Source organism: Mus caroli, unplaced genomic scaffold (assembly GCF_978045245.1).
Source record: "Mus caroli unplaced genomic scaffold, Mus_caroli_1 scaffold_13, whole genome shotgun sequence".
NCBI classification, from domain to species: domain Eukaryota; kingdom Metazoa; phylum Chordata; class Mammalia; order Rodentia; family Muridae; genus Mus; species Mus caroli.
Genome location: NW_028227268.1, coordinates 56,244,929 through 56,305,876, shown reverse-complemented (window position 1 = coordinate 56,305,876; position 60,948 = coordinate 56,244,929). Strand labels below are relative to the sequence as shown.

At 41.3% G+C, this 60,948-nt stretch overlaps 1 long non-coding RNA gene across 1 annotated transcript; it reads right to left on the bottom strand.

Moving 5' to 3' along the window:
- Nucleotides 1-2,668: 2,668 nt before the first annotated feature.
- LOC110304295 (uncharacterized) lies at nt 2,669-31,921 on the bottom strand. The gene is made up of 3 exons (XR_002379053.2): nt 31,881-31,921; nt 31,262-31,328; nt 2,669-2,751 (listed from the first exon to the last, which is right to left on the bottom strand). It is a non-coding gene; the product is annotated as an uncharacterized LOC110304295 (long non-coding RNA).
- Nucleotides 31,922-60,948: the final 29,027 nt, after the last annotated feature.

Here is a 60,948-nt window from a genome sequence, read left to right as displayed (position 1 = left end):
TTTAAAGGCTTTGGTCTTAAATTGTTCTGGTTCCTTTTCTTATCAGTGAAGTTGCCATTTTAAATTTTAGTTTGCTCATCCATTATATGTTTGGTCTATGATGGTGGTTTTAATAAGAATAGCCCCCATAGGTTCATATATTGGAATGCTTAGTCCCCAGTTGATGAACTGTTTAAGAAGGATTAGGAAATTTGGCCTTGTTGGAATAGGTGTGGTCTTGTTGGATGGAACATGTAGGTAGGGGTGGGCTTTGAGGTTTCATAAGCCCACATCAGTCTCTCTCTCTCTCTCTCTCTCTCTCTCTCTCTCTCTCTCTCTCTCTCTCTCTCTCTCAACTGCTGCCTATAGATCAAGATGTAAATCTCTCAGCTACAGATCCTGTACCTTGCATGTCTGCTTCTCATCATGATAATAAAGAATTAACCCTCTAAAATTGTAAGCAAGCTCCCAATTCTAATAGTTGCCTTAGTCATGGTGTCTATTCACAGCAGTACTACAGAAACTAAGACAGTATGGGTAGAATTTAGGATTATCTCCCCCTGGCTCTTAAACTTTGCTCTTTGACATGAAAGAAAATGTGCATATTTCAGAGGAGAGGACAGAGTGTGATAGAGCATCTAGTCAACTATATTCCCTTAGGTGTTAGACCAGGGACAAAAGGACTGCCAGGTACTTCACTTTGCTCATCCAGTCAGCTTCAGCCTCTTGTACAAAGCAAGAGACTTGTCCCTTTACTTGTATTGCATTAATTATTAATTTGTGAAAACATCAGCATGGCTCTCCTTTCTACTTAACAGAAGTTGGAAAAGCTGAAAAAGTGGCAGAGAGAACACAAGCAGAGTCGAAACTGATTCAACATAGTCAATGTTTTAATCCATTGCTTGATAAAAGCTTAGTGTCAGACCCAGTGAGACCATCTAAGCAAGGCTGGAATTGTTTCCAAGGTGTGGGTTTTGCCTGATGATGGTATCTGCAAACTGAGGTCAGTCGTGGCTGCTTTGTACAGAAAGCTGCCTAGTAAATCCCCCCAGACACAAAGTATGAACCATCTTGCAAAGTTGACCAGCTGCTCCTGTATGTATGGGCCTTTGAATAGCAGAAAAGTTATTAGGAGTAAAAGGTTCACATTCTCTTTAATATGCATTATTATTTTGAAAAGTCACAGCACCTACCCTTCGAAGCTCCCTTATGATGTTGGGAAGCCAACTGTTTTGCGGTCAGTCTTCCCCACAAGGGTTATCTCGGCATGGGTCCCATAACCTGAAGGAAGCAGTTCTTTTGCTCTAGGAGCCGGCCCGTGCTTCACCGCCTTCCCTCTTGTCTACACTGAGTCTTCTTGATTTAACAAAGGCCTGCATTTGACCTTCTGAAACGTTCTTTTTCTTGGCTCTGTGGACCGAAAGGTATTTTGTATCATAGCTCCCCTAACTCATGTTAAAGCCTTAACCTGCAATATGATGATTGCATTTGGAATGGGGCCTTTGGGAGGTAATTAGCCTTATCGGAGGTCTTGTAGGTAGAATTCTTAAGATGGGATTCTGTAAGTAGATAAAAGGAGAGAAAACTTCTATATTCTCCTGAGGGGAAAATGTAAGCACACAGTGAGGACGTAGCCCTGAAAGCACCCCCCCTTTGAGCTCACCACTCTGACCCCCTATGTCTCCAGACATGTAAAAACTATATTTCTGTTATTTTAGTCACTCACCCTGAGGTATTTTGTAATACCAGCCAAAGAAGACTAAGACTCATGTAGCATTTATTACCAAAACTTCCAAACATATTTGCATAACCAACCACATCACTTTTGTTCTGGAGGCAATTTTTTTTAAGTCTGTGTTTTATTTGTTATTTTCACCCCTCTGCTCTTTATTGATAGAAAGATTTTTTTATCGATTTATGAATTACTCTTTTACCTAGCTATAGCTTAATAAAATAAATCTTCTAGATATTTCTATCAAGTCTTTGTCTCCAGAAAATCAAGCACTGAAATTTTGGTAGACTCAGTTCAAGACGCTCCATAGGCTATGTGTTATTTGTAGAAAACAAGTAGATTGACTTGCAAAAATGTTCAAAGCTTTGTAAATCTTTTCAGTGGTTTAATCTTTGACAGTTTCATCCATGGATACAATGTATCTATTCAATGTATGGAATGAATGAGTTAACCCCATTATCCTATTTGATCCTCCTCCCTTCTCTTGCTAAAACATTTCTCACCCCCAAGATCCCTTCCTACTTTCATGTCTTTCTTGTGTGTATTGCCCACTGGTTTAAACAGAGCTTGCGGTGTGGCCTTGAGTTGGGGTTGGTCGCTGCAGCATGGGCAACTGATGAGTGGTCACACCACTGCTGTGGAGCATGGCAGGCCTTCATCCAGCCGCCAGTCACTGTCAACAGTCCTTCAGAGAGGGGTTATGTGAGTTGACTTTTTTAAAAGGCAGAAAATAAGGGTCTCTGTTCATCCTCCTTATACTTCATTTGTTTATTATTTTCCTGTTTATGTAAATCTCAAGTTCCATTGTTGTAACACTTCTTTCATTTTTCCCAGACTTGGTCAGAACTGCCCCCTTAAGGAGGGGGCCAGGTCCCTAAACAACCAGTGACCCCCATAGTCTGAGAGAAGTACAGCCCTAAACTGAGTGCAAGCGCTAATGCTCACCTGCTGGAGAAGGTAGTAGTCGATGATAGATTCATGCTAAGCCATGGAATCAAGCATCCTGTTCCAGGTACCACGTTCCAAGTCTACTTCGTGCCCTGAAATTCCACCACAATGTGTTCAAGTTACTTACAGCCTGAAAACATGGCTTGCAGACTGATGTTCTCTGCCACCGTAGAGGGAACTAGATGCTTCAATCCGGGCTGCCCAGAAAATGTAGAAAACAGGAATACCTAATCTGCCCAGATTTTCGGACTAGTCCAGTTGTGACCTTGTATAAGTGAAGAGACATTTTAGAGCATTAATCATTTTGATTTTAACAATTAAGACTTCTGTTAAGTCCCCTCCCGTAGTCACATTCTAGGTACAAGAAGAACAAGCATCCAAAAGATAAGTTGAGTTCAAGGATGCTAGCTTGGTCCCTGCCTGGTGTGCTGCTCCCTGCAAGGGGTAAACAGAGCAGGGAACAGGTAATCAGAGGTGCAGGTAAACAGAGAAAGTTCTTCTGTATGTGCAGTCCTTCCCAGCATGAGCAAACTTGAAGAGAAAATAACTAGTGATTGGCAGAGAGCAGCCCCGCCTTCCCCCTCCCTGTGCCACCTGAGTCAGTTCCTGTTGCTGCCAACACATCCCAGTGGGTACCCTCATATTTCTAGGGGATGTAAAAGAGACATGCATACATTCCAGCCCCTTTCTGCTGACTCTGGGATTGCACAGCAAGCTGCAGCCATTATTTTTATTGCTGATGCCACTTCCTATCGAAACAATTTGGTGCTAATAAGCCCCTATAATAGTAAGCAATGGTTTGGCTGAATAATTGTCACTAAATACCATTCAAGGCTTTGTTGCTTCTTGGGCATATTGCTAATTATTCTGCATCTGAAATAACACCCAGCGGCCTACTGAATGCTGGTAAATAGGGTTTCTTCATGCTCCTGGAGCCTGAGCCTGGGTGTGACTAGGAATGCCTAAGCTCTAATCCAGGAAACAATGGATGCTGCACAGTCTCAACTCCCACAAAATCACAGCCTTTTGCAAACTGTACCCTAGCTCAGACAAACCAAAGCATCCGCCTGGAGCTGGAATTGGCGGAGGAGAGTGATGGGGGTGGAGGTCTCCTTGGGGCTGCCCAGGCGAGCTTCTGGGGTGAACAGAGGACTGGTGCTACAAAGAGTAAGCTCCATGGTCTAGATAGTTCACTGCAAAACTCAGTCTATGTAATTAATACTAAGTAATAACTGAGAAGTCAAAGGCTGGTAATACAAAAGGAGGGAGGTGGGTTGGGAGATGTACACTACCTTCATCAAACTCAGCCCTACATAAGTGTGCATAGACTTCATGTTCCCCTAAGAAATACAGTAGATGATTCTGTCTTCTATCTTCTGGAATTGAGCCTCAAGGAGAATACTCCCTATATCTTGCATGTCACCCTCAGGATGCTTCTGTTACCCAAAGGTGACACTGCATTCACAGGATTCTGCAGAGGGACAAAGGACTTTAGACGAACCACGTGCTGGTATATGCATATAGCAATTTGGAAAGAATGTGGAAGAAAGAGTGATACTCTGTCATAGGAGGGAGATCAGGAAACTGAGGCATAGGGGTGGAGGAGAGAAACACCTTGTACACCATTTTGTGACCTCTGAAACTACAAAGCACGGTTGGAAAGGAGGCTCCATGGGTGAAACACTTGCCACACAAACATGAGGACCTGATTTCAAAAGCCACAGAACCCACTTAAACCCACACACTATGGTATGCATTGGTAACTCTGGTGCCAGTGCTGTTACCTCAGGATGAGAGGCAGATGCAAGAGGACCCCCCCAGAAGCTCATGGACCAGCCAGCCTGGCATACACAGCAGTGGACAAAAGACCCAGTCACAAATTAGGCGGAAAGTGAGGACCTTCACACAGGCTGCACATGCATACTCATACAATAAAAAACTATAAAGTGATAATATATAATATATATAATATATGTATGTGACCAAAGGTTTCAAGCATTATGGCACAGACATCACTCTGAGTTACTAAGGTAAGTGTGGATGTGGGCAGGTGAAAGAGGACACAGTGGGTAGGTTTTCACTTCTCCACCTAATTCCTCCTCTGTCTATCTATCTATCTATCTATCTATCTATCTATCTATCTATCTATCTATCTATCTATCATCTATCCATTCTTTTTTTCTACAGGCAAGTTCAAGGCTCCACATTAGAAGTTATTCTTATGCTAAAGCTTCTAATTCTCAGAAATTAAATACTGAGTGGAGGGTCTGGAGAGATGGCCAGGTGGTTAAAAGCACTTGCTACACTTCCAGGGGACCCTGGTTCATTTCCTAACACACCAATGACATTCTTCTTCTGGCCCATGTTACCTAGTCATGCATGTGGTGTATAACATAAAGGCAAGTATTCATATGCAGAAAATTAATATAAATAAATCTTAAGTGCCACTCATTGAAAGAAAGATGAAAAAATTTTATGAACAAATGTAAGACAATCTGATTTTACACTCACTTGTAAGATACAAAGGGCTCTGGAAACCTAAGGCAAGGTAAGGGCTAAGAAAAGCTTCTGGAAGGCAGGAAGGGGTTTTAGGGTGTGGAGATTTGTAAAGACTATAGCATAACTATGTAACCTATAATGTATCTTTGGGCATGAAAACACCTTTTGTGATTAGAAGAGATACTATTCCATTCAAATCTAAGGGCATTTGGAAACTGCTGGAGATTTAAAGACTGGCATGCAGTATTACACCTTCATGCTTGTTATTCAGATGAAGGAGCACATTCTTGCATCCTAATCAGGCCTGTGGTCTGACTAGTGATGTGGAAGTCAAAGAGAGCACTGGGTGGAGTGAGAAACACTAGCCACTCAGAGGCAGATGTCAAGAGCAATTGTAGCTACCTGGAGGTAGCTGTCATTGGTTTCCTTGCCTGGAAGACAACAAGCACATATGAAGGAGAAGGGCACAGGAAGGAGCACCTGGGGTGGAGAGGCAGAAAGAGGAATTGTTCTGCGTGGGTCCAGAGAATGATCTACAATAGCCATGCTTTAGGTTCGAAACGGATTCGTTTATTAAGCATGTAGCAGACAAAAGTAAATGAGCAAATAGCAACTATCAGAGAGATTGAGACGACACAGAGAGAGCAAACCAACTGGAGCCTCCTGTAGTCAGTCTTTTGCTATTTTGTGGGTTCTTCTTTTCTCTTCCCTTTATCAGCCCCCACTCCCAGTTCCATCCTCCCCCAATCACTAGATAGGAGAGAGAGAAGGAGAGAGAGGAGAGAGAAATAGAGATCTCTGAACTATTTTCTTCTTTGAGCATGACTACTAACAAACCACAACCAACCCCCTGACTGACCAACAATCATCAACCTCACTTATTAGGACGCTAGGATTTATAAACCCCCTGAAACCTTTTGAGATTTCCAAATATCGCATAATCGCAGAAATTATCTGCAGCTGGAAAAACCATGCCTCTGTTAGAGCACGAGGAAAATCAGAGTCAGCTGATATGAAGCAGCTCCATATTCCCACACCTGGGATTTAAATGAAATCATATTCTTATAATATTTCCCTATTTTTTAAAGAACCCAAAATTTCAGAATTCTCACCATAGTATTGTAACTGAGAGAGCAAATCAAAGATAACATCATCAAATTTACATATATCCAGCAGAAATAGGTTGGGGAATCTGTGTTTAGGGACTCAACTGGGGTTTCTGATAAAGAGAGTCAGGCACAGTAGTGTGTCCTTTTAGATGAGCTTTCAAGTGAAGAACAATTAACAACAGCTATAAATGATATCATCAAACTGTGCCTTTATACCATCGAGCTATGGCTGGGGAGTCCCTAGTTAATCAATTGCACTGGACTTCCTAAACAAGAGCTCTAGACAGGGCAAAAAATTTTCTCCCTGGGTGAGTTTTCCACTTCCTGTTCCCAGGCATTTTTATATTGAGGGATAAGCTATAGTAACTTCTGGGCATGATTCACCTTCTAGCTATTCTCAAGAATATACTGCTCTCATATTTGGGCAGTATTGCCATTATCATCCATTCTTGTCACAGAATTAGGAGTGTCAGTCCTCCCTGGACAACAGGCCTGGGATGACTCCTGAAACGATTGTTAGCCATCAACTGCTAATAGCTCCAGTCTTTGGTAAGATGATTTTTGATTGTTTTAATTTTGATTTGTCAATCCTACATAAGCTAGAGTCATCTGGGAAGAAGGAACCTCACCAGAGAAAATGCATGTATTAGACTGCCTGTAAGTAAGGTTGTAGGATATTATTTTTGATTGACAATTGACGTGAGAAGGTCCTGCCCACTGAGGGTAGTTTTACTCTTGAGCAGCTGGAGCTGGCTTGTGGAAGAAAGCAGGTTAAGTAAGCCATGAGGAGCAAGCCAATAAGCAGCATTCCTCCATGGCCTTTGCTTCAGTTCATGCTTCCAAGCACCTGCTTTGATTTCCCTTCCTGATGGGCTGTAAATGTCAGCTGTTGAATGAAACAAATACTTTCCATTCCAGTTGCTTTTGGTCATGGTCCACATCACAGGATTAGAAGGCAAACTCAGATGGCTCTTCAGCTTAGAGTGGAGACTTGGAAGACACAACCTCCTCCATGATGTAACTTTTAGCTGGATTAAACTTGTATAGGTACTGTGCAGGTGAAAATAACTGCTGTAAGTTTGTATGTACAATCAGCACATCATGTCCACTGGACAGCACTTCGCAGCGTTCTTCCCCATTCTCAGGCTCATTCATTCTCTCTATCCCTATGATGCTCCTTGAGCCTGGAATAGTGTGACGGGATTGATGCCCTATCTATGACTGAACACTCAAAGTCTATTATTCTCAGCACTCTGAACAGCAATGAATCTCTTCATTAATCACTACCCACTGCAATAAGAAGCTTTTTTTGATGAAGGTTGAAGGCAGCACAAATCTATGGCTATAAACATAATATTTAGAAGGCAGTTTAATAATATGACCATTTAATGAAACATTAATTGGTTCTCCCCTGTGCTTCTGACTTTCCTAACCATGGGTTTTGACCATGTTTACAATACAAGGGGAAGATCCCTGATTGTGAAGTAGATTTCAAATTCAACATTCCATGATGCTATTTCACCAGTGAGTACATCTCGCCTGGTAGATTGGTATTGCAGCATGCTGGATCCAGTGCTAGGCAATACTAGCTTCCAGACAGTTTTCCAGCAAGAAAAGACACTGAAATCTTTTCTTCTTCCATAGCATACACATAGCATCTTCTTGAACTATGAAAGCTAAGGACCAAAGCTTTAACATTTTTATGTTTATTTTAACATGAATATTTATTTTTATTATAACATTCCCCCTTCAGTGATTCAAGATTCAGTTCTTTGGAGAATGGTGTAATAACTACTCTTGGCTACTTCTGAGCTAAGTAGAGCTGAGTGTATCCCTCCCTTCATACTAAGGAGAGGCAGGATATAAGGCATTACTTGTGATAGCCCAGAAGACCTTAGTAGAAGGAGGTTGTAGTGGTTTGAATGAGAGATTTCCCTCAAATGCTCATATAAATAGGTATTTGAACACCTGACCTCTAGTTGGTAGGTTTTTTGGAGGACATGATGGAACCTTCAGGATGTGATGGCTTGCTTGTACAACACTGGTGTTGGACTTTGAAGGATAATAGCTGCTTCCTACTTCCTGCTTCCTGCTTTCATTCTCTGTATGCTGACAAAATGTAACCAGTCTCCCATCATTATAGATGCTATCCCTCTGGAATTGTAAGCCAAAATAAACTCATCTTTCCTTAAGCTGTCTTTTGGTCATGATATTTTATCACAGCACCAGAAAAATAACTAATACAGAGGTAGTCATGTTAGTCAAGGGTTAGCGTCCCTTAGTATCATTTGAATTTTGAGGCCTGGAATTTGGAATCTATTAATCATAAATGAACAAGGGCCAAAGACATGGTAGAATTAGAACAATATGGTTTCATATGAGAGGATGGTGTCTTGTGATCCAGTCTAGGGGAGATGGGCCAATATTGATGTTGTATTATAATCTGTTTTATTCTGAAAGAAACAAACCAAATCGGACATTTAAGAGGACAAGGAGTGTTTAAGAAAGACTTGGCTTGGAGGGCATGGAAATTTATCTGAATTTAACCCTTGGGGTTCCTTTTGAAGAGAAAGTGTAAGTCTTAAGTTCGCTTCTTGTTTTTGTGGGTCTCCTTTGCTTATCAGTTTGAATGCTTTGTGGAAAAATGGTGTTTAATTTTGTCCAAGTGAAGCCGGTTAGTCATTTTATGAAACGTTACAGACTGTCCATTTTAAAGTCAGTCAAAGCTGGAAGAATTACTTTATGGTTTTGTTAAACTTTCCTCTTGGCTATGTAAAACCTTGTAGGTTGCCCTAGATTAATTTCTTGTTTTCATTTTTAGTCAGCCAAGAGATATTTCATAGCTAGACCTTAAAAACTACCAATTTAACTGTATGCATAGTAAGCGCTCCTACCACTTGGGAATCTATTCTGTAAAACATTTCACTTACACACGGCATCTAAAGCAGTAGAACCAATAGAAAAGGGAAACAGAGAAAGTACCCAAGGAGATAAAGGGATCTGCAACCCTATAGGTGGAACAACATTATGAACTAACCAGTACCCTGGAGCTCTTAACTCTAGCTGCATATGTATCAAAAGATGGCCTAGTCGGCCATCACTGGAAAGAGAGGCCTATTGGACTTGCAAACTTTATATGCCCCAGTACAGGGGAATGCCAGGGCCAAAAAGTGGGAGTGGGTGGGTAGGGGAGTGGGGGGAAGGGTATGGGGGACTTTTGGGATAGCATTGGAAATGTAAATGAGGAAAATACCTAATAAAAAATATTTAAAATAAGAAAAGAAAAGAAAAGAAAAGAAAAGGGAAACAGAGCTGTAGATTCCTACAGAGTTGCAAGGGAAGAATGAACAGGGAGATCTCATTCAATATATAAGGTTTCAGTTATACACAATGAGTACATTCTAGAGATCTGCTTTACCACCATAGTCCCATCACTGGAGAAGTGATACTGCACACCTCAAAGCATGTCAAGGAAGTCACCTTTATATTAAGCATTCTTATCACAAAAGCAAAACAAAAATGAAGAGATTCTAGGCAACTTGGGGAATCATGGACATGCTTAATGACATAGTTGTCATTATAGATTCAAAGGTGTGTGGATATAATCAAACATCAAATTGTATTGCCCAGATTTTCTAGCAATAAAACATTAATAATATTTCTTCATAAATTGTGTAGGGAGAAAATAACAGTCTCAGGTTGACCAGCTTTCAACTCAGAGCATGGTGGAAATGCCAGAGAATATATGGAATATATGTATGGAATATACGTATATGGAACACTGGAGAGACTCTCCTTTTCTATTGGGAGACAATACTAAAAATCATGTCCATGGCTTCATTGTAAGAGTGGCAGAATTACAGAGGATGCTAAGTATGAAGCTAGTCAGGTGTCCCATGCTGGTTATTGATTACTACAAAGCAACAGATTCCTCTGAGTTCTGAAAGCCAACAGAGGCAGCCATATCCTGCTTGCTAGATCTCAGTCTTATTGCCTGTACATCTTTAAAACCTAGCTCCTGTGGAGCAAGCCTTGAAAAACCAAGCTCATCTTTCTCTCAAGCTCTCTTCATGGTTTCAATAACAATAAAGGGCAAGATTCGGTGGGACTCCAGCAAAGGGATACTCTCCACTCTTTGAAAATAAAGTGATTATTCTGCAAAAGATCTTCAGGGCATGGTTAGCAAGCACTGCAAAGGTTTCAGAAAATGTAACTGGGCTCTAGAGAGTGATGGACTAAAGAAGTTGAAATCTAAGACTGAGAAGTGGAAAGTTGATTGATTCAGGCAAAGTCTCCGGTGGCTGTGTGTTTAATAACCTGGCAAGGATAGCAAGAGCCGAGGAAATATTCTGCTGAAAATGCATCTTCTTGACACATAGAAACAATGATGTTGTGCAGAACTAATAAAGGAGAGGTGTGGGGTTGCCATGGTAGACATCTGAGGAAACTCTCAGAAGTCTCTGAGGTGTATGCATGTTAGTATGGATTTTCATATAAGACAAGACAGTTCACCAGCTATGTTCCTTAGGAAAGCCCCAAGTGGTGCTAGAAAGAAAGAAAGAAAGAAAGAAAGAAAGAAAGAAAGAAAGAAAGAAAGAAAGAAAGAAAGAAAGAAGGAAGGAAGGAAGGAAGGAAGGAAGGAAGGAAGGAAGGAAGGAAGGAAGAAAGAAAGAAAGAAAGAAAGAAAGAAAGAAAGAAAGAAAGAAAGAAAGAAAGAAAGAAAGAAAGAAAGAAAGAAAGGAAGGAAGAAAGGAAGAAAGGAAGGAAGGAAGAAGGAAGGAAGGAAGGAAGGAAGAAAGGTGTGCTAGCAAAGAGGACTGTGATCTTATCAAATAGCTCAGTGACTTAGACCTCTATAGTCTAAGGTTGATAGCTCCATTGTCATGATAGTAGTGTCCTAATATGTTAGAATTCTAGGAAGTTACAGAAGTCTAGAACATCAGAGGCATGATATTGGTTCTTAATCATCAGTGATCAAATGGATTCACTGACTGTAATCAACAGTAAAGTTGGGTTGGAAGCTTGGAACTGCCGGGCTCTGTAGTCAAGACAACTAGACAACAGCACAACCATTTGAGGGCCATCAAGGGTACTGCCTGGCTTGTATAATTATAATAGAGCAAGGTCGGCTGATCGCACTGTTGGTGTAGCCCAATCTAGAGGGTGAAATGCTTCCTCTTTGATGTCCAGATCTGAGCTAGTTCCCACATCTAGAATGCAGTCCTACCAGTGGGGGATGTGGTAGGAACTCTAGAAGAAAATCCAACAAAGCCTCAGCAATAATATATGGTACTAATCCCCTAATCCTCCTCAAAGGGACATGCATGAAACAGAAAGGAAAACACCCCACAGTGCACACTTCATGGCTTGTTACAGGATGCCCCGCCCCAGATATGTGAATATGGTTAGAACAAAGTCTTAGCTGACACCATCATGATACCCTTGTTAGAACAGGGCTGTGAAAACCAGGTGACAAATGAACTCTTGGCCCACGTCCATTTCATAAGCGTGCAATGAGTCTGCCAACCCACACTGAGATAATTTTCATGGTTTCCGAGCACTTAATTGGGTTGGATACACTTAGCAGCTGGAAGACCCTTCACATTGGTTCCTGACCTGCAGAGAAAGAGCCATTATAGTATAAAAGGCCAAGTGGAAACTCCTGAAATTGTTCACTATCTCAGCCAAGAGAGTAAATTAAAAATAATAACTCATCCCAGCTGAAATGGCAGCCTCTAGCATTGATCTCAAAACCTTGATTACAAAGGGAGCTGTCCTCACAATCTCATTTAATTCTCTGATATGACACTTGCAAAACACCAAGTGGATCATAGAAAACCACTGTAAATCTAAACAAACACTAGATCCAACTGTACCTCTTTTGTTCAGCATCAGGGAATCTTACTGTTAATGATCACCCACAGCTTGAAGCTCTTGATATATATGCCTATTGATCTGGCAATACCCATCACAGAGAAGAACAAAATTAGTTTCCATTCACCTAGGACGGTAACCATGTACATTATAGTTTCTGCTTAGAACTAAATGTTACCTTTCATTTCCTCTGCCCCATATAATCCACAATGACTTTGGAACTGCAGGGAATTCAGTAGAACACTATGGTGGTCCACTTTATTGATGTTGAGTAAATATCCATGAGTGCCCAGCAAACAATGGTTCATTCTTGTCATGATCCTGACAGAAGTAATGTTACCTGTACATGATACATACTACTAACCTATCTAACCTGTCATCTATCTGTCTATTTATCTATTTATCAATCTAGTACCTCTCTTATTCTATACACACACACAAGCACACAAATATACATAACACACACACACACACACACACACACACACATATACACCCGTGCACATGCATAGAAGATGAGCACAGTAAAGGCTCATAGTCTAGACAGTGGTAAACATTACAGAAATCCATTGTTTTCAGCTGCTCCATGTGTGGCCCGCAGAGTAGATGCATCACCATTACTTTGGAGCTGATTAAGAATGTACACGCACATATTTCACTCCAGACCTAATGAATCAAATGTGGGTGACAGGCCTGGAATTCTGAGTTTTAAAGTCTTGGGATGGCTACCTTTATTCGTCAACTTGACATGACTGACAATCACCTGCAAATAGAGTCTCAATGAGAGATTGTTTTATGGTTTAACATTGGTTTAACCTCTGCTATGTCTTTATGGGATTGTTGTAATTTAGGTAATCAATACGGGAAGAACCAGTTCATTGTGGGCAGCACCGCTCCATAGAAATGGCTCATGAACTGTATGAGTTGAGAGATCAAGCCAAGCTCAAGGAAGCATGTGTGTGTGTGTGTGTGTGTGTGTGTGTGTGTGTGTGTGTTTTCATTTCTTGCTGTCTTGGCAGTAGATATGTAGGACCAGCTCTCTCAAACTCCTGCTGTGAGGGAACTGTGAATTAAAATTAACCTGTTCTCCTCTAAGTTGTTTTTTCAGAATATTTTATCATAGTAAACAGAAAAGGAGCCTCAGAATAATACCCCTGATACCTTTCTCCTTTGAGGAATACTTCTTAGGCATGTTCCATGCCACTTCTCAGACATCAGATGAGTCTGGTCCTGGTTATCCTGACTGTGTGCTCCTTCTGTCGAGTCTTACCACTGATTCCCAGGCCACCTGGCAAATATGCCTGTGCTCAAACCCGTGTCCAAGTATCTTATTCTGGGCAAATCAAGCCAAAGACTCATCTTTTTTATAATGCTAATTTTATTTCATATTTGCGATTACAATTACAATGCTTTTCTTTCCCTTTTCTCTTTCAAAACCCTCCCATATATTCCTTCATACTTTCATTTAAATTAATGGCCTTATTTTCACTAATTATTATTGCTCACACACATTCTTAAATATGTTGAGTCCATAAAATGTTTCTTGTATGTATGTTTTTAGGGTTGATCTTTCAGTACTGGACAACCAATTGTGTGCTCTTGCCTGAGGAAACCCACTTCTCCCATTCTCAACTTTCCTTGGATGCCTCTAGTTCTTTGTGTAGGATTGAGATCTCATGGGCTTTTCCCATAAACTTTGATGTGTCCACTGGTGTCATCTTTATTCAGCTCACATTTAGGCAATCATGTTAGCGACACTTTATGGGTGTGGCTTTTGATACTAATTTATATTCTCTCTATTGCTCCACAGCCTCCTATCCTGGCAGTGAGTCCATTTTACTTTCCTGATTTCTGTATTTACTACAGAATACATACTCAAGTCTGAAGATTTGGAGACACACACATGGGGTATTTGTCTTTTTGAGTCTTGGTAATCTAACTCAGTATGATGTTTCCTAGTTCCATCCATTTACCAGCAAAGCTTATGATTTCATTTTTCTTTACAGGTGAATAATATTCCACTGAGTCTATGTACCACATGTTTGCTACCCATTTATAGCTTGCAGGACACTTATTTTATTTCCATTTCTTAGTTATTGTGAACACAGCAGCAATAAACATGGCAGAGCAAGCCTGTGAAGAGGGGTGTTGAGTGCTTTAGTAATATGCCGGGAAGTGGTATCTGACATATGGTAGGTTTATTGTTAGCCTTTGGAGAATCCTCTGCACTGATTTCCATAGTAACTGTACTAGTTTGCAATGCCGTCAACAGTGGATGAGGCTTCCATTTCCCCACAGACCCTGGCACTCGTCAATTGTTCTGTTGATCTGACCAGGTTACGTTGTTCTGATTTGCAGTTCTTCTAACTACTAGGGTGTAAGGAACAGCTTTTGAGGTATTTGTTAGCCACTTTTTTTTCTTCTTTTGAGAACTCTCTACTCAGGTCCCAGGATCATTTTTCAAATGGATCATTTGGGATTTTTTTTTTATTTTGGCTCTGTGGTATTTTTTGTTGTTGTTCTTTGTACATTGTGGATATTCATCTTCTGTCAGATGTACAGCTGGCAAAGATTTCCATTCTGTGGGCTTTCCGTCCACCTGTTGGTTATTTATTTAGCTGTGCAAAATCTTTTTCATTTTATAAGTCCCACTTACAAGACTCATATCTTTTAAAGTGCGCTGAGGGAGCCCTGATGGGTAAGTGCGAGGTTCAAGTCATAATTACTTCCCATTGAAAACAGTATGCATCCTCTCAGTGTTCTAAGTCACGTGGAATTGTCTTCCTTGTAGTGTTTGAGGGAGCATAGTAGACTGAGCAGTTTATCTGTAAGTGCCTGGGCGTGCTGCGAGGAGATACTGAGTTCCTTATAGAATTACTCGCTGGTATGTTTGCTCCTTTTTATCTGTCACTATTTCCCATGAAATAGCTTTGACCCAAGTGTCTGAACAAAGCCATGTGGGAAAGCCAGCTGCGAAGATGCTAGGAAAGGCAGACAGTATAGCAGTATAGCCTCGAAGCAAGCATCAAGGCGCCTGCAGCCACCTTAATAGAGATTGGAAGGAATTGTAGGCATCAGAGTGGTTTAGGATTTAGCAAGAGATTAGAGGCTGCTGGACATGGCCTGACATTCTGAGAGTATTATGAACATAATCGTGGACTCTGCAGTCAGAGTCATGCCTTGGCTTTGGGGAATGAAAACAGCTTTGCGGTGAACTGAGTATTCTAGACGTTTGTAGATGTTTGGATAAGAGCCTGTGCTGTAGTGATCTTGAGAAATGAGGACTCAGTGAGGGCTTGCATTTTTAGAAATATGCCTACTGCATCAAGTGGGGGGGGGGAGCGGGAGGACAACATTCTGCATATGCTAATGTGAAATGTCTAATATACATGTGTGTCCATTAAAAGCAAATTTGCTTTTAAAATAGTAACTCCATGCACAAGAGATTAGTAAACTATGTTACTATGTGCAGAGATGGGTTGTAAAGTGTTTACCTTTCTTCTCTCTCTCTCTCTCTCTCTCTCTCTCTCTCTCTCTCTCTGTGTGTGTGTGTGTGTGTGTGTGTCTGTCTGTCTGTCTGTCTCTTTGTCTCTGTCTCTCTAAATTTTTTATAATAAATAAAAAAATTTCTTATCAGGAATAAAAAACAATCTCTGCCTATTTTACTTTCTTGAAAGTTAATGAAAAGGCAAGGAGAAGAACCCACGGAGAGTCTCTCGAATTTGATGAGATTGTGAAACACACTTAAAGTTTAAAACAGAGCTGATGAGGAAGGGCTAAGGTGCTCAAAATTGGAATGGGGCGAGCCAAGATACAGTTGAGAGAGAACTCTTGCCTCTGAAGTTTTGAACGGAGGCAACAGGACACAAAATCTTCAGGAAGATTGTTTCTGAGCTTCTTTGGTTGGAAAGGTTCAAGGTTCATGGCAATTGATGTTTTTTTCGGAACGCTCATAACTCAGAATGGTGTGCTAGGGATGTGGGGCTGACATGGGGTTATATAAATTCTCACCTTAATAAAAGGAAGTCTTTGCAGAGGAGAAATGAGAGATAGATGTGTACTTAAAGTTGCCAAATCAGAGGTTAAATCACCCCACCAAGAATAACCCTGACACGTGAAGCTTCCCCATGGCCAAGAAGAATTTAGCAAAACAGAAGTGAGTGAAAGTCCTATTGAGAGACAGTGGACCACAGTTGCTCATCACCATGCTCAACTTAGTCTTTCAGTCACTCACGATGTGTCCTAACGAACTAAGGCAAGAAATATGAATTCTATGAGGACAAGAGCACTGACCCCAGGAAAAGCAAGACAATGGGGACTGGAGGGGGAGGAAAGAAGGGTCACCTGGCAAAGGGCAGAGGGTGGGACTGTTGGAGAAGAAGCCAGGTAAAGATCATGGCCAGAATTCTGAAGGAAATGAAAGCATAAAGTGTTAACATGAAATAAAAGAGCAATAAAGAACAGTGTTGGAAAAGCTCACAGAAAAAAAAAAAAAAAGTGAGGCCAGTTCAGAAGTGAAGGCAGCAGCGGAAGGTATAAAATGAAAACTAAATAATGCAGAAATACTACTTGCAGTAAGGCAACGGGACTTGAGACATTGAGAATTTGAGAATAACAAAGAATTTAAAAGAAAACAGAAAACTTGGGGAGAGAGAGATGAGGAAAACTATTGAAAGATGCTAAAGCTATGAGACCTGTAGTGTTCTTTGACAAAAACAAAGAGAATGATTAATAAGTACTAGGAACTAAAATTGCTTTTTTGAAAAAAGATTCATTTCATATATCATTGTTTGAATTATATAAATGTATAGCAAGCTGTACAATAAACTTATGGATATAGATAGTTAAAACAATTATCTCCTTAAACATTTTTAAAAGTTTTAGCTAACAAGTAACACTTGTATATTCTGTGTAGTGCATGGCACACTTTATACTATGTACACAGCACATGAAGGTCTGTCAAAGCCTATCCCATGACCATCCTGTGGACTGAGGAGGCCAGCAAAGACGTGTAGTTTAGCAGTCTCTCAGGTCACCTACATTAGTTATCAATAAGGTGGATTTTATGACTGCAAAGCAATGGAAGTATAAAACAATGAGATAAAAATCTGAAGTAAAAATGGCATGCCATTAGAAAACTTATCTTTTTTTCTTAATTTCTTTTGGGTTGGGGGAAACAAAATTGCTATGTGTCTAGAAAGTAAAGAAAAATTTACCACACTATATTGATCTTAAGCAATAAAAAGGAAAGTCATGGGCCAGTGAGATTGATCAGGGGTTAAAGGTGATGGCCTAAGGTTAACCTTTGGAGTCTACATAAAGGTTCAAGGAGAGAACCAAATCTACAAAGTTACCTGTTCACCTCCACATGAATCCCAGGCACCTTCACATACCCCCCCCACTCACACACACACACACAGGGGGGGGGGACAGAAACAGAGAGACAGAGAGAGACAGTGAGAGATACACAGAGAGACACACAGAGAGAGACAGTGAGAGAGAGACAGAGAGAGACAGAGATACACAGAGAGACAGACAGAGAAGAGAAGAGGGGTGCAGAAGGGAGGCAGGCAGGAAGGAAAAGAAATAAAATACTATTAAAATTAATGTATTTAAAAAGAGATATATAGATAGATAATGTGTAGGCATGAGAAGTTGTGTCTGTAAGTGGTATATACATGTTCATATGTGTGTGTGAATGTAGAACACAGAGGTTAACTCTCTGGCTGTTATTCTCTACCTTATTTTTTGAGCAGATGTCTCGCTGAACCTGGAGTTTATCAATTGGGCTAGTCTGGCTAGCCAATGAGCTCTGAGGTCCTCTTGCCTTTGCTTTTCTCCTCAGCACTGAGTTTACAGATGTGTGACTTGCGCCTCCATGCCTAGCTTCAAATGCTTTCCAGCTCTGCTATGTACCTTCCCTGAGTTCCTTGATTGCTAAGTCCACAAACTGAATGAACTCGGGGAATTTGACTGTGGAGGGTGCGCTTTTAAGGACTAGATGGCAGGAAAAGATGATAGATGAATGGGTATACGTTTTCTTTAGAGGGTGAAGCAAAACTTCTAAAATAGCTTAGTGTCCATGATTGTACCACCTTGCAAATGCACCAAGAGCAGTGCAGTTGGACATTTAAAGTGAGAAAAATAGTGAGCTGTGCTTTGCAAATTCACATCAATTAAATGAAACACAACAGAAATCAATGCTTTATAGAATTCCGTGGAAACGGAATGAGTTAATATCTGAGCAGACTGTGGTGAATAGTAAGTGCCAGATTATGTTAATAACAGCCTACTGCCAGAATCCAGAACTTTGCAAGGAGATGAATGCGCCTAGGAGGTGTGAGGGGAGACAAGACTTCAAGCAGGGACAACTCTTGCCACCAGCTTCCTCTGGGTTGCTCTCAACCAAGAAACCAAGTTTCTTTCCTCATCAGTTTGCTTAGATGATAAACCCAGGTCTCTCCAAATGCCACTTGGATCTTTCCAGAGCTTCTGCTCTGCTTGGCAATCAGAAGTCCTTACCTGGGTCTTCCCTAGATGAGTTTAAGAAGACACCACACCTTTATGACTCTCATGTCTCCTTTCACCATTCCAGGGTTCTGCCTATTCCTTCAACTCTTTCTCAAGGGAGCATTGGTGGCTTGTTTCTCCTGACAATGAGTACTGCTGTGTGGCACAGATTGTCTCCAGAGGAACTGAGCTCAGAAGGGTTTAACCAGAAAGCAGCCAGGAATATTTGAAATATTTTGGAGCCATTGGACTGCAAAAAAAAAAAAAAAAAAAAAAAAGCTGGCAGAAATCTCCCAAGAAGAAGTTAATTATATAGCCTTGGGCTTCTTCTGAGACTTACAGAAATTCTTACGATTTTTAGCCTTATATGTTCTTCCTAAGACCTTCCTAAGCCTTGTCACCAGAAAAAGGGACATCTATGTGCCTCTCTTCTTTGCCACTCTCACATTGCCAACTCTTTCAGGCTTGGTTTATTCACTCACCAGGGACAGGATACATATCTCCTTTTCTCCTCTTTTCTGGCTTCTTGTGCTTAGAAACATGACTTCTGGAGAGAAGAGTCAGTCCTGAGCATTTGGGCTTTGTGATGAGTTTTTCCTGCTCTTCCCCTCCAGGGAGAAGCCTGCTTTTCCACTCGCATTTGTGAAACCAATGACTTCCACCCTTGAAATATCTCTGTATCCTGGTCCCAAACCATAAGCCTGCTGTTCTGCACTGAGGTCCAGAACAAGCTTCATGGAGATCAATTACTGACTTCTCTCACGGTCTCATCATTGCTCTTATTTTTTATGAGACAGGGTCTTAACCCATCTTGGCTGTGAACTTGCTGTGCCACCATTTCATAGCCAGTGCTCACCGTCACAGCCTAAGCCTGGCCTAACTCTTGAACCTTGTCTAGATCTTCCTTCTTTCTGAGAAGTAATTTACTCCTAGATCTTCACTTCTGTTCATCTTCCTGATTAGCTCTGTACCAAGCACCAGCAATGGATGATTTATGGTAGTTTTGTTTTTCATGTTGTTACCTCCAGATCCTGTAAATGTTGAGGGACCTACACTAGGTATGCAGAACAATTACAGTAAAAGTACTTACTGCCCAGTGGATTTCAAAGACCTGGTTTGCAACCACTAGACTTTTCCAACTACTCTTAACAGTGGTGTGGTAAAGAGTTCTTACTCCCCCTCCCCAAGTTTAGCATGATTGAGTTTTCACGGAAGACCCTAAATTACCCACCCAATTATGAATACAGTGAAAGTGGGTCCGAGAGGTTGGTCAGGCCCACTGCCTGCCCTCTCTGCTTGCCACATACATGCTGGAAGACTCAACTCATAACTGCTCAGCTCTTAGCTCACAATAATTGTCTTATCAATGTGAAAACTAAGATACAAAGTGTTGACTTTCATTGACAAGGCTAAGCCAGTGAGTAAGATACACACATTCTAAGCAGCTTACTTCAACTGGAGTCAATGACTGCACGTATTTTATGGGTGCAGTTTGCAACTGGCACATGGCATAACCTAGAGCACCCTAACTCAAGTAGAAACATAGAAACATCTGGCTTGGCAGGCCTTGCCTCAAAGTCTCCTTGTGCTCTTTCAGCCTTTAAGGGTTATACTTGCTGTTTATCTTAAAAATAAATGGAAATTTATTTTGTATGTATACGTATGTACACCTATGGGTGCACACTTGCCTCAACAAGTGTGTAAGGGTGAATGGACAACACATGAACGTTCTCTCTCTCCATTACATGGGCCCAAGGATGAGAGCCAGTTTTCTGGCTTTATCTCCCCCATTTGAGTTTGTTCTTTGTTTTGTTTTGTTTTGTTTTGTTTTGTCTTGTCTTGTTTTGTTTTTTTTTTGTTTTGTTTATCATTGACCTTACTTTCAAAAGTTATGGGCATTCAGTATCGCATGTTTAATTACCAATAATACTACAGAGAAAAATTCTAGAAGTAACTTGTATAACATAACTGAAACTCCATTCTCATTGCTACACTCCAATTTTCTCCCAACTCCCTGCCCCAGGTAAGTTGGGAGATACCCAACATACTATCATGCAATTAACACATATTTCTAATGTTTTTAAAAAGACTTACATCTGGGGTTGGTTGACTCTGGATACGGGACATATGAACATATCCAGGTGGACAGACAGACAACAGTCTTGGCTTGAGTGGTTTCCTCTCTTTACCAATATTCTGTGATTTCTCTAGGATCCTAGTGTCAAAACAAAAAACAAAAACAAAAAACAAAACAAAACAACACAACAACAACAACAAAAAAGAAACAGGGCAAACATGGCTAGCAGAGTTATGTCAGAAGCAAACTACAACTCAGTCTTTTAGCATCTACACTGGAGTAGGCTTTCCACTGTCTGGCCACAGGGCTTGGAGGGGGAGTCTCTACAGAAAGATCAGCATTTTCACCTTGCACTGAAGTTCTTGTGCTCAGAAAAATGAAGCAGCGCCCCCATGGCTGTGAAGTCACAGACAGTTGGAGCCAGGATCCTAACTCAGAACTTCTCACTCTGCCTTCTTTATGACATGAGATGTCTCATCCCACAGCTTGGCCCTGGAGCTGACTTGTGAAGTTTGACAGTAATGACACAGATTGGAAGAGCTAGAGGTCAGAGTCAGCCCATAGCCAGAGGCTCTGGATGCTCCTAAACAATTACAGCAAAAAGTGATATGGATGCTCGTCAATTGGAACAGTTCTCCAAAGGCACTGACAGTGACAGAGAAATGGAGGTGAGACCTAGAAGACACACTCAATCACTAGTATGCGGTGTCTGGGAGGAACCAGGTGACAGTGGCTCCTCCAGCCACTTCTGACGAGCAAATCCTGACAAGGGAGAAAAAAATTAAGGCAGCTTGTGAAAACTCCTGAGGCTGGGGACCTAGGGTCTTCCTCCTTTATGCTGTGGCTGTAATGAGAATAAGAAATCTGTCCAATGCCAGAGTGTTTTCCCATCTTTTCCTTTACTAGCTTCAGAGTTTCAGGTTTAAATTGGAAGCCTTGCTCCATTTGGAGTTGATCATTTGTTGCTGAATTATTTTTACCTCACAGATCATCCAGTTACCATGCAGACCTATCAGGAGAAGGGTCACCCACTGGACCTACATACACGTTGAAATGTGGCTATCTACCAATTTTCTTTTTCTCATATCTTCGTCTATATATTCCCTTTTGATGCACGTTCTTGACTTCTGCTGACAGCTCCTAGTTCTTTCTTCTTTCATTTTTTTCACTGATTTGTTGATTAAGCCATTCTTTGGACACTATCCTGGGTCTCATTATCGTCCAGGACTCATGCTAGAACTAAAAAGACAAATCAAAGGTACTTCAATGAATTGAGGACAACGGGATTCACTTTATCAGTGTCTTACTTTCTACTAGACAAACATGACTGTGACTGGCAGAAGCTATATTGTTTATCATGTAAAGATAATGTCACTTTGTGCTGGATTTTAATCACTAAATTCACTTTTGGTTGCAAAAATGTTATACATAATTGTGCATGTGTCCATCACTTCAACACACACACACACACACACACACACACCATACTTTTGTAACCTCAAGCACAGGCATACTGCCAAATACTGATGAGGATGCCCAGTCTCCTTTGAAATTAATTAAAAATACTTGTAATTAAGTAAGTTGGACCAACAGCAATATTTTTATTAACTTTTATTAACCTTGAGTGCTTGTCTCTTCTTCCTTTCATTTTGTTTTATTTTATTTCAGCATTATTTGATGCCTGGAGGCTTTGGAATGACTGAAAACCCAGAACTCATAGCCAACACTTGTAAGAAGTGTGCAACTTGGGGGAAGCATGATTCTCCATCACTTTGCAAGAACTGCTTTATCTAATCTTCAGAAGCATTCTAACAGGTGCTTACTTCTATTGCCTTTGTTGAGTGGATGAGGAACCTGGGGAATCAGGAAATTTAATTTGTTCAAGGTCATGCAGCTAGTAATTTTGAGGAGGTGGGATTCCAAACTACAGCTCCTGCACCCAGAGCCCATTTCTATTACTATGCTACATGGCATTGCAAGGCAAAACCAACTATTGCCAATAGATATAGCAAAGGAAAAAGCGGTCCCTAGATAGGCAGAATGAAAAAAAAATTCTTCTTAACATTAGTAGAAAGCCAAAATTAGAATAATTTGACAGGACTGCAGCTTAGTGTGAAGTAACTTTTCTTTTCAAAAGAAATTGCTTCCCTGCCTACAAGCATGCAGACTGCTGTTAAACACAGCTGTAGATTTATGTGTAGTTCCACATTGTAAGTCTTTTACAATGATACAATTTAGAATCAGATTGCAATAAAATATGCAACTAATAAACTCAAATTACTAATGCAAGTTCCATGGGCCAAGGAACAGTCTTGATGAATTTAAATTGCAGAAACCTGTGAGACCCTGACCTCAGTTGCTACAAGAAGGCCTCCTTTAGCTCCAGTACGTCTAATGCCAATATGTTCAATACAGCTTCTTACCAATTCTCGTCATTAGAACAGGGAGGAAACTTTTGTTTGTGCAGAGAACCAAGCCAGTAGGCACCACATAACCTTGCTTGCTGAAAATGCCTCCACTCTGCCTGGAAACACACTGTGAGTCTTAGTAACACACACAATGGAAGAAACACTCCTGAAATTGCACTGCTCTTAAGAAAGGGGAAATTACAACAAAATGAGTTTGACTTAGGTTTCATTGGGGCCTGTTTTTATTGTGCACGGGGCACAGTTTTAACAAGCTTAGTTATCTGATTTCTCAATCTATAGCAGATAAAAGCAGAAAATTAGAAGGGGCAATACCACCATTGGTAAGAAGAATGAAAATCACAAGAAATGCCAGCTGAGAGAAAGGAGAATAATATCAATCATGGGGCCATTTAGTGTCAGATCAAATTGTCCCAAACACAACTGGTCCCATTATAGAACATTACAATAACTGGCATCCAAGTGACAACTCTGCATCATAAAGGAAAGCTTAAATAGTCCCTGTCATGGAATATAAGATGCTAGAAAGTATAAAATGTACAGATGACAAATGTGCATTGAACACAATTAAAAGAAGAAGGGTTTGGTATTTGGGTAGATGGGAGTGGGTGGGTGGGTGGGTGGGTAGGGGAGCACCCTCATAGAGGCAGGGGGAGGGGGACGGGAATGGAGGCTTCCAAAGGGGAGACCAGGAAAGGGGAAAACATTTGAAATGTAAATAAAGAAAATATCAAAAAAGAACTATTTCTATTAACTCATTAAGAACTAGCTATTGCTAATATCCCCTAATAGGTCAAAAAATAAAGAAGAAGAAGTATTCTAATACTTAAATATCAAGAGCCCCAAACTTATCCATCAGGACAAAATAATCAATGAGATGCCATCCTCATGGACAGCTGATAAAAATTCAATGCCTCGTCTGTGGATTTTTTTTTCTCACAATCGAGTGTAAAAAACCTGAGCTGGAGAGCTTATCTCAGCCTCTTCTGTCCTTAGATGACTGTTCATATTGGGACCCACATGTGAACATTGTCATAATGGCAATGAATAGTCACGGGTGCTTCTTTAATCCAGTCCTCATAACACACATACGGAGTGGCCAGGCTGTTAGCTTCATGTGGCTGCTTTGCCATGCAACCTCTCAGAGAGGCTGAACTGCGAATCTCAGAATCCTATTGGCAGCACCATTCTGGTTGTGCACAGAAGAGATCTCAGTAGATTGGGAGGTTGGGAGGGAATTTTAGTCTTGTTGCTGACCTACAGCTTATCTGTATTTCGGGCCCTTGTCTGGATCCTCCTTCAGTTTTGCTGCTCCCTGGGTTCTGTAAGGAGGGATACCAACTTCTCCAGCCACCAGAGAAGCCATAGGACATGAAGCATCAGTTTTGATTTGTCCCCGGGTCCTCAGCTTGTCTTTGTTCTTTTATATTCATCTCTCCTCCCTAACTGTCTGTATTTAACATTTCAAATACCAGTATCAGGCTCAGAGGTAAGCAGAGGGTTCACCAATACCAGAACTCTATTCTGGACACCAGTTTATAAGCTGGCACCACAGACACTTTTAAACCCATCCATGCTCAACAGCTGCCAGTCACATCTAGATAGGGCTACAAGCGCAGCTTCTTCCTCCTTTGAAAACACTTTTAGAAGCATCCCACAGACCCAACTGTCTAGTAGAATGCGAAGGCAGAGACAAACATGCATACATTAGTGTCAGAAAGGGCTCTAGGGCAGCGATTTTATTTTCCATTCAATGTGTTTTAGTTAGTTAAATAGATGACTAGTCATTTCTACTTAACGTAACAAAAAGGAAAATTAATCCCGACATGCCATATCTTCTGAATAGAGGCATGCAATTTGCATATACCAATGTTGCTAAACTATAAAAAACATCTTGACATTTACTTTTCTTTAAGAGTTTTAAATGGAGATGTGCCTCGTTCATCCTGCTTTGCGGGATTTCTAATGTGATGGTAAGTGCTCAGGGAAAAAAAGCTGGAGACCAGAGTGCAATCCTCTAAGTCTTTGTTGGAGAATCTGCAAAGAAAAAGGCTGGACCACAGACTCCCTCTAACAGCTCCCAGGTGGAAGACACGTTAGTGTTTGCTTTCCAGGAATAGGAATAGATTGTGTTCACCTTAGTTGTATGGAATATATCCAAATATATCCAAATAAAAATGATTTACCCACACATACATCCATTTTCAAAGCAGTAAGAATATTGAAGTATCATAGGGGTCTGAATCTTTTAAGAAGAGTATTTCCATGAGCTCTGTACAAGTCCCTCTGGAGAACTGAGTAAGATCCCATCTGATGCTTTAATTTCAAGAAAGGCTCTTCAAGGGCTGAAAATACAGGAAATGTGTTTGAATACGTGATTTGAATATGAGATCTCAAACCTCTTGAGATCCTCTGAGATAAGACCTTTATTCACAGGTTGTTTTTTGTTATTTTTGGTTTTGTTTTTAAATCTAACAAGCCACAAAGTTGTGTTCCAATGATATGAAGGGTGATCATTGTTCTTAAGGAATTTGGGGTTGTGTAGAATTTGTCTCAATGAAGAAGAACCTTACATATTTCAGTGGCTTTCAAGCTGTCAATCCTATATCAGAATTTTTGGATTTCTTACTAAATCAGAGTTAGAGCCCAACAGCTAAGTCTCTGATTTAATTTTGAAGGCTAAGAATTTTCACTTCTAATAGTTCCCCTTGGAGTACTGATGCCATGTCAGAGGTGTTACTGTAAGAACCACTATTCTTGGGACCTTCCACCAGTATTTATGAGCCTCAACTAGAGACCATGAACACCCTGTTAGTCACTCATACTTTTCCAGTCTGTCCATGAGCTCTTGAGAGTTTTACAAGAAGCCACTCATTGGGAATCAGAAGTAAAGTGTAAGTTTTAGTAACACATGTACCATACAGGTTTTAATTTTCTTTTTTTTTTAATTTTTAATATTTTTATTACATATTTTCCTCAATTACATTTCCAATGCTATCCCAAAAGTCCCCCATACCGCCCCCCACTTCCCTACCCACCCATTCCCATTCTTTTGGCCCTGCCATTCCCCTATATTGGGGCATATAAAGTTTGCAAGTCCAATGGGCCTCTCTTTCCAGTGATGGCCAACTAGGCCATCTTTCGATACATATGCAGCTAGAGACAAGAGCTCCGGGGTACTGGTTAGTTCATCATGTTGTTCCAACTATAGGGTTGCAGATCCCTTTAGCTCCTTGGGTACTTTCTCTAGCTTCTCCATTGGGAGCCCTGTGATCCATCCAATAGCTGACTGTGAGCATCCACTCCTGTGTTTGCTAGGCCCCGGCATAGTCTCACAAGAGACAGCTATATTTGGGTCCTTTCAGCAAAATCTTGCTAGTGTATGCAATGGTGTCAGCGTTTAGAAGCTGATTATGGGATGGATCCCTGGATACAGCAGTCTCTAGATGGTCCATCCTTTCATCACAGCTCGAAACTTTGTCTCTGTAACTCCTTCCATGGGTGTTTTGTTCCCAATTCTAAGAGGGGGCATATTGTCCACACTTTGGTCTTCATTCTTCTTGAGTTTCATGCGTTTAGCAAATTGTATCTTATATCTTAGGTATCCTAAGTTTTGGGCTAATATCCACTTATCAGTGAATACATATTGTGTGAGTTCCTTTGTGATTGTGTTACCTCACTCAAGATGATGCCCTCCAGGTCCATCCATTTGGCTAGGAATTTCATAAATTCATTCTTTTTAATAGCTGAGTAGTACTCCATTGTGTAAATGTACCATAATTTCTGTATCCATTCCTCTGTTGAGGGACATCTGGGTTCTTTCCAGCTTCTGGCTATTATAAATAGGGCTGCTATGAACATAGTGGAGCATGTGTCCTTCTTACTGGTTGGGACATCTTCTGGATATATGCCCAGGAGAGGTATTGCTGGATCCTCCGGTAGTACTATGTCCAATTTTCTGAGGAACCGCCAGACTGATTTCCAGAGTGGTTGTACAAGCTTGCAATCCCACCAACAATGGAGGAGTGTTCCTCTTTCTCCACATCCTCACCAGCATCTGCTGTCACCTGAATTTTTGATCTTAGCCATTCTGACTGGTGTGAGGTGGAATCTCAGGGTTGTTTTGATTTGCATTTCCCTGATGATTAAGGATGTTGAACATTTTTTCAGGTGCTTCTCTGCCATTTGGTATTCCTCAGGTGAGAATTCTTTGTTCAGTTCTGAGCCCCATTTTTAATGGGGTTATTTGACTTTCTGGAGTCCACCTTCTTGAGTTCTTTATATATATTGGATATTAGTCCCTTATCTGATTTAGGTGTGTGTCCTTAAATTTCCCATTTGGTTGAACCAAGACTAATATGGTTCCTAAAGAGCTATCAATGTTGACTCATGTGCATCAAATATAGACGTTAGATAAGATTGAACTACCATATTTTCCATCTTATGAATATTTTCAGTCTCATACAGGTAAATATTTTCTGTCATGCTTAAACAGTGAATCAAAATCCAAAGTACATTCTATACTGAGATAACTCTTTGTGAAGCTTATCCCAAAACACTTTACCTCTGTCCCTAGAGTTCTCTTTGGAATATTCCAGGTAAAGTTTCCCTCCCCTGATGCTTAGTAATTGTTTTCATATCCAAAGGCAGTATCATAATCTCTCCTAATTACATCAATCCCTTTGATCTAGGTTTATCTCCCATGGTTATGTTTTCAAGACTTTTCCTGAACTCAAAGGAGTTTGATAATCAACTCAGATTAAGATTAATTTTTTTCTTCTGTAGAAAAGCATTAACTGAACACATCCAACATGCCAAGAATTATGCAATCTTCAGATAAAGTAAATGACAGACTGTCTCTACCTCCCTGGGTTCCCATCTCATGAACAGAGCTGTTCCACACTGTCATTGGTGCTTTCTGTCTTCTTGCAGAACATGCTGCATTTTACTATTGGCTTTTGCCATCTTAAAAATCAAATTCCTCCAACATTATAATGACGCTTTTATCTAGAAAGTCCTTGCCCTCTTATGTCAACAGCCATGTGTATTTATTCAGCATCTCCTTGTGCTATGTTGAGATTTATTCAGGAGTGGCAGGGCTGTAAATGGTAAGATGCTTGGAAGAACCTTTCAAATCCTGAGTAGGGTGGGTATAATAACCTATAAAATCTCTTATGGTTTGAAAGTATGTCAACAGTACTCTTCATCACCTTTCTCATCAATAAATTGTCTATGTCCCCACTTTGAAACTCCCAAAGCTATCACAAATTGGATCAAGAATATAGAAGATTCTTTTTGTGTTTTGCAAAGTGACATCATAAAAATCAGCACAACTTCCACCTTGTTCAAGAGAACCTACATATAAAAGACTTTAAATGGCAACACAAAGTGAGAAGTCACTGCCTTAGGGCTGTGAGGAAGTTTAAGCCCCGTGGTAGAGCAGTGCACTCATTCCAGATGAGTTAGTACCAGCTGAGCCCTCATTCACAGACATCAGCAACTCCAGATGACTCCAGCTCTTGAGTTTTCCAACCTGGGTCTTCAGAGTTTTTTAAAACAAAACAAGCCATCCCATCCAGAGCTGGGCCCCCACAATGTGTGTTTTGTATTAAAGCTGCTTTATGATATTGAATTTTAGTTTGTTATTAAGCAACAATAAGGGCCAAAATGGATTCTAACTCTAGCTGGGGAACTTTTGACTCTTGGTGGCTACTGGAGGAGAAAGAGTAGCATTGCTTTGGGTATGTGGCCACTGGTAGGTTGCCTAACTTCCAGAAGATATCCCATACCAATACATGTAGGGACAATACATGAAGCTGTGAAGGAGATGTATTTAGGGACCCACAGGGAATTGGAGGGGTGAGTGAAGGGTGAATGTAATAAAAATATATTGTATATGTGTATACACATATTAATAAACATTATTAAATTAAAATATTATTTTTAAATGTATAAGCATGCTCATTTCATCCATCTTAATCCCTAGAAACTAAAATCAAAGGTTCCTCCAATCTATATCAAAACCCCTGGTATCAGACCTTTTCTACAATCTTACTCTTAGTCTTCTTCGCTGTATTAGCTACTTTTGTGTCACTCTGATGACAATATATGACAGAAGTGGCTTAAGAGACCCATTTGGCTCATGGTTCTAGAGGATCTCAGTCCATTGTGGTGAGGAGTTGATGGAGTGTTTCCACTCGTGGTGATGAAAGAGGCTGTTCGTAACACTGGAGCAGGAAGCATAATACAAAACCAGAAGTGAGGAAGGACAGTGTGCTCCTGTGAGATGGCCACCAGTGGCCCATTTCCTCCAGAAAGTCTCCACCTTCCAATCTCCAGAACCTCCCAAAATCTCAGGGCCTTGCTGAGAGCCAAGTATTTAAATTATGAGCCTGTAGGGAGATTCCCTATTCAAACTACAACACTAATCACCTTGATCTAGTTCTCCCTGAGCCTTAAAAGATCTTATTGCTTCTTCCAACCTCTGCATAATGTGATGGACAGTGAATCCACCACAGGAATAAAAAGAAAGTAAATAACATTATAATTATCACACCTATGAGAGTCTCTCATGGCAGAAAGATTTCCAGGCCCCAGTGGACGACCTGCTTGTTGCAAAGTATTTGTAAAACACATTTTATAGTCCTGTGGAGACATGACTCTGTCCTATTTATCAAACAAGTGTCCACAATGCAATTTAGAGACTATGAATGTAGCATAACTTCTAATATGTTGTCAGGGAAAATGGAAATAAATTCCTCCTCTCCCCCCTGTGTGTGTGTATGTATGAGTGTGTGTGTGTGTGTGTGTGTGTGTGTGTGTGTGTAGGGGTGTGTATGTGTAGGGGGTGTTGGGGAGATAACATTCTCAATGACAACTTCCTGTTCCAATTTGAGATACCTCAAATTATTCCTGAAATGGTCTGAAGTAATCCAAATTACTGTTTTCCTTTGCTTTCTGGGCAACACTATATCCAATCCCAGTGTATAACCAAAGAGTAGAAACCCTATGTTAAACCAAGAGCCTCTCTAAAGACCTTCCTGGTAGTTATGGAGAACAGAAGCTTCTGTGGTTACCACTGACTGGTTGGTTAGTGGAGAAACTGCATAAGGGGAAAGCCATCTCTTTGTCAACATGAAGAAGGGTCACGATGCTATGAATTATTGCAGATAGAGTGAAGAGCCAGCAGAACCATGCACTATAGAAATTTGAGTTGAAATTATACACCACAATTATGTGCTACATTTCTTCTTATGATTATACCACTTAAATCTCAAAACAGAAAGTCAAGAACCCACAGATTACACCCTCTTGAGTATAGTCAAAAGAGCTATTGGGCTTACTGACTTCTTGCATCTAAGGGCATCATAGCATGCAGCTCTATCTGCTGATAGGTTCTAGGAAAACCAGAATGTAGTTCTCACCTTGTCAAATCCAACCTCCCCTACAGAACCATTAGGCAAGGTGTCCTTAAGAGAAGACATCTTCTTGTCTCATTGACATTTGGCTGAAATACTGAAAATAACAGGAACCAAGCAGAGATTGACATCTTATGTTCCACATTTCTGTCGGGAAAGAGACAGGCACCTTGCTGCAGAGGTAGTGTGATTCCAAACAGCAAAAACACAACAAAGTATAGGTTGTCGTCTTTAAAGTTAAAAGTGTCTCCCAATTAACAGTTAACAGAGATTTTTTTGAAGAGTTGGGCATAGTTGAAAATACTTGTACCTGTTAAGCAGCAAAGACAATGTGTTTGGAGCTCTGGGCTGTTCTGTGCTTATACAAGGAAGGAGACTTGTCAGAGATAAGACACAAAGCCAGGAGAACTGCACCTTTAACATCCAGTCACAATTGAATTCCTATCTGAATGACCCATTTCTCTCTCAAACCAAATAAAAAAAGCAAATGCTTTCAGATTTCAGATTGAAGACCCTGTTTGCTGGCATATTAAGCCTCTTCACTCAATTAGTTCACAAGCATTAGCTGAACTGTCTGTTAGATGCCAAGAACAAAGAGGGAAAATAAAGATGATTAAAGCACAGCCTTGACAACTCAGACCATCTATGCAAACTTGGGAGATAGAAGGAGCAATTAAGATGCAACTTACCAAATGTAAAGTGCGGTTGTGTAGAAGGAACAAGAGATGTGACTCCAGCTGAAGATTTTACAAGTACCTGCAGTAAAAAGGAACACTAGGTGAGATACCCAAAGAGAAAAAAAAGCTTTGAAAGGGTGACAATATATGTTGGTGTACTCAGAGCATAGAAACAAGCATAATAGTTCATGTGAGAGGCTAGTTATGTAACAAACAGAGATTGATTCGGGGAATACTAAGAAGTCTTGTGTGATAAGTATTGCAGTTATAATGAGGAGTTTCTTCTTGAGAAGCAGAGATACCAGAAGGGACAATCGGGAAGTTCAAGGGCAACACATGGGTAAATCATGGGATAGGAATCAGCTTTCAATAGCAAATGGGGTGGGAATGGAGTACTACAAACATCACTGACTATTTCACATAATAGGGCAATGTTAATTGCTTTTCTCACTGTTGTGACTAAAGCAACTTAAGGGGACCAGAGAGATGGCTTGCTCTGTTGGTAAGGAGATCTAGCCACCGGGCCAAGCCTAGCAACATAAACTTGATTCCTGAAGCTCCATGGTAGTTTTCAACAAAGGTAAATTAAGGAAGGAAGGTTTATTTGGGCTCACAATCTGAGGGTACAGACCATCGTGTGCACTGGGGCTTGAAGCAGCTAGTCAGGTCCCATCTGCAGTGAGAAAGCAGAGAACAATCAATGTTCTTCCAGTACATTTTCTCCTTTTCCTACACCCCAGGATCTCAACCCCTGGAGGGTATCATAGATACATATTTATCATGGGTTTGGATGGTACCATAGATACATACTTAGCATGGGTCTTCCAAACTCAACCCAGTCTAGGAGCTCCCTCACAAACATACTCAGAGGCTTGTCTCCATAGTTACTTCAAATCCCATCATATCGACAGTTAAGATTAGCCATCCCAGTGAGTCTTCCCAATGTGCTATGCCAAAAGGCAGGGAGGATATTTGACAATGAAGGTGAGTGTCCCCAGTCTATAGCCTTGCTTGCCTCAGGAAACATACCATCCAGTCACAGATTTCTCTATCCTCAGGCAACCTCCAAGCTTTAAAAATGCCTTTGAAATGATCTCAGAAGACTCCACCCATCCAGTTTGAAAATTCCAGACCCAGAAAGATACTTCATTGTTGTCGGACAGGAAAACTCAGAAAAAAAATAATATGGAGCCCACGAAGGGATTCTAAACACAGATGGAGAGGGCAATCTGGAGGAGCAATGGAAGTGTGTTCTTTCTCAAAAGGTTTGCTGCAGGAAACAGACATAAATTGTAGACATTCATCTCGTATTGTCAACAATATTAGAACAAAAGACAACAGAGTGAGATCAAAAGGCAGCTGCTGAGAAGGAGTTACAGAAAGAGAACTAGATGAAATTAGCAGAAAGCGTTACTATTAAACACTTGAAAAGAACTGTTTTAAATGCATGAGAAGAGAAGAGAAGAGAGAAAAGAATCAACAGCTAGAGGGAGAAAGAAAATCACATCAGCACTGTGGAGGATGGTTTTGATGAACCCACCAAAATAAGAGGAAACAGAGAAGTAAAGTCATGAGAGAAATGATGTTGCAAACAGATAGTTCACAAAGGTCCAAAATACGTATCAATGGTGTGCTTGATGGGGGAGAGTGAGGTGCAAGAAACAGACAAAGTAACTGAGTGAAAAAGAAATATCCTTAAACCGAAGACCTAAACCTGCCCATCAAAAGGCTTCAATGGATATTAAACTGAATTCCCAGTAGAAATATATCTTCAACTTGAGGGTAGAAGATTGAACAAGTTCCCTCTTGTCCTCCTTTCTAGAAACAGATCAATTTCAAGATTGTTTTCTTCTTGGAGATGAAGAGACAGCTCAGTGTTTGAATGTCTTTTTCCTTCAGACAACCTGAGTTCAGTTCCTTGCATCTTTGTCAGACAGTGCACATCCTGTGACTCCACCACCAGGAGATCCAACACCCTCTTCTGGCTTCATGGCACAAGGCATGCATGTAGTGTCCTGACATATATTCAGGCAAAATGCCCATATTCTCTTAGTTGGATTTGTAATTGCTATAATAAAATATTGAGCCAAAGAAGCTTGGGAAGGAAAGGGCTTATTTGACTTACCTGTCCCCTTTTTTTCTTTCTGAGACAAGGGGTTAATTTGTGTATCCTTGGCTGTCCTGGAACTAGCTTTCTAGACCAGGTTGCCCTTGATCCCACAGATATCCACCTGCCTCTGCCTCCCAAGAGCTGGGATAAAGGTGTCATTGTTGAAGGAAGGTAAGGCAGGAACCCAAGCAGGAAGTGAAGCAGGGACCATGAAACATCACCACTGTTTCTGGCATGTTTCCTATGGTCTGCTCAGCCTACTTGTTTTATTTGTTTGGTTTTTTTTTGTTTGTTTGTTTTGTTTTGTTTTGTTTTTTTAATTCACTTTATATCTTACTCACTGCCCCTTTCCTGGCCATCTCCTCCCACAATCCCTCACCCATCTCCTTCCTCTTCTCTGAGCAGTTGCCTCCCCCCAGGCCAGGTATCAACTCTATGGCACATCAACTCCCTGTTAGGCTACAGCCTACTTTCTTATATCACCCAGAACCACCTTCCTGGGAATGGCAATGGCCCCAGTGGGCCTGGCCATCTCACATCAATCATTCATAAAAAAAAAAAAAAGTCCTTCAGACTCACCTACCAGCCAATCTGATGGAGGCATTTTCTCAAGCAAGGTTTCCTATATGACTCTAGCTTGTATCAACTTGACAAGAATAAACAAGAAAGACCTATGTAAAATAAAAATAAGTTTAAAAAATTATATCTTCTTTTAGAATATCTTTTATTTGTCTTTTGATAGTCTAATCCATATATACAATGTAGTTGATTACCTCCAGCTGCCCTCTTCTACAGACTATCTTCTATTCCATTAAATGGCAAAGATAATTAGTAAAGTTTGTAAGGGAAATACATGAGACCAAACTTCTTTCCCATCAGTTCGTTTGAATTCAGACGTTTCTCATAGCAAGTGTCAGCAGCCCTGGATCAGTGAGGGGTAAGCAGATAGCTGAGGTCACACACCTCACCAGCTCCCAGAAAATAGGACAGAAGAGCCCCTGCAAGGAATAGAAGAGAAGACGAAGGCACACCAGAAGGATCATGCCCACTGCTGCCACAGGCTACTCTATTCTGCCCAGTGATCTCATACTTAAATGCCCTTCTTCCTTTGTATTCATTTCTACAAAATGTTCCCAGCGAACAGGATGCTACCATCTGCAATATAACCATAACACCCACATAGCTTTACAAAGGAAGTCAGCTCAGCATCTCAGCCATGTCCTGTAACACAGGCAGGTCCACTGAGACCGGAAAATATGCATCCGTCTGACTCAGGCTCACATGTGGGTCTCCTGGCTCGTGCACCTGGAGGCTAATGCTAGGTGTCATTTCTGAGACCAAATGTCACAATGATAGAGAGAAGACAACAGTGGAAGGTGAGAGAGGGGAAGTGACTTCAGTGTTCCTTGTTGGCCCTTCAGTAAACAGAAAGGTCTCGTGCCTACAGTGGGACAGGTCCTCTTCATTTGACTTCCTGTTTTCTCTTGACTTAGACACCATCTTCTGCATCTGAGTATGGACAAAGGACTTTTAGACCATACTTGCTCAGTCAATGATTTCCTAAAGGCTAGACAACATGGGCCTAGAAATCTAAGGGGATTTAAAAAAATACATGGCCCTTCTTCCTAGTTACTGTGAATCTACCTGGCTTCTGACATTGTTCAAGTAACACTCACTCCTCTAACTGCTGTGTGCTCTGCTGGGTCCTACCCATACTGTTCCATGTCCATGTCCACCACCATCCTTTTCTCTTGCAGCCTAGGGACTAAGCTTTGAAGATTTCCTCTCAACTGATGCCTCAATCATCACCAACTAATGAGGTAGAAGTAATATACCCTCTGAGCCCAGGTGTTGGGAAGCTTTGACCTTTGAAGCAGAAGCAGAAGGCATTGAAGGAAGGGCTGGTGTCACTTCAAATGTGACCACTGTATTTCCTAATAAATTCCTGTGCTAAGCAGATGCTAAGATGTCTCCAACAATGCCACCTGCTTTACTCACACCTATCCTCTTGCATGGCCCAAGCATGGAGACTGGTTTCTGACCGGTTGGGTGTAAATATACAGCACCGTACCTTGGGTATTTTCTCTCTACCCCTCTTCCCAGTCCTTAACCTTGGAGGAAGCCAGATACCACACTACAAGGCACCCCAGTGAATATTCCCATGTGGTAATTTTCTATCTGTTAACAGGTATGAGAAAGCTAGGATACAAATGCTCACTCTACCCAAATTAGATTTTCAGGCAGCCAACAGCTCTCGCCTTGACTGTAGCTATGTGAAATGTTCTAAGTCAGAGGTATTCGTAAATGCTGTGCTGAAATTTCAGCCCACAAACACTAAATGATAATAAGTATGCATCATCTCCTCCATTAGTGGTAGGATAAGTATTTTTTGTGATACTGGGAATTGATCCCAGGGCTTCATTTAGGCTAGACAAGCACTCTACTGCTGAGATATATTCCCCGTCCCTGTAAAACAATCCTTATGCATTACGAGATCATTGGTGCAATTCTTCAACCTCTTAGCTTGCCTTGCATGAACTCAGTCTTGAGCTTGTCAGGATGTATCGTGACCTCACTGCTTCTCTTAGACGGCTGACATGGCAGACCTCACAGGCGCAATATTCCTTTCCTGCTTCCGAGTAGATAACTGGGATGAAGACTTGTCCTTTATCAATATTTCGTATCTCAACAACAATAACAATTTGAAAAAAAAGAGGAGAAAAATCCAACCTACTGACCTCCTTCTAAAGTTCCAGTTTTAATAAAAACTTTGAATCAAATCCCAACATAGGAGCACAAAAAATACAGCGATGACTAAAATACTGACAACAAATCTACCATAGAATCCAAATATCTCACTTCTTGGCATATATCCAATGGAAACGAAATCGGCTCATCAACCAGACACCTGATAACCCTACATCATCACATTATTTCAAACAGCTAAGATACAGTGCCAACCAAGGTGTCCATTAGTGGATAAGTGGGTAAGAATATGTGATATATATACACAATGGGATATTGTTCAGCTGTAAAAAGAATCAGATGCTGTCTTTCTGTGGCAAAATAAACAGATTTGGAGGATATTCACTGAAATAAGTCAGGGACAGAATGTCCTCTCGTGTGTTCTCTTTCATACGTTGAAATAAAAAAGTTGACCTTGTAATGGAGGAAATAGACTAGGGATTACTAAATGTCACAAAGAGGAGGTGGGAAAGGAGAATGAAAGCTGCAAAAAGAATGTGTTCTGATACCCCACAGCACAGTGGGGTGATTACAGTTTGCAAAGAAACCTATGAAACATTTTGAGAACTGGAAAAGAGGAACTCAGAGGCATGAAGCATAAGCAAAGATAAGGAAAGGGAGATGCTAAGTGCCTTGATTTTTATCTTTGCTTCTTCTATGCTGCATTGAGGAACCACTCCATAGCCCATAGGCATGTGCAGTGTCCACCTGCAGAGGTCTGCTTCTATAGGCAAACGTAGTCACTTCCCTCTTTATTGTGTAAGAAACTTTGCAGTTCTCAGCCAGCATTGGAGGCATGCCCATCACCTTGGAAATTGCCTCTAAGCAGTTCACTACTGGGATTTGTAGCATGCATGGACCAGACTGGAGGAAGATTCTCACTGGCAGAGGAACTTTGCCATTAATCTTTAGGTATGGCTAACCCCGGAAGCCCAAGTGATGGTATCAGATGTCATAACTTTCTATCTGGGTGTCAGCTTGACTCTGCTTAGCTTTAGCAGGCAGAATATCACCAGATAGCAGTCTAGGTATCTCCGGATTGACTCTACAATCACACTTTTCAGTGTAACAGTATAATTATGAGATTATCATGGTAGGACAGCAAGGTAAATTCCTGAAAGGCATTTGAAAAAAAAAAGAGGTGGAAAGTCTAGTGGAAATAACAGAGGCTGTACCACTCCAATTTACTCCTGATACTCAATATTGTGCTACCACCACCACCACCAGCAGCAGCAGCAGCAGCAGCAGCATTCTAAGAGCCTCTTAGAAAAATCTTAGCTCCACTCTGAGCTTCTCAATCAGCAAGTTAACCAACTCCCCAGGAGAGTCACATGCACAGCACAGTCCAGACATGCTAGGCAGACACAACCTAAGGGGCATCCAAGAGAACCCAGTGGAAAAACATCTCTATACCAGGATTTAGAAAGTATAGCACCACCCATCCCTTCTGAAAGAAGAAATTCAAACACATCTAAACATGTGAGAGATAAATAAAAACTGCTAAGACTGGCTTTAAAAGAAAAACACATTGTGTGGCTGGAGAGATGGTTCAGTGGCTGCGAGAACTTGTTGCTATTGCAGAAGACCTGGGTTCAGTTCCTGGCACCCACATGGAGGTGAATAACCATTCATAACTCCTAGGAGAGCTGATGCCCTCTTCTGCCCTCTGCTGTCACCAAGCACACATGCATTGCACATATAGACATACAGGCCAAACACGCATGCACATATAATAAAAAAATCATTTTTTTAAAATGAACTGACAACTCTTTTCTGAAATGAAATGGAGAAGCAGTGGATGAAATGAAGAAGCAGTGGATGAGGGGAGAGGTTTGAAGAGTCTGGGAGGAGGGGAGAGCAGGGAGGCTGCAGTCAGGACGTACTATATGAGAGAAGAAGAAATTTTAAAAAATGAAACTACAAACTATGGGTTTTCCATCTATTTAAAAGTAGGATTCTGAATAATGAGATATCTACTGAATCTTGGTTTTCTTGTTTCTATCAGAGTTCCAGAGCCCTGTTTGCATATTACAATCCCTATTACAGGCACAGAGGATCCCATTGCCAGATCTCTGAGGGCATTGGGTCTCCAGGTGCAACAGCTCCGGTCACTGCTTTGCATTCTTTTAGTTGGCATCTGCTAAAATGGGATTGTTGGAAGGATACAAACTCCAAGCCTAATGATGAGGACAGAGATGAAGAGTCATCTCAGTGTTCAATGTATGATTATAAACAGAGACAATTGCCAGGGATTGTAGCTTGGCTGAATGAGAAAATATAATAAGAAACACCATCTTCCGTTCAGAAAAGCACCGGAGTAGCTAGGGCACAGGGTCGGCTGACACTCGCCAGCTACCCACAACACCCACCACAGGATCTTAAGACTTCTGGTGAGTGGAACACAGCTTCTGCTCCAATCCAATTGCGCGCGGGACCTGAGACTGCATTAGTTAGGGAAGCAGAAAACCGGCCTGAGTACGGCCACAGGCCTCTTCCGGCCGGACCAGCACCAGGGTAGCTAGAGCGCAGGGTCGGCTGACACCTGCCAGCTACCCACGACCCCCGCCACAAGATTTTGAGACTTCTGGTGAGTGGAACACAGTTTCTGCTCCAATCTTTAAACAGTGACAACGACAACAACTAACCCCAGAGATTACCAGATGGTGAAAGGTAAACGTAATAATCTTACTAACAGAAACCAAGACCACTCACCATCATCAGAACCCAGCACTCCCACTTCGCCCAGTCCAGGGCACCCCAACACACCGGAAAAGCTAGACACGGATCTAAAAGCATATCTCATGATGATGGTAGAGGAATTCAAGAAGGACTTTAATAACACACTTAAAGAAATACAAATGAACACTGGTAAACAGGTAGAAGACATTAAAGAGGAAGCACAAAAATCCCTTAAAGAATTGCAGGAGAACACTGCTAAAGAGTTACAAATCCTTAAAGAAAAACAGGATAACATAATCAAATAGGTAGAAGTCCTTAAAGAAAAACAGGAAAACACATCCAAACAGATGATGGAAATGAAGAAAACCATACTAGACCCAAAAAGGGAAGTAGACACAATAAAGAAAACCCAAAATGAGGCAACACTGGAGATAGAAACCCTAGGAAAGAAATCTGGAACCATAGATACGAGCATCAACAACAGAATACAAGAGATGGAAGAGAGAATCTCAGGTGCAGAAGATTCCATAGAGAACATCGGCACAACAATCAAGGAAAATGTAAAATGCAAAAAGATCCTAACTCAAAACATCCAAGAAATACAGGACACAATGAGAAGACCAAACCTACGGATAATAGGAGTGGATGAGAATGAAGATTTTCAACTCAAAGGACCAGCAAACATCTTCAACAAAATTATAGAAGAAAACTTCCCAAATCTAAAGAAAGAGATGCCCATGAACATACAAGAAGCCTACAGAACTCCAAATAGACTGGACCAGAAAAGAAATACCTCCCGGCACATAATAATCAGAACAACAAATGCTCTAAATAAAGATAGAATACTAAAAGCAGTAAGAGAAAAAGGCCAAGTAACATATAAAGGCAAGCCTATCAGAATTAAACCAGATTTTTCACCAGAGACGATGAAAGCCAGAAGATCCTGGACAGATGTTATAAAGACACTAAAAGAACACAAACTCCAGCCCAGGCTACTATACCCAGCCAAACTCTCAATTAACATAGATGGAGAAACCAAAGTATTCCACGACAAAACCAAATTCACACATTATCTCTCCACGAATCCAGTCCTTCAAAGGATAATAACAGAAAAAAACCAATACAAGGACAGGAACCACGCCCTAGAAACAACAAGAAGGTAATCCCTCAACAAACCTAAAAGAAGACAGCCACAAGAACAGAATGCCAACTTTAGCAACAAAAATAACAGGAAACAACAATTACTTTTCCTTAATATCTCTTAATATCAATGGACTCAACTCCCCGATAAAAAAACATAGACTAACAAACTGGCTACACAAACAAGACCCAACATTTTGCTGCTTACAAGAAACTCATCTCAGAGAAAAAGATAGACACTACCTCAGAATGAAAGGCTGGAAAACAATTTTCCAAGGAAATGGTATGAAGAAACAAGCTGGAGTAGCCATTCTAATATCTGATAAGATTGACTTCCAACCCAAAGTCATTAAAAAAGACAGGGTGGTACACTTCATACTCATCAAAGGTAAAATCCTCCAAGAGGAACTATCAATCCTGAATATCAATGCTCCAAATACAAAGGCAGCCACATTCATTAAAGAAACTTTAGTAAAGCTCAAAGCACACATTGCACCTCATACAATAATAGTGGGAGACTTCAACACACCACTTTCACCAATGGACAGATCATGGAAACAGAAACTAAACAGGGACACAGAGAAACTAAGAGAAATTATGAATCAAATGGATCTGGCAGATATCTACAGAACATTCTATCCTAAAACAAAAAGATATACCTTCTTCTCAGCACCTCATGGTACCTTCTCCAAAATTGACCACATAATTGGTCACAAAGCAGGCCTCAACAGATACAAAAATATTGAAATTGTCCCATGCATCCTATCAGATCACCATGGACTAAGGCTGATCTTCAATAACAAAATAAATAATAGAAAGCCAACCTTCACGTGGAAACTGAACAACACTCTTCTCAATGATACCTTGGTCAAGGAAGGAATAAAGAAAGAAATTAAGGACTTTTTAGAGTTCAATGAAAATGAAGCCACAACATACCCAAACTTATGGGACGCAATGAAAGCATTTCTAAGAGGAAAACTCATAGCTCTGAGTGCCTCCAAAAGGAAACTAGAGAGAGCACACATTAGCAGCCTGACAACATACCTAAAAGCACTAGAACAGAAGGAAGCAAATTCACCCAAGAGGAGTAGATGGCAGGAAATAATCAAACTCAGGGGCGAAATCAACCAAGTGGAAACAAGAAGAACTATTCAAAGAATCAACCAATCAAGGAGCTGGTTCTTTGAGAAAATCAACAAGATAGATAAACCCTTAGCCAGACTCACTAGAGGGCACAGGGAAAGCATCCTAATTAACAATTTTAGAAATGAAAAAGGAGACATAACAACAGATCCTGAAGACATCCAAAACACCATCAGATCCTTCTACTAAAGGCTATACTCAACAAAACTGGAGAACCTGGATGAAATGGAGAAGTTCCTAGACAGATACCAGGTACCAAAGTTGAATCAAGATCAGGTTAATGATCTAAACAGCCCTATATTCCCCAAAGAAATAGAAGCAGTCATTAATAGTCTCCCAACTAAAAAAAGCCCAGGACCAGATGGGTTTAGTGCAGAGTTCTATCAGACCTTCAAAGAAGATCTAATCCCAGTTCTTCACAAACTATTCCACAAAATAGAAACAGAAGGTACTCTACCCAACTCATTCTATGAAGCCACAATTACTCTGATACCTAAACCACAAAAAGACCCAACAAAGATAGAAAACTTCAGACCAATATCCCTTATGAATATTGATGCAAAAATCCTCAATAAAGTTCTTGCTAACCGAATCCAAGAACACATCAAAACAATCATCCATCCTGACCAAGTAGGTTTCATCCCAGGGATGCAGGGATGGTTCAATATACGGAAATCCATCAACGTAATCCAGTATATAAACAAACTCAAAGACAAAAACCACATGGTCATCTCGTTAGATGCGGAAAAAGCATTTGACAAGATCCAACACCCATTCATGATAAAAGTCTTGGAAAGATCAGGAATTCAAGGCCCATACCTAAACATGATAAAAGCAATCTACAGCAAACCAGTAGCCAACATCAAAGTAAATGGTGAGAAGCTTGAAGCAATCCCTCTAAAATCAGGGACTAGACAAGGCTGTCCACTTTCTCCATACCTATTCAACATTGTACTTGAAGTCCTAGCCAGAGCAATTCGACAACAAAAGGAGATCAAAGGGATACAAATTGGAAAAGATGAAGTCAAAATATCACTTTTTGCAGATGATATGATAGTATATATAAGTGACCCTAAAAATTCCACCAGAGAACTCCTAAGCCTGATAAACAGCTTCGGTGAAGTAGCTGGATATAAAATTAACTCAAACAAATCAATGGCCTTTCTCTACACAAAGAATAAACAGGCTGAGAAAGAAATTAGGGAAACAACACCCTTCTCAATAGTCACAAATAATATAAAATATCTTGGCGTGACTCTAACTAAGGAAGTGAAAGATCTGTATAATAAAAACTTCAAGTCTCTGAAGAAAGAAATTATAGAAGATCTCAGAAGATGGAAAGATCTCCCATGCTCATGGATTGGCAGGATCAACATTGTAAAAATGGCTATCTTGCCAAAAGCAATCTACAGATTCAATGCAATCCCCATCAAAATTCCAAATCAATTCTTCAACGAATTAGAAAGTGCAATCTGCAAATTCATCTGGAATAACAAAAAACTTAGGATAGCAAAAACTCTTCTCAAGGATAAAAGAACCTCTGGTGGAATCACCATGCCGGACCTAAAGCTCTACTACAGAGCAATTGTGATAAAAACTGCATGGTACTGGTATAGTGACAGACAAATAGACCAATGGAATAGAATTGAGGACCCAGAAATGAACCCACACACCTACGGTCACATGATCTTCGCCAAGGGAGCTAAAAACATTCAGTGGAAGAAAGACAGCATTTTCAACAAATGGTGCTGGCACAACTGGTTGTTAACATGTAGAAGAATGCAAATCGATCCATTCCTATCTCCTTGTACTAAGGTCAAGTCTAAGTGGATCAAGGAACTTCACATAAAACCAGAGACACTGAAACTTATAGCGGAGAAAGTGGGGAAAAGCCTTGAAGATATGGGCACAGGAGAAAAATTCCTGAATAGAACAGTAATGGCTTGTGCTGTAAGATCGAGAATTGACAAGTGGGACCTCATGAAACTACAAAGCTTCTGCAAGGCTAAAGACACCATCAATAAGACAAAAAAACCACCAACAGATTGGGAAAGGATCTTCACCTATCCTAAATCAGATAAGGGACTAATATCCAATATATATAAAGAACTCAAGAAGGTGGACTCCAGAAAGTCAAATAACCCCATTAAAAAATGGGGCTCAGAACTGAACAAAGAATTCTCACCTGAGGAATACCGAATGGCAGAGAAGCACCTGAAAAAATGTTCAACATCCTTAATCATCAGGGAAATGCAAATCAAAACAACCCTGAGATTCCACCTCACACCAGTCAGAATGGCTAAGATCAAAAATTCAGGTGACAGCAGATGCTGGCGAGGATGTGGAGAAAGAGGAACACTCCTCCATTGTTGGTGGGATTGCAAGCTTTTACAACCACTCTGGAAATCAGTTTGGCGGTTCCTCAGAAAATTGGACATAGTACTACCGGAGGATCCAGCAATACCTCTCCTGGGCATATATCCAGAAGATGTCCCAACCGGTAAAAAGGACACATGCTCCACTATGTTCATAGCAGCCCTATTTATAATAGCCAGAAGCTGGAAAGAACCCAGATGTCCCTCAACAGAGGAATGGATACAGAAAGTATGGTACATTTACACAATGGAGTACTACTCAGCTATTAAAAAGAATGAATTTATGAAATTCCTAGCCAAATGGATGGACCTGGAGGGCATCATCTTGAGTGAAATAACACAATCACAAAAGAACTCACACAATATGTATTCACTGATAAGTGGATATTAGCCCAAAACTTAGGATACCCAAGATATAAGATACAATTTGCTAAAGCATGAAACTCAAGAAGAATGAAGACCAAAGTGTGGACACTGTGCCCCTTCTTAGAATTGGGAACAAAACACCCAGGGAAGGAGTTACAGAGACAAAGTTCGTAGCTGTGATGAAAGGATGGACCATTTAGAGACTGCCGTATCCAGGGCTCCATCCCATAATCAGCTTCTAAACACTGACACCATTGCATACACTAGCAAGATTTTGCTGAAAGGACCCAAATATAGCTGTCTCTTGTGAGACGATGCCGGGGCCTAGCAAACACAGGAGTGGATGTACACAGTCAGCTATTGGATGTATCACAGGGCTCCCAATGGAGAAGCTAGAGAAAGTACCCAAGGAGCTAAAGGGATCTGCAACCCTATTGTTGGAACAACATGATGTACTAACCAGAACCCCGGAGCTCTTGTCTCTAGCTGCATATGTATCGAAAGATGGCCTAGTCGGCCATCAATGGAAAGAGAGGCCCATTGGACTTGCAAATTTTATATGCCCCAATATAGGGGAATGCCAGGGCCAAAAGAATGGGAATGGGTGGGTAGGGAAGTGGGGGGCGCTATGGGGGACTTTTGGGATAGCATTGGAAATGTAATTGAGGAAAATATGTAATAAAAATCAAAAAAATAGTCACAAATAATATAAAATATCTTGGCGTGACTCTAACTAAGGAAGTGAAAGATCTGTATAATAAAAACTTCAAGTCTCTGAAGAAAGAAATTATAGAAGATCTCAGAAGATGGAAAGATCTCCCATGCTCATGGATTGGCAGGATCAACATTGTAAAAATGGCTATCTTGCCAAAAGCAATCTACAGATTCAATGCAATCCGCATCAAAATTCCAAATCAATTCTTCAACGAATTAGAAAGTGCAATCTGCAAATTCTTCTGGAATAACAAAAAACCTAGGATAGCAAAAACTCTTCTCAAGGATAAAAGAACCTCTGGTGGAATCACCATGCCGGACCTAAAGCTCTACTACAGAGCAATTGTGATAAAAACTGCATGGTACTGGTATAGTGACAGACAAATAGACCAATGGAATAGAATTGAAGACCCAGAAATGAACCCACACACCTATGGTCACTTGATCTTCGACAAGGGAGCTAAAAACATCCAGTGGAAGAAAGACAGCATTTTCAACAAATGGTGCTGGCACAACTGGTTGTTAACATGTAGAAGAATGCGAATCGATCCATTCCTATCTCCTTGTACTAAGGTCAAGTCTAAGTGGATCAAGGAACTTCACATAAAACCAGAGACACTGAAACTTATAGAGGAGAAAGTGGGGAAAAGCCTTGAAGATATGGGCACAGGGGAAAAGTTCCTGAATAGAACAGTAATGGCTTGTGCTGTAAGATCGAGAATTGACAAGTGGGACCTCATGAAACTACAAAGCTTCTGCAAGGCTAAAGACACCATCAATAAGACAAAAAAACCACCAACAGATTGGGAAAGGATCTTCACCTATCCTAAATCAGATAAGGGACTAATATCCAATATATATAAAGAACTCAAGAAGGTGGACTCCAGAAAGTCAAATAACCCCATTAAAAAATGGGGCTCAGAACTGAACAAAGAATTCTCACCTGAGGAATACCGAATGGCAGAGAAGCACCTGAAAAAATGTTCAACATCCTTAATCATCAGGGAAATGCAAATCAAAACAACCCTGAGATTCCACCTCACACCAGTCAGAATGGCTAAGATCAAAAATTCAGGTGACAGCAGATGCTGGCGAGGATGTGGAGAAAGAGGAACACTCCTCCATTGTTGGTGGGATTGCAAGCTTGTATAACCACTCTGAAAATCAGTCTGGCGGTTCCTCAGAAAATTGGACATAGTACTACCGGAGGATCCAGCAATACCTCTTCTGGGCATATATCCAGAAGATGTCCCAACCGGTAAAAAGGACACATGCTCCACTATGTTCATAGCAGCCCTATTTATAATAGCCAGAAGCTGGAAAGAACCCAGATGTCCCTCAACAGAGGAATGGATACAGAAAGTATGGTACATTTACACAATGGAGTACTACTCAGCTATTAAAAAGAATGAATTTATGAAATTTCTAGCCAAATGGATGGACCTGGAGGGCATCATCTTGAGTGAGGTAACACAATCACAAAAGAACTCACACAATATGTATTCACTGCTAAGTGGATATTAGCCCAAAACTTAGGATACCCAAGATATAAGATACAATTTGCTAAACGCATGAAACTCAAGAAGAATGAAGACCAAAGTGTGGACACTGTGCCCCTTCTTAGAATTGGGAACAAAACACCCAGGGAAGGAGTTACAGAGACAAAGTTCGTAGCTGTGATGAAAGGATGGACCATTTAGAGACTGCCGTATCCAGGGATCCATCCCATAATCAGCTTCTAAACGCTGACACCATTGCATACACTAGCAAGATTTTGCTGAAAGGACCCAAATATAGCTGTCTCTTGTGAGACGATGCCAGGGCCTAGCAAACACAGGAGTGGATGCTCACAGTCAGCTACTGGATGTATCACAGGGCTCCCAATGGAGAAGCTAGAGAATGTACCCAAGGAGCTAAAGGGATCTGCAATCCTACTGTTGGAACAACATGATGTACTAACCAGTACCCCGGAGCTCTTGTCTCTAGCTGCATATGTATCAAAAGATGGCCTAGTCGGCCATCACTGGAAAGAGAGGCCCATTGGACTTGCAAACTTTATATGCCCCAATATAGGGGAATGCCAGGGCCAAAAGAATGGGAATGGGTGGGTAGGGAAGTGGGGGGCGCTATGGGGGACTTTTGGGATAGCATTGGAAATGTAATTGAGGAAAATATGTAATAAAAATATTAAAAATTAAAAAAAAGAAAAAAAAAGAAACGCCATAATAGACAAAGTGATGGGAGAAGCTCTCCATGGGAAAATGTTCTTCTGTATGTCAGAGGAAGTGGGTGGTTGGGGAGTATTCTGTGGAATGTGGTCTTCATCACAAGGTCAGTGGGAAGCCCCCATCTTTTGACAGCACCAATATGTCAATCAGACTTACACATGAGGGGTTTTAGGAAAGGGAGGATTAAGGGTATTTCATATTCAAACCGAATCTAAAGTATTCTAGTTTCCTTTTTGTTGCTGTGATGAAACTCTCAAACCAAAACAACTTAAAGGGTTTATTTCAGCCTACAATTAGAGACTGTAGTCTACAACTGAAAATAATCGGGACAGGGATACAAAGCGGGCCTTCTTGCCACCTCACACTGACACTCACTTCACAACCCAAAGCACAGAGGAGCCATGGGAGGATGCTGCTTCTGGCTGGCTCACAGGTTCCTGCTGACTTCACTTTCCTACCTGCCTAGGGATAGTACCACTGAGCTCTGCAGGATTGTTGTCCTCTCGGCGGAAACCACCCTCAAACGTTGGCAATGTTATTTAAGGCAAAGAGCACTGGAGTGTAGCCCTAAGTGGGCTCCTCCCCCCTGTGGTTTGTACTCATCTAGAAACAAATCCTCCTTAAAGCACTGATTTATCAGTTTCCTTATCTGCAAAGGGGACAAGGCATTTGGGCCTGAGATTTTACTGAGAGTACAGAAGAGCTGACCTCATCCATCCTGTTCTCCTTGAAAGATTTCCTCTCCTGGCTTCAGGGAGCCATTACTCTGCTGCTCTCCCCTCTCCATCACAGGCTGTGGCCTCTAAATCTTCTCTGCTGATCCCCACTTTTCTTCTTAACCTTTAAAAGTCTGACTTTCCCCAAGGCCAGGTCCTCGAGCCACTTTCCTCTCCCTCCTTGCTTATTCTCTGGTGATCCTGTCCAGTCCAATGACTCTAAGCAGTATTTATATGCTGATCCACATCTATAGGATCTCCACTCACTCTCTGGTTGCTTCTTTGCTCTCTCTAACACAGTCCTAAACTCAAGCCTTTGATCGCCTATGGTTCATCTTTCATCAGTGATTCTCCTGCCTTATCCGTGGTGACACTTAGCACAGTTTCAGTGAATTCAAAAGCTTAGGGGTGATACCAGGTCTTCTCCTTGCCTGAGAGCAACCCATGAGCATTAATACCCTCTGCCCTCAAAACACACATTAAATCCAGTCTCTTCTGGCCTCCATCAGGACTATATTATCTAAAGGACCACTACCTGCTTTGGGTTTCTACTGTGGCATCCTAAACGAGCTCTCTACTTCCTTCCTACAAGTTCTCCAGCCTTTGCCTGGAAATCAGAGGTTTCATTATTTCACATGAGACAGCTTACCCCTTCCCTTCACTCTTTGATGCATCCCCTCCTACCGCATTTAATTCCAGACATTAAGTGTGATCTTGAAGCCCAGCTTGACAACCACACCTTATCTCCCTCTATCCTCCTTCACTGTGCTTAGCTGCATCAGCCACTTGGCTGTCCCGTGAAGGTCCAGTGTCCTTTGAGCACCCAACAACTTCCTCCTGCAGGGCACAACTGCCTCTACATTTCATACAGGTCTCTGTTCCAGCATCATTCCTCCAGGCACTAAGCCCTATTCTTATTTATCACCTTACCCTGCTTCATCTTCCTCAGAGTGTGTATCACTAGCTGGAATGAAGATTCTTAATTACTTAAATCTTGGCTTCCTATACAAGTATAAGATCATGAGAACAGGGCCTAGACATGGAATGTCACCAATGCCTGGGACAATACTCAACACATAGCAGGCGTTCAATAAACATTGGTGCAAAGGCTAAATAAAGGGGTAAATGATGACTGAGTTCTGTTTGAAGAACACCAAGGGAGGAAGCTCTTGTAGGAATCACAGAGGTTAGAGAGGAGAACACGCACTACAGGAAAATGTTGTCAGAGTTCTGGACCAAGTTAAGGAATGATAGGAGTGGAGAGAAGACAGGGCAGAAAAAGGAAGCTGTGGTTAAAAAGCTGACACGTGAAAGCACTTACAGTGGTACATTGATACAGAAGATGGAAAAACAAAAGTAAAGAATGGGGGATATTGGGCATAAATACTTCCTAAGACCACAGAAAGCCTGAAGTATGAATGTATGTAATATAAGCAAGAGAGGGACATTCTAAAAGACCAAAGCACATTATAGCAAAACAGAGAGACAGCAGAGATGAAAATGAATGAAACTCGGACTCTATTGTGCTTACAAAGAGGTACAATGTCCTTAACTGAATGCTTGCGTAAATGGCTTTGGCTTTCCTGATGGGGAGAAAAGAGCCACAAATAGCATGTGTTCACTGCGGTTATTCATGCTGTAAGTTTTGAGAAGCCCACGAGAAGAGAATTCAATAATGGATGTGGAAGTCTAAAGAGTTCCATAAATGAAGGGTATTGTTGTAAGAATACAAAGTGAATCTGCTAGGATGTGAGTTAGTTTTTGGGAGGATGCTCAGAATCCTAAGTGACTATATTAAGTCAGGGTTCTCCAGAAAAATGGAACTGAAAGAATGAAACAAACACACACACACACACACACACACACACACACACACACACACACACACACACAGAATTTGTTAAATCAGATTGTGTTGGAATACCAACAGCATTTGTCCCATACCTGAAAGGATAAGAACCTGGTAGCTGCTTGGTCCTTGAACCTCAGTGCCTCAGCACCTGGAGGGGCCCTGCAGTGTCTGCCTTACCCTGGAGAGGCAGAAAACCTGGTAGTTGTTCAGTTTCTGGAGTTAGGCACCTCAGCAGTCACAAGTCTAGTGTAAAAGCTGGGAGCTTCCTGGGGAGCAGGTGGTCCTTAGCCAGTGACAGAAGCCTTGGAAGGCTAGTTCTGATATTAGGAAAGGAGTCAGTAGCAGCAGCAGTAGAGTAAATCAACTCAGGGCAAGAGGGAAGGCCAGGTAAGCAAAGGGTGAGTGACCCTTTTCTTCCAGAAGGTGCCTCTCATACTTCCCATACCAATTAAAGTAATCAGGACAGCTCATCGGTTGAGAGGCTCCATACTCTGGTGATTCAAATCTGTGCCAAATTGATATTGAAACAGGTTAATCAGCACAGTGGTCCAGAATCCAGGGCTGTGACCAAATCCAGAGCTCCTAAGGCCAGATAAATAAGACAACCAAAGATGAGTGGCAGATATAGCTGTTGATGATGTGAAGCAAGCACAGCAAGGAGGAGGGAGGGGTATGGGTCCATCCCTTCTTATCCACAAGCTAATGAAGATTGAAAGGGTAGATTTTTAGACACCATCACACTTATCTGGAAGATACAACTTTAATGTATAAGTCCCTTTACTTCTGCACATTCATTTGTAATGTCCCTCTCATTTTGGTCTGTCACATGCTCTGTTTATATATTCACTGTCCTTTAGGACATTAGATGCCACCCCTGCATTCTGCAGAGATATGACTAAGCAAGGATGCTGACACTGCCCTTCATAATCAGTCAATGACCCTAGACCTTATCCTGATGCTAAAATAACTCCCGCCAGAAAAGTTGCTCTGGCTTTGACCTGCATGCCCCCTTCTTAGATGATAAGAGAAAGTGGTACTTCCCACTTTCTCCTCCAACTCCTGGCATTGAACTCTGAAAGGCATAGCCCACAATCCTGCTGAAAATGAGGTTTGAGAGCACAACAGAGATGGCCAGATGGTTTGAAGAAGGGATCTCAGAGCTCAACTCTGAGTTCCAGCAATGAAGTCAGCAATGGCATGTGTTGAAAGTTATGCCCTGGCTATCCTCTTACACTCCCATATCTCCTGACACGCATGCTCATTTTTTTTCTTGTACCTGCATGAGCTTAACCTCTCACCTGCCAGCAGAGCCTGAGACTGCTTTTCAGAGGACCATTGGGCTACCTGTCCTCACTCCAACTCTTTGGACCAATGCTGCAGGTCCAGCATCACCATATGGCATTTTCTCAGGCCCCACACCTTTTCAGATACATTTCCTGGAGAACAAACGAAATGGCAGCCACATCTCCACTTGCTTCTGCAATATTTATAATTTCTCCTGTGCTCTATGCCCTGTGCATTCCTTGCTTATGAACAGAAAACAAATGGCCTCAGGAAGATATTCCCTGTATCTGTGAACTGAGGACATCCAAGTACAGGGAGACCAGGAACAGCAACACTACCAAGCTCCAGAAATACAAAGAAGCAGGTGCACTTGGGAAGCAACACTAATGATAGCCACTGAGGCCCACAGCCAGGAAAACTTTTAAGTACCCAGCCATGCAGGAAAATCATAGAATACTCTTCATTTCCACCCCCAAAGAAACTCCTCGTCCCTTCTCATTAAATCAAAAGGTATTTTGGATTATTTCTATGGAAGGGTCAAAAGGCCATATAACCTTCTGGTGATATTTTCCATGACAATAGCTCCTGGAAGCATGACATTTAAATGTTCATGGATTTCATAGAGTACAGAACAGGACCTGGGGGATGCTCATAGTAGGCAGAACAATTGTGTTGTATAAAGTGGGGCTACATGTGCCTTAGAGCCCAGCCAAGTAAGAGCACAGCACGTTGTGCATCCCTGCAAGATAAATGTACAGTCTTAAAATTCAAGTCTCTCTCAATAAAGACCAAGCTATGTCAACCCTATTACTAGATCTCCTCTTGTTATTGGTGGTGGTGGTAATGGTGGTGGTGGTGGTATTTGATGGGTGATGTGTATGTGGTGGCACATTCATCGTGTGTACCAATATACTCCCCCACATATGTGCATGTGGAAGCTACAGGTTAATGCCAAGTATCTTCCTCTATCAGGCTCTATTTTTTTTATTTGAGATGAAATCTCTCATTGACCCTGGAGTCTACCTTTTCTGCTAGTCTGGCAACTAGCAAACCCCTCAAGATCCACCTATCTCTGTTGTGCCCAAGGCTAGGGTCACAGACATGTGTACCCATGCCCAGGTTTTCTATGAGTGCTGAGGGCCCTAACTCAGGTTCTCATGCTTGCACAAAGCACTTTACCAACAGAGCTATCTCTCAGCTCACTTTCTTTTCTTCCTATTTTCTCCAAGATTTTCTCTGCATTCTTGCTTTTTAGATGGACAATGAATGTCCATGAATTAGATGCCCCTACTAGGACATACTGCCTGAGACCAGTCTCATTCCAAGTAGCTCAGATTCTCCACTGGAACCTAACTGGGGCCAGAATTCCAACCCCAGAATATGTTCTGTGTGGGATTCTTTTTCTTCCTTCAGACTCAGGGCCAAAGACTGAAAGAAACAAAAGGCAAGAACAAAAATGCAGCAATTAAACAGATAAAATCTGGGGTTGTAGGGGGTCCCAGTAAGGCTACACTCATTTCAAGAGTGGGGAAATGGAGTTCTGGGGAGACCTGGCTGCACTATGGTGAGACTAGAGAAGGCACAACCCAGTGGGTCAGCGCACACCTGCCTGGGTTCCTAGAAGGAATCTGGCCATCATCAGACCTGCAATCAGAGAAATGTCCATGAGCAAGGCATCTGAGAGGTCACTGCCCAAGTTCTCCAGGACTCCAGAGAAAGGAGCTACTGGTATCTCAAGACTCCCATGAAGAAACAGAGCAAGTTCTTCCAGATTAGCTGCACCTTGATTAATCATCCAGGCTCTTGATGGAGTTTCAATTGAAATTCAAGCTTCACTTTGCATATGGTTGATAATATATAGTTAATACATATTCTTTTTAGCCCTGAAAGCATATTCCTCTAATAGGACTCCAAGTAATAAGTAACAAGCACAATATACATTGAGGAAAAGGTAAATTATTGGTTCCATTGCTATGACAAAATACCTAGGGCTGGTGAGGCTCCCTCTCACTATGACATACTGATAGCATTGAGACATAAGCACATACAGGAGAGAAAGACTGCAGCAGGAGATGGGAAATATGAGGTCAGGGATTTGGTCTTTTATAACAACCTTTTTTTTTGTTAGAACAAAGCAATTTCATGAAAACTACATTAATCTCTTCCAAGAGCAATGCTTTCAGTGACCTAATCATTGGCTAGGTCCTTTTTAAAAAAAAAAAATTCCAACTTGTCCTAATGTCCACACTGGAGAACAAGCTGCCAACACACAAACCCCTAGGGGATACACTCAACTGTATTCAAATCATAGCCTTGGTCAATAACTAAATGATAAAAACATAGCTGGAGCAGGTTTCAACTTCTGGTATCAAGCATCTCCCTCATCGTGTCCCTCTGTTTTGTTTTGCCTTGTCCTCATGTTCATGGAGCTGCCAACTCTTCTCCTTAAGTTTTGACACAGCTGCTGGAATGGACAAACACTCATTTATATAATCTAGCCCCACGAGTCCCAACATAGGTGCTGAAAAATTTAAAATCGCCATGATTCTCTTTGACTTGTCATAGCTCATAATCCCATTCTAAGCCAGTAACTGTTTATAGACAATGAAGCAGAATTAGCCAGTTTCTATGTCCTAAGCAGAAAAAAGATGAGGCTCATCTTCCCACAAAAAGCAAAAACTAGGAAGGCAAGGAAATGACTATGTTACTGTGCTGCTCTGTACACTTGAATGTGTATCTTCCTGCTGAGTGACAAAAAAACCCGATTCCCATAAGATTCTGCTCAGTACTCATTGATACCTACTCATTGGTATCAAGACCAGGGCATCTCTCAGTGACAAACCACTGCAGGCTTTCCAGCACATTGCTGCTGCCCTCAATGTACCACTTCCAATGATATCTTTTGACTCAGGGCTCCTGCTTCTTCCACTTATCTATGCATTTTACTCTTCAAGCTCTCACTTCAAAGCTCTACTCTTCATTGGCCTTGCCAATGAAGTCTCTGATTCATCTAATCTTCTGGATCTGCTCATCTCTCTTTTCGTCTGACCCTGTATTCTGCCATCAAAATTTTCTGAATGTCATCCTGCCTTTCAAAAGCACTAGGTGTCTTGTCAGTGTTTTGAAGACTGAGATATCTTTGTGTCCCTTCTATTCCCAATGCAGTTCTTGCTCAAGTTCAAAATGGAGTCAAAGTATGAGGAGATCCCAGAAAACTAAGCTCCCTGCATTGACAGAAACTCATGTTTGTCACCCCTCCTCCTCACCTTCTTTCCCATGCTGTAAGATAGTCAGAATACCTAGCTTAGAGAAGAGACAAGATTTAACAATGTTAGTGAAATGTTGCTCTGGGACAGAAAGGACCAGATCTCTCTGGTGGGTTTCTCTCCCAAGCCCTGGTCTCCTTCACACTTCTAAATCCCTTCTCCACACTTCCTCTGAGGGGACCATTTGCAATTAACTGTAGGGGAAATATCTCCAGCCAATTAGTGTTGGCACATTTCCAGGGCTGTCACCGACCTGCTCTGGAGTAATCAGACTTAATTATCTTGTTGTCTTTCTTTTTTTTTTTTTTGTGAATGCTAATCTCATTTGTGTGAATTTCTGTAAACAATTAAGTAAGCAGAAAGTTCTCGTTTGAACTGAGCAAACTTGGACAAAGCAACTTCACTTCACAAACAGATCTCAATAGGCATCTGAGTTCACCTCCTACTCAGGCCTGGCCTCCAGAAGTACCTGAGTCAGACTCCAGGGGCAGATATTTGGGCATCTGAAAGTGAGGAATAGGGAGGGGTCAGACTATCTGGGTTCAACCTCTTCAAACTCAACAATAACCTCCTAGAATTAAGCTAAAGAGCTGCTTATCAGCAGTAGCTAATGGCTGCATAGGGAGAGAGCAAGGTGCACACCACTCCGAATAGCTAGCTACATGGGAGATTAAGGGGTGTTTGAGTGAGTGGTGGCCAATTCTGCCTGTTTTACTGTTGAGCCCCACTCTGGGAACTGTACCCCTCTAATGAGTCTGTGCTCTGTTGATCCCCTAGTGTAATAGCTGATAATATGATTCAACTATCCTCTCTCTGGGATACATACAAGATTTCAAGTGCACACACACACACACACACACACACACACACACACACAGAGAGAGAGAGAGAGAGAGAGAGAGAGAGAGAGAGAGAGAGAGAGAGATTTTCAGCACATTCTCCTGCCCCAAGAGAGTTGTGTATCACCTCCTAATCAGCAAGTTCTTTGTAATCAACTTTTAATATTTTTTAAAAAGAAAATATAAATTACACACAATATATTATAGTTACTCCTAGTACATCAGACAGTTATCTGAACAAGAAAATAGCTAAATCCAGAAAAGATTCTTCAAATCTTACCTCAGCATCCCAGAAATATCTCTGATGCTTGGAGTCACCCATTTTCCCACAGAACCCAGCTCTGGGAAAAATCACCTGTCCTGGACCCAGAGGATGTCTCACTCTTGGAAACTAGATAAGGAAGTGAGCTTCTGGGCCACCACCAGAGCTCACTCTACCCAGAACCGCAGTGCTTCCCAATGAACTGACCAATCAGTATCCATTGGTGACTTTAAGATGATCAATGGGCCTAAGAATTTCATAAATTCATTGTTTTTAATAGCTGAGTAGTACTCCACTGTGTAAATGTACCACATTTTCTGTATCCATTTCTCTGTTGAGGGACATCTGGGTTCTTTCCAGTTTCTGGCTATAATAAATAAGGCTGCTATGAAATTGGATCTGGAGGATAACATCCTGAGTGAGCTAACCCAATCACAAAAGAACACACATGATATGCACACACTGATAAGTGGATATTAGCCCAGAAGCTCGGAATACCCAAGATACAATTCGCAAACCACATGTAACTCAAGAAGGAAGACCAAAGTGTGGATGCTTCGATCCTTCTTAGAAAGGGGAACAAAACACCTATGGTAGGAGTTACAGAAACAAAGTGTGGAGCAGAGACTGAAGGTATGACCATCCAGAGACTGCCTCACCTGGGAATCCATCCCATACTGGCAATCTGAGCTATATGGCTGCTGGACATTTTTTAGCTGGTCAACTTAACTAGCCACCATAAAAATATAAACCAAAACAGTAATTCATACGCTCTATCACCACTGAGGAAAGAGGAGATTTTTAGTAAGCAATATAAGGTTGTGGCACAATCCAAGATCTCAAGCACTGATGTGTGGCTCTCACATAACCATATTGGATCACTGTTGGCAGTACAATGATTTAGCATTTGTATATTCCATAACCCAGAAATCCTATTCCCATCCATATATCTCAAAAAATGTACAAATAGCTACCAAAAATATAATAGTAGAATAATTTGTAGTAGTCCCAAATGGAAATTACCCAAATATATGTTAATTGTTGAATGGATAGTGGTATACCACATATAATAGTCTACAGCAGTAATACACCACAAAATAACTGCACACTGTATGAAAGAATTGCTCTAAAAAAAAAACACTGAGCAAAAAAAAAAAAAAGCAAAAATATAGTCATGCATTTTAAAAAAAAAAAGACATTTTGTTCAGCAGCAACAGTGGTCTGTTGTAGCAAATTCCTGAGTTGGAACAGTTCATCCTGGAGATTCACCCAGGAAGTTCTAAAGGGAGGCTCCTAAGATCAGGAAGTAAGCAACTCCCAAGTCTCAGGAAGTTCCTGAAACTTATCAGATGTACAAGGTCTTTTTCCCAAGGTTGTATAAGCAATAAGGACTGCTGAAGAGACTCTGACCTGTGAAGTTGCTTAAAAGCTGGGCAAATCCCAGCACTCGGGAGGCAGAGGCAGGCGGATTTCTGAGTTCGAGGCCAGCCTGGACTACAAAATGAGTGTCAGGACAGCCAGGGCTACACAGAGAAACCCTGTCTCGAAAAAAAAAAAACAAACAAAACAAACAAACAAACAAAAAAAGCTGGGCAAATGTTCCAGGGCTCTATTGTTTATGAATTGTTACCCATATTATCCACTTGAAGTGGTCATTCTGTGGTACAGCTGTTTTAAACTATCCATATTCTTATAAGTAACCCTTCATCTCAACTTCTATAAGTAACCCTGATAAACTCATTGGCTCATCAAGTTGGACTTTGGTCCTATCATTACTTTCAATGACCATTAGTTCCCTCTCTAGGGTAAATAAATTATTTGATCATATCCCCTGAGAAATAATGTGATACAATGTGGTCCCATAAGATAATAATAGGACCAAGATTTCCTATTTCCTAGTGATTGTAGTTATTATTGTAGGATAGCCCATGATTTGCTTGTTCATTTTGATAGAAACAGATTTTCTATTCACCAGTCAGCAAAAAACACACACAAAGGAAAGTACATGGATCTGAGTAAAAACACTTGTGGATTTGCTACATTCTGCCTTTATCCTTATTTTAGAGCATGTTACTTCTATTCAGAAAAGGAAGTTACAGTGAAACATTATGCAGTGTTATGCCAACTGCAGCCTTATCCATCTCGTGCTTACTGTGCCTCCTTAACATCAAGGGCCCACACCAAGCAATTTCTACCATGTCTGTCTTACAGCCACACTGCTATGACCACACAGTAATAAAGCAATATTGTACATTTTTTCAGAATTTGTCCCCATCATTAGGTGGGCACATAGAAGATAAGTGGATAGGAAGGCAGACAAACCAGGATCTTAGAGGTTGGAACAGTGGTCACTTTGAAGGTAATAACTAGAAACGGAATTTGAATAATGCCTAATGGTTTCTGGATATCGGCAGTGGCCTCATGGTGTTCTGGTTTGGATCTAAGACGGTCCTCTCAGGCTTGTGTTCTTGACATTTGTAGAACCTTTAGGAGGTGACCTATTGAGTGAAGGTGGGCCACTAGAGGTAGGACTTTAAAGGTTATAGCTCAGCCCTGCTTCTGGCTGTTCTATCCTTCATGTTTCAACTATGATGTCAACAGATGTCCTCTGTGACATGTTCCCATCTCTGTAATTTTCTGTCTCAGAAAAATTAGGGCCAATTATCTATGGCCTGAAATCCCTCTGAAACCATAAGACAAATATAACTGATACATATGCATATTTTCAATTTGTGAAAATTCATCATGTATAGGTGTGTGTGTGTACATGTGTGTGTGTGTACATGTGTGTGTCTTATTTTTGACAAAACACCTGATAAACAATTTACAAAGAAGGAAGATTTATTCTAAATCATGGTTCCGGAGGGGGTCAGTCCATCATAATGAATGATAAAGGTGATTCACATGATGCAGCCTGGAAGAAAAGAGGGATGCCAGAAAGGGATAGGGCAACATACAGCCACAATGACACCCATGCAGTGGTCTACTTCCTTCAAGTAGCCCCCACCTGATATGTTTTGTCACATCTCCATATATCAGAACCCATATGAGCTGTCTGTGGCAAGGCCTAATAGGCATACCACACATTGACTAATTACTGAAGTATCTCTTAGTCCACCCAAGTGGACAAAGATAATGAAACATCACAATGCACTGATGCTTCAGTCAAATACTTATGAAATATCTCTACCATACAGATATATTATAGTTTTAACTGAACTGGCTGCCCTGAGGTTACCACACAGACTTTCTCAGCCAGTGTGCAGGTGGATGTTGGGAACTTTCTCTGGTCTTCTTATTAAATCAGTTCAGAAAAAAATCCCCAGTTGCCTGCTGTAAGGTGACCAATACACTCTTCCTGAAGGCAGTTTCCAAGAATGCTCTGAGCTGACTTGAAATGTCTCAAATGTCTTATCTTACTCTGGATACATGAAGAGAGAATTCTGCAGTTTGATTAACCGCCCTCATCCTGCCTGTCAGCAAGCTTCCTTTCTTTATTTAGACAAGAAATTTTCTTCATGATGAGAGAGTCAGAAGGAAGACAGCAAGGACTCTTTCTGTGCCTTGGCTCTGCACCGTGGCATCCACTCTCCAACCCGACATGCACACAGATCAAAGGCTGAAAACAAGCTGATGTGTTCTGCAGGAAACCTGTCTTAACTGTGATGTATCCTAATTCAAATTTGAATTATTTATTCTTTATCATTTGAATTGCCAATATTTAAAAATCACATTTCACATAAAACTGTACATTGGTTGGTTTGGGGGTGGAAACCTCAGCCCCACACATCTCCCACAGCACAGTCAGCACATGTTCCTTGTGAGAAAAGGTGCTTGGCCTCTGGAAATGTGGGGTTGCACTATTTACACCGGTTAGTTTTTGTCATCCAGAAAGCACAAATCTCAACTAAGGAACTGCCTCGATAGGCTAGGCCTATGGGCATGTCTGGGGCGGGGGACATTTTCTTAACTGCTAACTGATGGAAAAAAGGCACAGCCAGCTGGAGATGGGCCTGGGCTGTATAAGCAAAGGTGATAAATGAGCTGGGGGGAGCAAGCCAGTAAAGAGCAATTCTCCATGACCTCTGCTTCAGTTCCTGCCTCCAGGTTCCTGGCTTGAGCTTCTTCTACCCTGATGTGATGGACTGTGATATAAGTATAAGCCAAAGAAACCTTTTCCTTCCTCTGTTGATTTCTGATTATGGTGTTTTTCACAGCAACAGAAATCCGTCCAAAACAACTCTCAGTGGAGAATATTTTTAAAAAATAAATAACAAAAAGTCCCTTATTCTGATGGGTTTTGTAAAATATCATACTGATTAACCCAGCCAATATTGATGGGTCATGCTGTATTTGATGCTAGGCCAGTGATAGTTTCATTCAATTAATAGGTTGATTGATTGACTGACTGATTGATGATTGATTAATTGATTGATTGATTGATGCAGTCCTGAGGTGCAAACCCAAACTTTACACAAGCCAAGAAACCCCTGTACCACTCAGCTATCCCTCTGCTGCCTTCACTGTCATTAAATACAAGAACTAGCTCCCTTGCCAGTTTGATCTCTCTGGAATTATGCTCTCCTTCCAGGATCGTTCCAATCCCTATAAAGCAATACATGGATGGCCCATGCCTGGCATGGTTCCTGGCATGATACCTGGCATCTCTCTATCTGTTTTTTTTCCCACATGACAAGTTAAGTTTAAGAGGCATATTTTAGTGGGTCCATGGAAAGAGGAACCATCAGAACTTTAGAAACTAGCAGAACAAAGGAATCATCAGAATTTTACCTAAAGAAGTCAGAAATGATTTTACTCTAGAAGAATCAAGGAATGTCCTCCTTTTGCACAGCGGTGCCTAGAAGTCTCCAATTAGCCTTAGTAAACCTGCAGCACTAGAATGGACTTGCTGACAAGCTCCCTGGGTGATGTGGAGACATGCTGCTTTGAAAGACTCCCTGTTAGTTGCTGCTTCCTGGATACTTTGAGAGAGTCTACAGTGCTCTATTCTGATCTCTGCTGCACCAGCCCACGGCAGGAGTTGGGGTATCATTGGCAATTTTCCTCTCTATCCTCCTTCAGGAAGGACATATGACATTCATACTTATGTCCATAGGCACAGTAGCTCAGTTCTCCGTGGCTCCACTTTTTTTCTTTCCAGCTCAAAAAAAAAAAAAAAAAAGCATGTTAGAACTCTGTGAGAGTTGGAAAAGGTGACTCTTTCAATTTATCTTAAGTTTTCAGAAGCAAATAAATGCATGATTTCTTCCTATGGCCTCCATTGAGCAAGGTGTTGCTGTATCCCTGTCACAAGAATTCACAATACCAGTGGAAGGAGACACTGGCTGGAAACTACCACAGTGGAGCCTGGGAAAGAAAAAGAGAGTAAGTGTACCTGGTCTCCTTCCAGCAAGATACTAATGAGCCTCTCTAGACGGCAGCATCCCTGTCTGAGAAACAAACTGGAAATATGATGAACTGCCATGGTTCACTGTAGGGACATCTGAGTGGCCTTGAGGTGTCCACAGCCAGCAGCAGGAAGGACTATGGGCTATGATATGGGATAGAAGGTATACAGGGAATAAAGAACAACCCATCCCCATTTCACCTTCCTGCCTGCTGGCAGTTTCTCCTCCACAAGAATCAATGCCTATGCCTACCTGGCTGCTATACTCTGTGGCCCCATATGCAAGGACCTGCATAGGAGCCAACAAGAATAATGAATCTGGATGTATCCAATTGGATCAGCAGCTCCAAGACACACACTACAGCAAAGAAGACAGAATGAGGATCTGTGTTGAGGAGGACTAACCAGGGCTTTCTGGATTCTATATCGGTCCATGTAAATTAGAGGTCTTGTGCCCTGGCCTCAGGTGACTCAGTTCAGGCCCTGGAGCTGCAACTGGATGAAACTACAAGATTCCATGTGTTGTAGATCTGTGTTATCAGGAACACAGTCATGATTCCATCTTCATGAACT